The 72,089-nt window shown below is 40.8% G+C and overlaps 1 protein-coding gene across 1 annotated transcript; it reads left to right on the top strand.

Moving 5' to 3' along the window:
- The first annotated feature begins 35,551 nt into the window (after positions 1–35,551).
- Positions 35,552–67,303, top strand: SLC30A8 (solute carrier family 30 member 8). The gene is made up of 8 exons (XM_067712402.1): positions 35,552–35,622; positions 46,672–46,871; positions 51,805–51,951; positions 55,097–55,250; positions 59,375–59,525; positions 61,174–61,279; positions 65,740–65,874; positions 67,158–67,303. The coding sequence occupies exons 1-8, from the start codon at positions 35,552–35,554 to the stop codon at positions 67,301–67,303; spliced, it is 1,110 nt and encodes a 369-aa protein (XP_067568503.1).
- The last annotated feature ends 4,786 nt before the right edge of the window (positions 67,304–72,089 follow it).

Below are 72,089 nucleotides of genomic sequence, written 5' to 3'. Positions count from 1 at the left end.
CTCAGTGAACATTTCCAAAATTCTATTGCTTCATTCACTCATTTAGTCACATATTTGATATTTATTGAGGGCTTGCTGGGCAGTGAAGTGGAAGGTATTCAGACTCTATCAATAGAGCTTTTTAGTAGAGTGTTTTCAGCATTCCCATTTCTTAACACCAGGGGCAGGACAAAGAGAGCTGGGTCTGCTGACTTGTCCTGGCGATCAGAATGCATGTTTATGATCTTACACGTGATAAAATTATTGAAATACCTGGAGAAAACGTCATCCCACAAAGCATGTATTCATAGCAAAATGAGACCATCTTCAGCTCAATTCTGTTTCAGAGAAGTCTTCATTAACCAGATGCTCCAGTTTTAGATTAGGCCTCCCTGTCTTTCCCTCTCTTGCACACCATTACTGAGCTTCTTAGAAATTACACATTTTAAATTATGTGTTTATTTATTTAACACCTCTTCCATTTCCAGACTGCAGGCTCCATGAAGGAAAGAACAGTGTCTATTAATTCACTATTTTCCTTTACTTCTCTGCCTCTGTACTGGAATGTGAGCTCCTTAAAGACAGGGACTAGGGTAATTTTCCTTAGTATCCCCAGCTCCTGTGGCCCTGGTAAAGCGAAGAGGCCAGAAGATCCAGGACCCATGGTTTTATGCATGGAAGGGCGGTGGGGAGAGGTGCAGGCTTCAAGGACAAGTAGAATGTGAAGTTAAAATATTGCTAAGAACTCAACATCACTAATTATCAGATAAATGCAATTCGAAACTATAATGAGGTATCACCTCACACCAGTCAGAATGGCTATCATCAAGAAAGCTACAAACAATAATTATGATGGAGAGAGTGTGGAGAAAAGGGAACCCTCCTACACTGTTGGTGGGAATGTAAATTGGTACAGCCACTATGGAGAACAGTATGGAGGTTCCTTAAAAAATGAAAAATAGAGCTACCATATGATCCAGCAGTCCCACTTCTGGGCATATGTCTGGAGAAAACCATAATTTGAAGAGATACAGGCACCCCAGCGTTCATTGCAGCACTATTTAGAATAGCCAGGACATGGAAGCAACCTAGAGCCCATCGATGGAGGAATGGATAAAGAAGATTTGGTGTATATATACAATGGAATACTACTCAGCCATAAATAAGAATGAAATAATGCCATTCACAGCAAAAGGGAGGGACCTAGAGATTGTCATACTGAGTGGAGTAACTCAGACAGAGAAAGACAAATATCATATGATATCACTTATATGTGGAATCTAAAAAAATGGTACAAATGGACCTATTTACAAAACATAAATAGAGTCACAGGTGTAGAAAACAAACTTATGGTTACCAAGCGGGAAAGGGGCTGGGATAAATTGGGAGATTGGGATTGACATATACACACTACTATATATAAAATAGATAACTAATAAGAACCTACTGTATAGTACAGGGAACTCTACTCAATACTCTGTAATGACCTATATGGGAATAAAATCTAAAAAAGAGTGGAGATATATATATATATATATATATATATATATATATATAAATGATTCACTTTGCTGTACAGCAGAAACTAACACAACATTGTAAATCAACTATACTCCAATAAAAATTAATTTAAAAAATACTGCTAAGGAAACCCTGTCCGTGCTCACAGACAATGTGCCATTCCCTCACTCTTAGCTACAGTTCTTCCTTAGATCCCTACTCTCACTGCTCCCTGGGAGTAATGCCCTTTCTCTTAAAATAATTTTACTAATAATGATGAGAGTTTAAACTGATATTTATTTATTGTTTTTTAATAAGTATTTACTTATGTCAATTTATCAAATACGAGGTGCCAAATACTATTCTAAGCAGTTTACACTAATTTAATAACTTATGCATGTGTTCCCTGGAGGCTGGAATTGTGCCAGAGCCTGATTTGCATAAATCTGAAAGAAGAGATTTCCTTGACCTCAAGATTAGATGAAGCATAAGTCAGGAGCAGACCCACAACACTGGAAGCAACAAGTTGTCCCAAGCCTAGATGGAATCAATTGTGTTCCAGTTTCCAAGCAAGGCAAAATGTGGGATGTGGGATGATACCTAGGCTTTATTCCTCATTACAACTCTAATCATTTGGATGCAACAACATGGACATTTTATAAGAACCACTCAGCTCAGCAAGAACAAGTCCCTCTATTGATTAGCAATGTCTGCCACAAACGTGGATGAGCAGTGGTCTCCTAACTCATTCACCCAACCTAGCGCTTCTGCAGAGAAGAGGGATTCTCCTTCCCAGCCAGGCTGCTGGAAAAGGGCAGAGTTCAAATCCCATCCACGCAGAAGAGAGACTATCACATCATTTCCCTTCCTTCTTTTCAGAATCCCTGGCTACAAATATGGCCACAGAGAAAGAGATGATGCAAGGATGAGTCCAAAAGTGTGCAAAAGAAGAGTTGAGAGTTGCTTCTTCCACAACAGCTCGGTATTTTAGCTCATTACACACCCTTAGGAAAAATTTCCCTAAACTCTCTTCCCTCTACTAAGCCTGACCACCTGTTCTATGATACTACAGGTTTTTTTTTCATTTAATATACATTTACTTCATAGAACTAAGCACAGTTTGTAATTATTTCAATTTATGATCAGTTGAAAATTGTATGTGTCTCCCACTAGACTGTGAGCTGACTGAGCTCCATGAAGGCTGAAACTCTGTTTTGCATCTGTCCTACTTAAACCTTTGTCCTCATATGGAACCAGAATCTCGGGAAAGAATGTGGCTTCCTCCTTGCCCCAAACCCATGTCAGGGATTAAACTGCTATTGAATATACTACATGGACAATAAATGCTCAGCAATGCTCTTATGGGGAAGGGTGCATGGCCTATTGTAATCAAGAAAACATGTGAATATGTAATTGAGATAAAATTTAGGTTTCACATCAGAGATGTTTGGCTTATTTGTTGGGAGAGATCCACGGTAATGGTATAAACGTCTGTTGGGAATCAACCCACATGAATCTCCTTCTATTAGTGAAGGCCATGTGGCCACCTCTCAAGCTTACCAATGCCTGGACACAGTAAATCTTCAAATAATGCTAGCTTGCCCCTCCTACCCTTTATCTTTTAGTTCCCCCTTGTATTTATTTCTTTTCCCCAGATATAACCTATTACTTATAGACCCTGAGAGTGGAGAGGGGCCTACAGGATCATCTAGTTCAGGGGTTTATAAATTATATTTTGAGGGTTTCCAGGGACCCATGGAGGACTACCCAGAGTATGAACAGATAGATGGACTGAGCAGTTCCAAATCGAAATTCCAACAGTGCCATTTTGATCTGTTGAATTCAACTGGAATTACATATGAATGTGTTACTAAAAAATTTCCAGTGCTAAAAGAATGTTGGGAAATCACTAAGAGTTCCAGTCCAAGTTTTAAAGAAGATGAAACAGCACCAGAGAGGGGTAATCAGCTGACTTAAGGCCACAAAGAATGCAGAGTGAGACACAAGCCAAACCTAGGCCTCTGGACTCCTAGAAAGGCCCTTGGAGTTCTGTTCTAAAAAGAATCTGCCTCAGGCCTCTATCTCATCTCAGGAAAAGCAAGGTTTCTAGTGGATTTTTGTCTGAGGAACAGCACAGTTAAGAATTTCTGATTTTATTAATTTATAAATTAATTTATAATTATTAATATGCTCACAGTTGGCTGGATTCCCTAAGACACTACCGAATACAGAGATAATTGAGAAATGCCTCCAGACATAAAATGGCAGAAAGTATGGACTGAATTGAAGTTGAGTTTCAGTTCGAAAAAGTGCACCACCATCTGGGGAAAGGATATCTGAAACAGACCCTAAGTGGGCAAGAAAAATCCTGGAAAGCCAGATGTAAGAATGGCGTGAGAGTCGTGGGCAGGAAAACACATTTGTGTTTGTAATGGGATCCAGTCACAGAAAATAGACAGTGTGGGATAGGGCACAATAGAACTCCAAGTCACAGCACACTGGGGAGACTGTCCCTCTGGTCTTCGGTAATACTCTTCCGAGACAAAAGGCTGTTCCATTTGTTAGCTCAGCGGCAGAAGGACAGAGATGAATTGGAGGAAGTTCTGAACAGAGCAATGGATGGGATGAATAACTGGCTTCTGAAAACGTATAATGCTTTTTTTTTAAGTGATTTTTTTACTAATTAATTAATTTTTATTTTTGGCTGCGTTGGGTCATCATTGCTGCACGCAGGCTTTCTCTAGTTGAGGTGAGTGGGGGCTACTCTTCGTTGCGGTGCGCAGGCTTCTCATTGCGGTGGCTTCTCTTTGCTGCGGAGCACGGGCTCTAGGCATGAGGGCTCACTAGTTGTGGCTCGCAGGCTCTAGAGCACAGGCTCAGTAGTTGTGGCGCACGGGCTTAGTTGCTCTGCGGCATGTGGGACCTTCCTGGACCAGGGCTTGAACCCGTGTCCCCTGCATTGGCAGGCATGTTCTTAACCACTGTGCCACCAGGGAAGTCCCTGAAAATGTATAATGCTTTTGAGGGACTGTCATAATAGTTCCCCGTTACAATGCTAGAAACCAGTGACACCAAGTGGGGAGTGAAATTACTTGGATGCACAGAGAATTGGTGGAAAATGATTACATATGGTTAAAAATATCAGAAAATAGATTACACTTGGGCTAAAGTTTTAGTAGAAAGAATCAATTTATCAGCAAATTGAGTTGCCATGATAGGAGCAGCTTTATATAAAGTATAAGATATGTATCTTTTCTCATAAACTTTCAGCTATGGGATGCCTCCAGCCAAACAATTTTCTTTTTTCTTGAACAATATTTGCTCTCTCCTGAGGGTCTTTGCACCTGTTGTTTCTTTTGTCTAGATTAGTGCTTGTTTACCTCCTCTCCCTCCCCCTTGAGTGACTGGCCCCTTCTTCCTATTCAGGTCTCACGCCTCAGCTAAAATGTCACCTTCCTCTCTTTTAAAATGAGGCTTTGAGTGGTTGAGAAACTTGACAATATCACAGTGTCTCACCCTAGAACCCAAACTTTCCAGTTTCAGTACTGCTTTACTTAATAAGAAGTATGTATTTCAATTAAAGAAAAAATAGTTTATTGATATCATAGGAGACAGAGATGTAAGAGCCTCCCACCATAAGACTGGGAAAGGGCAACCAAAGAGGAAGAGTACCTGGTGACCACAGGTCATCATCTGGGGTATCTTGAAGAAAGCTTTATGGCAAAAATGGACGGGGTCCTGTGAGAGCCACCAATTTAGGGAATGCCAAATGGATGGGATTTCTATAAATTTTACCAACATCATTATAAATAGGATCCCTGAGGGCTAATCATCAGTCTTTGATATAAATTTTGATACCAGGAAGTGAGTTAAGTACGAAATAATCACATATATATAATCACAACATACATATATGATGTTACTATATATATATTTTTTATATATGATATCATAACTATCTATCTAACTATCCACTTTATTTTAAGGAACTAGTTCATACAGTTGTGAGGGCTGGCTGACAAACCTGAAATCTGTCAGGCTGGAAACTGAAGCAGGATTTCTATGTTGCAGTTTTGAGGCACGATTTCTTCTTTGGAAAATCTCCATTTTGTTCTTAAGGCCTTTTAACTGCCTGGAGAAGGCCCATCCACATTATTGAGAGTAATCTCCTTCACTTAACATCAACTGTCGATGTTAAACACATCTGCAAAATGTCTTCACAGCAATACCTAGGCTAGCATGTGATTAAATAACTGGGTACCAGAGCCTACGCAAGTTGACACATAAAACTAGCCATCATAGGTACTTATCTCTGTATGTTCTCCATTTCCTGCTTGCTTTTCTTAACTTGTAAAGTTAAGAGCAAAACCATACATGACGGTTCAGGAGTGACTTCACCAAGAATCTAAGAATAGAAGAGGGATTTCTTTCCATTTTCAATGCACATCACCATTTTGGGGATATTTTTTCAGTGGTAGCTCTTTGTTGGGCTGGTATTGGTATTGGCTTTTTTCATCTCTCATTCTCTTATTTATTCATTTCACAAATACTTATAAAATGCGACCAGGCTCTAGGGAGTGGAAAATCATCTTTATAAGTCAGTGCTTTCTACAATGATGGAAATGTTTTATAATCCACACTATTTACTACAGTAGCCACTAGCCACATGTGGCTACTGGACACTTGAAGTGTGGCTAGTATGACTGAGAAACTGGATTTTCATTTCCATTTAATTTTAGTCAATTTAGCTTTACATTCAAATACCCAAATGAGATTACTGCATTAGGCAATGTAGTTCTAAATCATTGTGTTTCTTTTACTAAGATCTAGGCATAAATTGGATTCTGATTTTTGATCCAGAAAATGTCAGAGTTGGAAGGGACTTCAGGGGTCATTTGGCCAACCTTCTTCTATAGATGGGGATACAGAAGTCGGATGAGTTGCTGAAGGTTAGAGCTTGTTAGCAGCAGTGCAGGACCCAGCACCTGGACTGGCTGACTCTCAGCCCAGTGTTTACTCCCTTGTCTGTACTATCTCCCCATCTAATTAGACCATTTGATTTTCCACTTGGAATCTCCAGTCCCTTTTGACTATAATTAACAAATGCTTCTAAAAATGGAACTCAACCACACACATGGTTTCAGAATGATTATATCTTGCCTGCACTGTGGCAAAATGATCTGGCATTTTTCTCTTTCAGAAGCCAGTTGGCTTATGACACATCTATCACCTCTGCATTGTTGCCAATGGGATGTTCTCTCCAGTCATGCATGACCCTCATATGCTTTATTGAAGACAGAAAACCATTTTATCTGCATTGCGCTTAGTCTTCAGTATTTTCTTTGGAGGAAAGTGCCACTTGACCCACATGATACAATTTTTTTTTTTTTTGTGGTACGTGGGCCTCTCACTGTTGTGGCCTCTCCCGTTGCGGAGCACAGACTCCGGACGTGCAGGCCCAGCGGCCATGGCTCACGGGCCCAGCCACTCCGCAGCATGTGGGATCTTCCCGGACCGGGGCACGAACCCGTGTCCCCTGCATCGGCAGGCAGACTCTCAACTACTGCGCCACCAGGGAAGCCCTGCATGGTACAATTTTTGACATGGTACATTCTTTGATAAATCTCTAGGTGACAGAAACAGACTGAACAGATTTTCTGTGGATTGTCCTAAGATTTTTTCACATGGCCACTGGTTGACCTTCCTGTACTATGAATCTTTCTATGCTCATTTCCACTGTGCAAAATAAACAGATTTATATTGACAGTTTACGTTTGCCAGGACATTGTCCTTGTTAAAATAAGCTTGAGACCATTTTGCACTGTACCAAAGCCGGATGTCATATTGACTCTGCGTTTAATTTTTATCAAAGTATAAAATATAGGCCATGAAGCACTCAGAGGAAAGTTCGCCTTTGCTCTTTTTAGATAAAGTAAATTCAAAAAGTAATGGCAATCAGTAGTTGCATGAAGGGACCCGTGTCTCAGAATGGGCACTGGATTTGAGGAGCAGACGGAAAGTGTCTCTGGGATGAGACTTATTGAATATTATCATTTTAAACATGCTTTGCCAAGAACAGATTTTCTGTCACAGTGATCCGTTATTGAAGATGAAATTCTTATACCAGATAGAAATGAGGATTGTAATTTAAGGGAAGGAGGTGATACTATCTCTTGGTGCAGAGTTTTATTATTTGGGGCCCGACTTTCCAATCCACTATCTGTGATTGACACAACGATCCGAGTTCCATCATTGCTCTGAGAGGTGAGTTGTCCGTCCATGGCTATCAGAGAACCAAATTTAGATTGGATGTTTGAGCCATAGGCTCAACTCCTCCAAATCTGCTCAGCTGAAAAAAAAAAAAGCAATAACTAACACTGAAAAAAATCTATGGGGGGCTTCCCTGGTGGCGCAGTGGTTGAGAGTCCGCCTGCCGATGCAGGGGACATGGGTTCGTGCCCCGGTCCGGGAAGATCCCACAAGCCACGGAGCGGCTGGGCCCGTGAGTCATGGCCACTGAGCCTGCGCATCCGGAGCCTGTGCTCCGCAACGGGAGAGGCCACGGCAGTGAGAGGCCCGCGTACCGCAAAAAAAAAAAAAAAGCTATGGGATAAGTCAAGTCATTACAAAATCAACTATAATTTAAAGATAGCGGTTTGGGGTTAGGATAATTATTTTTATTTCGTTTTTATAGAAAAGGCTCAAGAGTTATAGTAAGTGCAGCAAAACCAAGTTAATTCAAATGACCTCTCCACTCATTCTGTTACTAACCAGCTTGCTCTGAAATAAAGAGTTTGTGAGGTATAGGGTGCCTGACATTTTAGGGAAAAAAGCTTTAAGAGAGTTTACTGTTTAATATTTATCCACATCATTTTATATTTGCATAAAGTTTTATTTTGATGAGTTAAAACTCCCTTTCTCCCTAAACCAGCCTTGGGGCACCAGTGGAGCAATTACAACATTTAAAATAATCATCAGTAGTAAGCATAAAATATCAGTCACCTCCTAACAATATTTCATGTTTCAAACGTTTATTAAAGTTAATGGGAGTTTTGCCTGCACAAGGACTGCTGGATGGACAATCTATAGAGGAGGCCGATACTTAAACAGGCAAATTAAAATCAAATGCTCCCAGATGACAAGACTAAGCAGAATGGTGTTTAGAGTGATATGGAACAATGGCCACAGCGGGTCTAATATGTTATACGCAGACTTTTCCAATTTTATTTGTATAGAAACTCCAGAAATGGCTTCAAGGAGTGAATTGCCAGTGCTGCTTTCGCAAGGGAGTGAAGGATGCTCAGAGGAGGTGCCCAGCTGAACTGATGAATGGAGATTGACTCCTCCCCTCACTGTCTCATGAGATCCTCACAGCTGTCCTAAAAAATGTTCAGGAACCCACCACTACCCCTCCTCCGCAGATGACGAAGCCAAAGTGAAGACCAGGTATGTAGTCTGCCTCACTCATACAGCTTCTTTGTGACAGACAGAGGATTCCAAAAGTCGCTGAGAAACCTTGCAGTTGGGTGGATAAGCACGGACCTCTGGCTGTTGTCCTGTTGGCTCCACTGTACAAGATAAACCAATTCTCAGGATGCTGAGCAGAATTTCTAAGAGTTGAGCAACACAAGATTTAAAATGTCCTTATCAACTCCACTAACAAACTGAGTATCTACGGTGAACAATCCTATCTAGGGGATGTTGGCTATTTGAAATCTACATTTCTGGTTTCAGTGTCGCCATTTTATTTGATAATTTTCTTTCCTCTGTGCCAGTGTCACTCTCTGGCAGGCCCTCTCCATGAGGTGGCATCCCATGGCTCTAGCCTTCGTTCTCCTAAACTGGATAACGCAGGGAAAGAGAGTGTGTCTTGACTGATGATTCCCGTAGAAGTCCTGAGGCTGAATGTTACTGGATTGATCTGCATCATATGCTCATACCTGAACCAATCACAGTGGTCAGCGGGATTGAACAGTGATTGGTCAGGCCTGTGTCATACACCTATCCTTAAATGAAGGGTGTATGGGGACAGCCCCATATAAATTTCATTAGCGTGGGGAAGGAATGATTCTCCAAAGAAAATTAAGGTATCATTATCAGAAAAAGGAGGATATAATGATGGGCAGGCAATAACTGTCCTCTAGAGGTAAGTTAAAACAGTCTTCATTTTATAAATGAGAAAACTGAGGCTCAGAGGGGTCAAGTAGCTTGACTAAGGAACAGTGATGATCAGTAGAGACAAAGTCCTTAACTTCTAGCTCTTGAGAAAATCTTCCCAGAGCACCCATCACATCACTGATCACTGAGGTTAAGAAAAAGTGTTCTATTCACATTTCAAACCCATCTACTGCAAACAGGAAAAAACAAGAGAAGTCACTAATCAGATTTTATAAATACCTGATACCCAAATTTATTTTGTCTGAAAAGTTGTTTGTTCACTTGTGTTTAGTGAATGGCCACTTATTTGACAATGCTGAAACACTCATTTAAACTACAACATCTGTATTTACGTTTGCTGAAGACACGCTATTATTAAGTTGAAAAATTGCTGTCTCCACAGTCTTGTATGCTTTCAGCTTTGTCTACCAAGGTAAAAAGTCTTTAACAAAAAGGCTTAGTGCTGTTAAGGTCAAATACTGAGAATTCAAAGAAGACATTCTTTTGAGGGGATGATCCAAGAAGAATTACCACCTTGGATACCACTCAGGAAACAGCTTCACAGAAGAGCCAGCTCAGCATTTATAGTGATTAAGATGCTTACAATTGCCCTTTCTTTATTGACTTTTCCAAGCCCTCTCTGCTCTGAAAAACTAAGCTGGAGTGCAAAGCATTTTGTTCAGTTAAAGCGTTTCTGAAAATTTTTATATCCCCATTATAGCTTGTAAGATAGGTATACCTGGTAAGATTATTAGAATAAAAACATGTCGATTAAAAACCCTCCTTGAGAAGATGACAGAAGACCTGGCTGCTACTGATGTTTCGGGTGGGCTCCAGAGAGACATGCTGAGCTTGTCCAAATTCTGTCTACTCCTGTGAATTTTATAGGAATTCAGCAAGGTTCACTTAAAGGAAAGCCATCAAATAGGTGGAAATTGTAGTCTAACTATGGGCATTCTGTCACTTGCTCATTCAGGGTGACAGACTGAGGACTTCTTTCCAGTCCTAAGGGTATAAATGCCAAAAAGATAACACAAGCAGGAACAATGGCATAAGGTGACCGTGTGTCCCGGTGCACTGGGGGGCAGAGAATGGTGACCCAAGAGAACAGCAAGATGTTCTCCCAGGGGTGGACATCAGACTTGCAGAGCAGGATTGTATAAAAAGCTGAGAGTGAGGGATATTCAGGAGGCGGTGGGACACCAGGAGACACATGTGGCATACAGTGAAGCTTCTCCTCTTAGAGGGATAAAGTACACTGAGATCCAGAGTATTTGAGAGGATCAGGGAACTGCCTGAAAAGGGTGTGTGCTCTTGGCAAAGCTAGAAGTAAGTGACTATGGGAACTGGTGGGGTGTATATATTTCTATATTCAAATTTATACCCATATCTGTAATTTTGCTTGATTATATAAGGAATAATCATAATCACAATGCTACAGGTACATCATCTTATTGGATCTCACAGTAGCCCTAAGAGATGAGATAGGCCGATCAGGGCAGGTACCACCATTCTCATTTGACAGGTGAGGATGCTAAGGTCTGAGGACATTAAGTGATTTGCCAGCATTAATTGTAGACAAGTCCATGAAAACAGAGCCAGGCAACACAGCATGGTGCTTAATTACTCAGACTCTGAAATCAAACAGAACTTTAAATCCTGGCTCTCCCATAATTGTCATGTTAGCTTAGGAAAGCTACCCTCAGTCTGAGCCCCAGCTGTCTCAACGAAACATGGAGTTATGAAAAACACATCTTCAGGTGTTCGTGGTGATAAAATTACATATAATATATAATGCGCTTAGCACAAGTTACGGCACAAAGCAAGCATTTGGCAAACATGACTATAGCTATTATTACCGTTGCTTGCAGGCAGGTTGCCAAGATGGCATCCAGATACAGGGAAGATAGGTAGTCAGTTACCAGAAATGGTGTTCAGGTTAGGTACCAGGTTTTGGAACCTAGGAGAAACCTAGTTATCAGAATTCAGACAAAATGTAAGATCAGACTTAGTAGCAGACCTCTCTTGCTTGCCTGTGCGCCATCCTTTCCCTCTTCTTTTAGTCACAGCACCCCAAGTATCCTTTGGGGTACTACTCCTTCCAAGTTCTCGGCGGCTGTGCTTCAGTGGGGCTCAACACTCCAGCCCTGGAGGGGGCATTCCCCCAGGCCCAACTAAATAGAAGCCACGCTCTCTGGCTCTGGTGATGGGTTTAGCCCTGGGCAGGTGGACGAGGCTAACCCAATTCGAGTGAGTCCTGGGACTTCTGTGCAAACTATTAGAAAAAGAGGCCCTTTCTCTCCCACTGGGGCTGCTGAGCTAGTACAACCTAGGTCTGAGGGGCTGGAGGCCACCTTGCCACCCGAGGGGACACCTTCCTGATAGTGACGTCAACCTGGAGAAATGTGGAGCTGACAGATGTAGGTAAACTGAGTCCTGATTACATGGTTTGAGGCAGCTAGACAGCAAACCAGCCCTGCTCCTGGTTGAGGCATTTTTTTTCCTCTTTATAACTGGAGAGTTTTGGATTCTCAGTTCCAAAATGTCTTTCTTGCTTATCATCCGGAAATGTCCTAGATAATGAGGCTAATCTGCGTGCCAGGTGGGTGAGAGGAAGGCGGCAGAGATTAGCCAACCAGCAAGAGCAACCATGCTGGGCCCCTCTGTAAAGAGGGGGTGACATTCCATCCCCTCTCTTCTAGTTATTGCCCACCCTGACCCTGCCAGCCCCATTTCTTGAAAAACTGTATCTGCCACTAAGAGTTTGTGAAAGTAACACCGTTCCTGGGTTCATTTATAAATGACAAGTGCTTTCATGATTTCCTGAGACAGATTCAAAGTGTGAGAGCGTCTTGTGCCCCCGACCTTGAGAAATGGGATTCCTGGAAAATGGTTTAATGTGGTTTGTATTGTTTTATCTCACCAACTAGTAAGAGCATTTTAATTAAGCTCTGTTGAATGCATCCCTTACTCTTAATAAAACCCTTTATTTCATAACTCAGTTCAGAACAATTAAATATTTCATTTGAAGTGCAATCCCCCACTCACCGCCCTGCCGTATTGTGCAGATAAAGGAGTTGCGGGTATATGAGAAACTCCTTGAGACTCAGCTGAGTGTCATGATCTGGGCTGAGAGGCAGAAAGCCCGGGCTCTAATTTCAGCACTGCCTGAGAGACTGGGGCAACGCAGACTTCTTTTCCAGAGCAAAAATGAGAATGCTGAAATTGGTTTACTTCACTGAGCCTTGGCAGGAAGTATTAGGGAGACAATGTCTTCAAAGCACAAAAAGAACTTGGGGAAAAATACTTCACATTACTTATGGGGTCAAGAAGATCTTCTGATGGATGCAATTACATAAGCAAAATGCGTTAATATGGACTCAAAGGCTAGCACAGGGAGAACACTGCGGTGTGTCCCAAGAATGCTCCTGCTCTAGAAGTCCTTTAGTTTTCTATCAATTATGATCACATGGAGTTCTACATAGTCAGCACTTTGTTTCATTGACTGCTCCATTAATTCATTAATTCACTACTTATTTCCTGAGTGTTTTACTATGTATGCAGCACCAGAGACACCCAAAGTAGCTCAAGCAAGGTTGGTCATTCATTATTTCATTAAGCCAACAAATATTTATTGAGCACGTACTATGTGCCAAGCAATGGAGAAATGAAGATGTGAAGACCAGCGGCATCAACATCCCCTAGGAGTTTGTCAGAAATATAGAATTTTGGGTACTACCTCAGACATGGTGAATCAGAATTCGTGTATTCACGAGATCCTCAGGAAATCTGTATGTACGTGAAATTATGAAAAGTGCAGCATTAGGAAGGCATATGTCATAATGGAGTTCAGCGGGAAAAGAATGGACTAGTAGTCCAGAAGCCTGGGTGCTACCGGTTGCCAACTTTCTGCTCTGATGCTTGCTATGAAACTGAAACAAGTCACTTATTTATGTTATGACTCAACATATTATCTTCAAAATGGAGATAATAATATCTGCCCTTCCTCTCTCAGGTGCTATTGTGAAGATCAGATGAGAAAATAGTTGCAAAAGTGTTAGTGCCATCCAAAAGCAAGGCGTTGCTATTGTATATAACATTGAAGGTTTGGAGAAATTTCTGTGTATCGTGCCTGGCTGCATTGCCAGGAACTGGGATTTGATTCTGATTTAACAATTTCCTGTATTATGACTCTATGTTAAAGCATTCCTATTTCTAGGATTCAGAGATGTGAATAATGGGCTTGTTAAGGTGCCAGCGTGCTGTCAGGTTCTAGTGCTTTTTAACAAATATATACAAAGATTGCCATGGTAGACATTTTATGTATTCAACTCATTTTTGTAAAACTTATTATGGGCTTGACTACTGGGAAAAACTGTTGGGTATGGCAGGCTTGGTCCCCCCTCCCCCCGCCACCCCACGGAAAGTTTATTTTAGGATGGTGATGTAATATACAAAATAATTAAAATTAATGGTACAATAATTTAGTTGCTCTGGGAGAGGTTCAGACAATAGGTGAGGACACCAGTAGATGAATAAAGCAAAGAGATTTGTAAAACCAGAACATGACAGATTTCAGAGACTATATTTTTCTCACTTGCTTCTTTAGCAAGCTCTCAGGGCAGATGGGCCATGGGACATCCACAGGTGCTGGAGAAAAGCATCACTAGATCACTAGAAAGTGATGACCCAGCTCCAGGTGGGAATGGATACCTTGTCCTACCCATCATTAAATTAGAGAATTCAAACACATATCACTTAAAAACAGGGGCTCTTTTCTTTCCTATGATTTATAAAGTTTCTGCAAAAAAAGTGCTATCATACTGCCTGTCTACAGCTAGAAATGATTGCTAGGGGAAATTAGATTAGGATTTGGATGAGAAAAACAATGCTCATGTTCAACTGAAAGGACTGTTGGGGAACCCCTGCATTCCTGGTTCATAGCCCCTTTCCCCCTTGCCCTTCTTCTGAATTGCTAATCAGATTCCACAGCAGGGCACTGGAACCCAAGGGAGTATACTTGGTGGAGTAGCAACGATCTGGTGATGATAGAGCCTGGAAAATCAATCTGGAGGAATTAAGTTTTGTGACTGAACACTTAAGCTGTGGGGGTAATCAACCAGAGCGAATTCCCCCATCAGAGGTTAAGCTGAACGCTGTCAGCTTTAAATCCCTAGCCCTCCTATTACACAGTGTTTTGTTTTAAAAAAGTGAATTAATTAGCTGTTTCATGAGCCAGAGGCTCACGATTCCTACTTCAGCAGATTCTCAGCCATGTAAGACCCAGAGACTGGAGGATACTGAGAAAATAAGTGGGGATGGCGGTGACAGAAAGCCATCCTTTTGTAGGCTATGCTTCTCTGGCCACAGACTATCCCATAGCTGTGTGACCAAGTCAGCCCTCCAGAATGACGGCTAGAGAGACCTCAGAAATAAGAATGAGGAGATCTGAGTTATATTCTAGGCTGTATGAGATAACCACCTTCTTTGTTTCTCTAAATGGAAAACCAGCAGGAGGAACTGCTCTAGTGAGCACGTGTTGAACGCAAACTTGTAAACAGCTAAAGGTTATCTTTGTCAAGTATTATCCCTACCTGCCACTCTGCCGTCCCAGCATTAACTGTAATCAGTCTTCCGTTCCAGTTCTCTTGGCTCATTTTAGGGTACTTACTTCTTCCCCTGTGCACCCTTGCCCCTGGATCCTCCTGGTCACACCCCGAAGTCCTCCAAGAGCTTTGCACTATTTTTTTAACAGAAGTAAGTATTCGTGTTACAAGCATGCTTTCGTTATGGTAGTTTTCTTTTACTCCACAAGTAGGCATTGACTGAGCACCTACTAAGTGTTAGAACACAAGGTCCTTTCTCTCCCTGAGATTCTTTCTGGGCAAGGGAGGCAGATGCCAAATAAATCAACAGATGGAATCAGTTCATTTCATTAGCAACAAGTGGGAGAAAGACAGTTCTTCTGACTGAAGATGGGGTACGGGTTGGGAGCCAGTTTCTAGAGCATTGGGTAAATGCTCATTGAGGCTGTGGGAGATGAGCTGAGAAGTAAATGATGAGAAGGGGCCAGTCATCCTGAGACCTGGAGAGAACCATTCCAGACAGAGGAATGGCAGATGCAAAGCCATTGGCTGGTTTTAATACAGAAAGTGCTTGGGTGTAGGCTGATAGGAAGGGGGGTTTCAGGATTTACTGGAAACTGCATTTGCAGAGTAAACACATTCTTTTTGCTTATATTGTGTTGATTGTGGGCTTTTACTGTGAGTGGCTTGGGGAAGATTTATAGAGATTTTTATGAGCAGGGAAGAGCTCTCTTGCCAGGGACACATGTGTGACTTCTGCTCGGAAGAGCTATGGCTTAGATATACTACAGGGTAGAATATGGGCCATTCCAAGTGTCCAAGCTATAAAGTCCGCTCTTTTCTGATCTGCTCCAAAAAAATACCAGAATGCATGAGTGGCATAATTATGGGTATTACTTTCAAGTCTGCCTCTTATTTTTTTACATAAAAAATTAGAATTATTGGGCTTCCCTGGTAGCGCAGTGGTTGAGAGTCCATCTGCCAATGCAGGGGACACGGGTTTGTGCCCCGGTCCGGGAGGATCCCACATGCCGCGGAGTGGCTGGGCCCGTGAGCCATGGCCGCTGAGCCTGCGCATCCGGAGCCTGTGCCCCGCAACGGGAGAGGCCACAACAGTTAGAGGCCCGCGTACCACCAAAAAAAAAAAAAAATTAGAATTATTAATTATACATTATTCCCAGCATACCTCACAAACCGGTAGGTAGTCTGGCTGTCCTCTAGATCACTCTTTCTTCTTGCCACCATTAAAATTTCTTCTCAGGTAGCTATTACAGTGAAACTGGGAAAATTCTGATGGCTTAGTTTGCACTCAGGTGTCCTAGGAAATAGTGACTGAAGATGTTCATTCTTCAAATATACGCATTTGAGGAGGGACAATGGTTTTACTAGCAGAAAGTGTTTGGACATGGGTGAGTTCACACATAAGTCAGGATTGTAGAAGACCAATGTTCCGGCAAGAGTCCTTCCTAGAACTCCTGAAACTACGTCCTGTAGCTCTTTTCCATCCACACAGTGTTGCCTACGATCCTAACGTTTTAGAACACTCCTTCCCGCTACTACTTTGTGGGTTTTAGGCTCATGAAGATTAATGTTGTGTCATTCTAGAAATGCTTAAGATTCATAAAGTAATGAAAAACAATTTTTTAGCTATCATCATTTTTGTCCTCCTACAAAGGCTTTTCCTTTGGAGAATTTCTCATTCATGTGAAGTAAAAAGTTTCTGCTGAATAACGCAAAAACGTAACAATTATAACAATAACCAACATGTGTAGTGTTTTCTGTTTGCCAGGCTCTATTCTGAGCACTTCATTCATATCGACTTGTTTAATCCTTGCACAACCCTGTGTAGTGGGTACTACTGCCCATCGCCGTTTTAAAAATAGAGAAACTTATGTTAAATGCCAACACTTGTAAATGGGTGGATAATTTGGGAACTCTGAATATGTAATGTCACCTCCATGAGAGCTTCAACCATGGAGTCACATCCTGGAGGACAGGATTTACTGATCACTAAACTCATTCCTGCAGAATATGCCAACGGCTTCCACTGTTTGGGAGGAGGATGCCTTATCACGAAAATGTATTCTCGATAGAGTGCTATAAAGCTACCGAGAGGTTTTTGACTTAATTATTAACCAGTGAAATAGAATTTCAGATGACTCCCTCAGATGTAGTTTATATTGTAATGTTTTACATTGCTTTATGTACAGAAGTCAGGGAAGATGGCTCCAAATGAACTTTACAGGACTAAGGGAGAGCTACAGGTCTCAGCTCAGCGGTGAAGGCCCTCCGGCTTCATCTCAGCAGGGAGCCCCTAGCATCTCAAGAACCAAGATGCTGACATCTTCATTGAAGCCTGAAAAGGTCAGAGGTACAAGGCCTTTCAACCTAAATATTTGGCTTTTAAGGTAAAATTGCAAGTTAATGCTAACAGCAAGGTATGTCTCATGTCTTCTCTTTTTATGATATTTGCCTTTTCCTTATGAACATGACCAAGAATTCATTTCCTAGACGTTACCAAAATTGTGTAATTGCTTTTATACTACCTTTGTAAAGAATTTTTTTTTTTCCTTTTTTTTTTGTTTGTTTTTTTGCGGTACGCGGGCCTCTCACTGTTGTGGCCTCTCCCGTTGCGGAGCACAGGCTCCGGACGCGCAGGCTCAGCGGCCATGGCTCACGGGCCCAGCTGCTCCGCGGCATGTGGGATCTTCCCGGACCGGGGCACGAACCCGTGTCCCCTGCATCGGCAGGCGGACTCTCAGCCACTGCGCCACCAGGGAAGCCCTGTAAAGACTTTTAACTCTTGCAAATGTAACTCAGAAACCTTCTGGGCCCAGATACTGTACCCCCTCTCCCTTTTTCTCTCTCTCTCTCAAAAAAAGGAAAAAAAGCCTTTCAAAACAACAGTTGCTCACAAGTAAAATAAAAGCAACTGCCCATCTGTCATTATTGGTCTTTTAAAACTATAAGTTGTCTTTCTAATTTCTCTTCAACTTTTGACATACAACTCAAAACATCTTTTCACAGACAGGTTATGTGGTTATTTCAAATACTGTCTAAAAACTCTATAAGGAGATTTGATTAAATTCAAAGCACAGATGACTGATACTCTTAAAATAATCACTGTCTTACTGATTCAACACATGAACCTGCCGTTTATTGCACTTTTAAGTGAACTAACCTAAATTAAAATCTTCTAAGATCAATAGATCATTTTTTTAAAACCAGACTATTCTCAAAGCATTACCAGACTGGCTAAGTCATATTTTCAGAACTTGAAAGCCTACAGCGATCCAAAGCTAATGTAGATTTGGGGTAATATTTTACAGCAGGTCCCCCCTTTTATTATTATTATTATTATTAGGCTGTGCCGCACAGCATGAGGCATCTTAGTTCCCCAATCAGGGATTGAACCCGTGTCCCCTGCAGTGGAAACGCAGACTCCTAAACACTGGACCGCCAGGGAATTCCTCTACCCTACCGCACATTTTTTGCACAAACATATTAAAAGAGATCAGCCATCCAAAGTGCAAATGTCTCTAAACATTCCTGTTCATCCTCTAAGCATACCTCCTCACTTGAAAGACATCATTTCCTTTCGATGTGTGAAAGTACTCATCAGCCTGGTCTTTTATTACCTGAATAATAATTTGAGTCATTCATCTTCTCACTGCTATTAGGAGAAGGTAATATTTTGCTGAATTTATAGAGAGAAAATAGTGGCAACCACTCAGTTAAAGTTGAAAGTCACTCTAAGTTTGGAAATCAGGCAAGTATTTCTGAGCCTCTGAGACAGGCCCAATGCCCACAGTCAAAGCTGGTAGAAGTCAAGTATAGCAGCCCCCTTTTCTTGGCTTCCATGGCAAGCAATATTGAAGCCTTAATTTGGAAAGGACAGATCCAAGTTTTGATCACCTTTGTCAGTAAGAGTGTTCTGAAAAGTCTCCAGGCAGGCTCTAGTTACAAGCTAAGAGAAACTTGAATGTATAATAAACTGTGAGATTAGCAGCTAAGAGTGTTTTCTAAACAATAATCTCAGAGTTCCACCGTATTCACAAAGCACTTCACAGCATTAGCTATTGTCTCTCACCCCCTTAGTTCATTCACTTTGTGGTAAGGAAACATTTGAGACCAGCTCTGAGCTAGAATTCTTTGGGAGTCAGTCCATGCTGCCTCTTTTCCACGTTCATAATTTAGACAGAGTTTGCAAACAAGAAAGAAGACTCCTGGCCAATGCCTGGGTTCTGGTGCTGAAGTAACCCTCTTCGTTTGCAACATTCACTTTAGTCAAAGAGGAAGCTAAGGGAAATATGAGAAGAATACATTCTCTTAAGAATTATTCTACTGTCTTAACCTGACCACCCATTCAGACCTTCTTCCTTCCTGTGTACTGCAACCTTCCCTGCCCCACAGTGTTATTTCACATCATCTGGTCATAAGTGTGGTCATTAAGCCTAAGTTTCATTCTGCATGGCTTACACCCCCATCCTTAAGATGCTCTCAGGAGGCCTAGTGTCTTGAGAAGTGGTAGAAGCTATAGTACTGGGAAGGCACAGTGCTATATGAACATAAAATGTCAAGTGTTCTTACAGCATCATCTATGGCATGTGGACTTTTACTGAAATGGAAAGCAGGGTATCAGAGTTATTTACATTTGACATGAGTCATTGGGTATTTATGCTCAAGCTAATTACTTATTAGTAACTAAGGTTTGGAAGCAATGACAAGACTAGCTTTTGTCTGGCCTGTAGACTCACTCTAACTGGTTTACAGTAGGATCTTAATGTGGGGAAGTGAGATCAAGAGATCTATTTGCTGCTGCAAAGAGTGGGCCCTGGCATCTTTAGTAACAGGCAACATATTAAGAGTTTGTGGAGGGTTAGGCAATATTCTAAGCACTGTTCATATATTATCTCATTTAATAATCACAACAATCCAATAAATTAGATTTTATTATAATCATTGACATTTTACACCTAAAGACACTGATTACGCCAACTTGCCCAAAGTTACCTAGCTCATGTGTGGCAGAACTGGGATTCCAACCCAGGTTTTCTGCTCCCTGGGCTCATACCCTTCACCACTGCCATACAGACCCTCCTTGTCTGTACTCACCACAGCCTCCAACAGCTGGGCTCACCATCTATAGGGACTCGACATCTGAGGTCTGACATCCACTGAGGGCCCCAAATGAAGTTACAGTTGAGGAAGGAAAATTCAGAGAGTCTCACACTCTCATTTAGTAGGACTGGGTATTAGGATCTACACCACGCTCAGTCTCTGTGTGTTCCGCTGAAGACCTCTGAGCTGCCCGAGCCCTGCCTGATCCCTCATTGAAGTCTAAGTCTCCCTTCTGACAAGTGAGGACCACAGAGCCTTGTGTTCTGGTTGAGGATCACACTCTGCCTTTATTCCACAGAGGACCTCAGTCTCCCTTCCCCTCCATGGGGCTCTGCTCCTCTGTATGGGAATCCTTGAATCAACTGCTCCTTAAATCATGACTAAGTTTGCATGGTTTTTGACATTGTCCTGGGCATTCCTCCTTACCGTTAGTATGCACACTCCACAGGAGAGACCTGCCGGACTTGGTTACCATTGCAGGCAGCAATGAGCACATTTCTTGGCATAAAGTAGGTATGCAACAGACATTTGCAAATGAACGAAAGGGAAGCTTCCGCATCTGCTGTCTCAAGTTAGACGGCAGGCTTCAGGCCAGTCTCTGTCTCCTCTACCTACACTATTTGCTTCTTGCCACTGAGAAATTAACCACCCTCTCCTGGGCCTAAGTTTTAAAACATGACAATAGACAGAATGTGCCAACCTTTAAGCTTTCCCATTTTACTCAGATGACACAGAGACTAAAGGTCTATTCCCCTGACCACAAGCCTTCATGTTTTAAAAATGTGACCTCCCTGATTTTATGCAACAAATAAACAGACATCGGAATAAGACTAATGATGCCATTTACATAAATAGGCCATCAATATTAAAATAACACACGATGGATGGAATCTTTAAATGTAAATTAATTAGAAACCTGAACTAATTTCATTACTAGTCATTAATACCTGGGGAATATGAGCATACTTCTTGAAATATTGAAATCAAAGTTTCTGGTATCTTTTGTGTGTAAAGTAATATGAAAGTTTCATAACATAAAGCAGTATTTGGTTTTTAAAATTATAACTTTTTTAAAGAAATCTTATATTTCACTTTGTCATTTTTAAGATGTTTTGAGCTTTGATTTACCACTTGTTTTATGTAGTCACTTCAAGGCTTTTTAGTACATCTATATAGATATGCAATATCGTCACTTCCTAATTTAGAACATAACATGTCATTCTTAATATACCTCACATACAAGATAGTTGCTTTCTTTGATTTCTCAATTCACTTTGAGATATGGTGGCACAGAAAGGACACAAAGACATTGGGAACTACTGATGAAGAAAATGAGCAAAGACTCTGCACTGGGTATTACTGGCCAGTAAAAATGTATATTGACTTGCTGTGGGGAAACCTCCCTTCCGTTCACAGTTGAGAAGCAAGTGCTTGGTTACTTGCAACTTGATAGGCTCTTGGTTGGCAATGTCCAAAGCAGAGGCAAAGCTCCGGTGGGGAATGGATGGGCAAAAAGATCCACTAATCCCCGTGAGCAAATTCGCCAAAAATGATGCCTTTTCAGGCCTTAAGACTCAAGGAGAACACTGTCAAAAGGTAGAAACTGTTTTAAGTGCTCATTCCCCCGAGAGTAAAATCTGGTTTAAGGGGATGCAGTCTTTTACTGCAGGGAGAGGAGAGTGAGGTTTGTGTCAAGCCTTTGTGATAAGAACACTGTATAAGTCAGAAGAGGCTAGGTTATGCTGCAAAAACAAACAAGCCACAGATCCTAGATGCTCACAGTAGCAAAAATTTGTTTCTCTTTGTTTTACAAGTCCAGTGCAGGTCAGTAGGGAGGCTCTGCTGATTTGCTGTCATTTAGGTGCCCAGGATGAGGCAGACTCAACTTCTACGCAGATTTCTGTGGTTGTCAAAATCACAGGGCAAAATCAGTACTGGGGGATCTCACACTGACATTTCAATAGCTCAAACAGAAAGTAATTCATGTAACTTCCACTCTCAGCCCATTGGGCTGAATTAGCATCCAGTCTCAAGAGAGCAGAGAAGTCCTCCCCTGTGTCCAGAAAGAGAGAATGAAAATCAGGGAATGGCAGTAAAGACTGCCACATATAGAGCACTATTTAATGAAATGGGGAGGGGGGAGTTGTGATACTAAAATTCTAGCATCAGAATTATATTCAGTGAGAAAACTCTTCTCATTTGGGAAAATATCTTGATAGGCATCTCAGTGTGAGGGTTGAGAGCTGACTAATCAGGCAACAGAAGATTATCCCTGAATTACTCTGAGTGTGATAAATTTAAGAATTTGCTGTGATGCCAAGGGGAAGAAGAGAAAAGAGAAGAAAAAGAATAAAGAGATAGATGTCAGCAAGATGCAGAGATTGAGACAAGATGAGTAAAAGATCATGGAAAACCTTAAGTCCTTTAGTAAGATAACTGATGTATCTTTTCAGAACGATGACGACTACAGGTCCAGTTTAGATTTTTTACATGGCTGCAATTTAACTTCCTTCTTCATTTTAGCCTGCAATCTTCGATAAGTCTGCTACATTCATCAATGCACTGTGTGCATAGATTTCTTCTGTGAAAAAATGAAGGAAAGTTTCTTTTCTGGTTTAATACATGGCTACGTAGAAACAGAAGCTGAAGGTAGACACCCGCCTGCTCCTTATGTCCAAGAAAGTTGCCAAAATACAGGGGAGACTTTGGATGCCCACAGGCCATGGAATTGGGGTTAAAGCCAAATCTTTCAAGGAGCCAGGAGATCCCAAATTGGTTAGATCAGTATATACCCAGGATTTTGTCAGGATAAGACATGTAGGCGTTTAAGAAAGTTCTTTGTTGCACTTATTGAGATTCTTGAATCTAGTCCCCAAATTTGGGTATGTAACTTTGTCTTATGGGTTTTGGTTCTTTCCTTTAAATTTTTCCATTCTCCTATACTTTCATTATTCCTTCTCTACTTCACATGAAGAGACACCAGCCCACATTTGCACGACTCTAATGGAGGAATCAGGAGTTTATGACACCAATATTCATTTCTACTTCTGGAGTCTTAGATAACATGTATATTTTAGGAATTTCTTTTCAGCTCAAAAACAAATTCCCCAAATGCTGGTATAATTGGAGATGCACATGGAAAACTGTTGCCATCAATGGGGTGACATTATGGAGAGCACTGACTTCTATCACAGTGGTTCTTGAGGCTTGGGAAGCCAACGTGGCTAGGATGCTGGGAAGTGCAAAGCTTCCTGCTCCAGATTTTGCCAGGTGGTTGTGCCCTCTTTTAATTTCAACTGCAATTATAAGGATGATAAAATGGAAAAACAAATATTTGTGCAATGAATGGGAAAAGCCAATTAGTTTTGCACCAATGAGAAATAACGCAGAACTCCTCGTGTCTTATGATAAAATTGGCTCTTTCCACAGACGTTTTTAAAATGCATATGTACTGTCCAAATGTACTTAGAAATTTAAATAGCACTGGGATAAAATATATTCTGCACGTTTTATTAAAAGAAATCAGCAATAAAGTTTCTGAATTTTAAGAAGAAAAATAATTATATATATATATTTTTTTATTTTATTTTTTTTTATGTTTGATTTTTTGTTGTTGTTGTTCTTTTTTTTTTTTTTTTACATCTTTATTGGGGTAAAATTGCTTTACAATGGTGTGTTAGTTTCTGCTTTATAACAAAGTGAATCAGTTATACATATGCATATGTTCCCATATCTCTTCCCTCTTGCGACTCCCTCCCTCCCACCCTCCCTATCCCACCCCTCTAGGTGGTCACAAAGCACCGAGCTGATCTCCCTGTGCTATGCGGCTGCTTCCCACTAGCTATCTAGCTTACGTTTGGTAGTGTACATATGTCCATGCCTCTCTCTCGCTTTGTCACAGCTTACCCTTCCCACTCCCCATATCCTCAAGTCCATTCTCTAGTAGGTCTGTGTCTTTTTTCCTGTCTTACCCCTAGGTTCTTCATGACATTTTTTTTTTTAATAACAGGATCTAGGTGTATAATAATTTAGTAAATGTCAGAGTTGTGTTCTTTTGCTTCCATAATATGTTCCTGCATGATCTTCTCTTCCCTCTTGCTGTCTCCACCCGCATCCAAAGGAAGCATCGCTATATCTAAGACTTAACCAGGCAGCAGTGCCATTTCAAGCTTAATACCCCTGCCAGCTCCAATTTTTTTCTTTAAGGTAGAGAAGTCCAGTCTATTATAGTTTTTTCTCTGACTTAGTTGAAACTTGACAACTAGATCAGAAAGTACTTTGTGATTTTTTTTCATATTTGATAAGACAAAAATTTCCTATGCGACTACAGGCTGGTTTTATATATGAAGTATTAATATGGATATCTTTTATTTACTAAGCAGTTACTATTAGCTTTATATGTGAAATTCATTTTATATAAATTATTGCATTTAATCTTTATAACAGTTCTGTGAGAAAAATCTAATTATCCCCGTTTTACAGATAACAAAACAGGTTCAGAAATGTTATGATAACCCAGCTACTAAGGAGAGAGATACACAAGTCTACATGAGTGCAAAAGGTTTACTCTGAATCACTAGTAAGTACATTACTCTGAATGTAATTCTTACAAGTATCTTCTATCCACCCATCCATCCAATCAATCATTCCTTCATTTATTAATTTCTAAAAATTGTATTATTCACCCATGATATACCAGATACTGTGTACCAAGAACTGGGGATACAACAGTGTGAAACAGCAAAGCCCCTTCCCCCAAGAGCTTACATTCTTATAGGAATAGATGAGGCCAGAAACAAAAAACAAAGAAGGTAACACAGATAGTGACAAGGGCTCTGAAGGGAATGAAGAGTGCACTGTGGAGGAGAGAAACTGGATATGGCTGAGACCCCACGGCTTTTCACAGAAAGATCTGAGAAGGACTCTCTGAGGAGGGGATATCTGAGCTGAGACCCTCAAGATGAGAAGGTGGCATCCACATTCACAGCCAGAAGGAGGAGTGTCCCAAGAAGAGGATGCAGTATCAGGGAGGTGTCTAAGAGGGCCAATTCCAGCTAATGGAAGTTTCCCTTTTAAGTGCCTATTTAAAACCCAGGTAAGTAGCTCGGTGGAAATGATCCACAATCAATACCACACCATGCTGCTTTCTAGAAGAGAGGTCACTGGACTAGTTCTTTGGTTTCTGTTGATTACATTAAGGCCAGTATTACATCTTCAGGTGTTCATTTTAGATAACTCTCTTGTCTATCTATTGTATGTACCACATTTATTTTTGAAACTTAGGAGAAAGGAGTCTCGTGGAAGTTCTTGGGGAAAATGATGGGCAGGTCACACTTCTAATTAGTCTTTTCACATTACTTAATGTCTTAGTTAAATTACTTTTTTTTGGTATCCTTCCCATTTCTTCTCATCTACTGAATAATAATTTGCTGAGTGTTTGTAAACACTATGCTGAAGAGTAATAACTGAAATTCTCCATAAAAGAGATGTGCAATGTAGAGTGACAAGGCTAATTTGGCCCTTAGGGTGTTGAAAGAGATACTGTATCTTGTGCGCTGCCATTACTTCCTCAATAAGACTAAGCCAGACGTGATTCACCTTCTTGTGACATTTCCCTGAAAGACAGGAAAATATCTGGACTCATATGACAAAGTAAACGTTTCATTTTAAGTTGTCTAACTCTTCAGAACAATGTTATAAGCGTCAGTGTCTGTTTTCAGGCTCTAGAGAGGGAGACTTTCTTTTAAAGCCGTGAGCAACTGTAAGATAACGCATGATGTGTGATACTGTTTTTGATTGACAGAGCCAGGTCTGATAATCCAAGGGGCTAAGATAGGAGCTCTAATTTTTAATGTTGGCATGGAAAGTGACTGGGGCTGGGGATATTCATTTCAATATTCACTCTGTTCAGGTTTTGTGAACAAATGCTATGTATGTTCTTCAAGTGTAAATATGTTGGCAGTCCTGGGACATGTTTGCTGGTTTGTGATGACCTATAGTATGTCACCCAGTACTGTACCGAAGGGATTGCTTTGCAAAGGCAGTTGTACCCTCGATTATACATTCACAGAGAGCAGTAATTTTTCTGTATAATTCACTAGAGCTTAGGATAAGCTTGGAGCTTAGCTATTAGCATCAGGAATTTCATCAAGGCTTGGGAGGAAGGGGAGGATGAGATGGATGCCAAATGTTGGGTTGAACAAAAAGCTGAGGTATCTAAGAGGGCTTCTTGCTTTCTTCTTTAACTTTCCTCCCAACGAAAAGCAACTGCTGGGAATTTTAGCCTGTTCAATTTGCTGTTAAACAAGACATGAGGTGGGACCTGGACCTGGACTTGCCGACTTGTGGAGGTCGTGGGACAGGAGCCACAACCATCAAATCATCTTGGTCCAGTAGGTGGAGGACAGGCCTGGGAGCCTCCCAGCAAGAGCAGAAGGAAGGAAAAGAGCTTTATTTTGATGCTACCTTAGGATTCACCAGACAGCAACCTCATAAAAATCGGGCAAATCTGGTGGATAAAGGTGTGTGTGAAAGAGTTTTTAGGTCAGTGAAACTACTGTGTATGTTACTATAAGAGTGGACACATGTCATTATACATCTGTCCAACAAGAAAGATACAACACCAAGAGCGAGCCCTAATGGAAACGATGGACTTTGGGTGTACTACAGATGTATCACTCTGGTGGGGATGTTGATAATGGGGGAGGCTACAGGTATGTGGGAGCAGGAGGTATATGGGAAATCTGTACCTTCCACTCAATTTCTCTGTGAACCTAAAACTGTTATAGAAAAGAAAGTCTATTAATAATTAAGAAATGACATGTAAATAATTAACTGTTGACAGGCTTATAAGTCATTCCTAAACTACACATTAAGTTGGACTGTAAAAAAAAGTTCGTGTATGTCTGCCCATAAATGCACAAAGAATTCCATGAAGATATTCAGGATACTCTTAAAAATGGTTTATTTCCTGTATCTTACCCTAGGATCTTAGGTAGGAGGACTTACCGTCCATGTCTACCTTCTTAAATTTTAAAGATATTTTGCTGTGGATATATGTTACTTTTTAAATTAAAAATAGGCTAAAATTTTTATGTAGGTGGTATTTACCTTAAGGTATGTTTCTTTGTTTTTTTTACGTAAATGACTTCTCAATATTTAATGTGCGTATTTAACAATATTAAATACTTCGGAAGTGCTTTTTTATACCTGAAAGAGGAAGGGGATTATTTTTACTCAGAAGAGTCTTCTGAAGTAGCTTAGTACTGTCATTCAACATTTGCTGGTTAGGAAATTGGGGCAGAAAGAAGCAAACGGATTCAATGACACACTGAACATTTGTAAAAAGGACAGAATTAGGACTCGCAGCAGCCGAATCACAAACTGGGCGCATTCAGCATGACAGCGTGGTCAGTGTAGCAGCAGCATCAGTTAAAAACGGGCGGCTGGGCTGGATGCAGGTGTCAGATAAGCTAGCCCTGAGGGGCAATATCCTCAGACAAGGGTCCAACACAGGGAAGTATGCCCTGCTGGCTAAGCCATTAGGCAGAAATTAAATAATTGCATCCTCCTAGCAAAGAGTTTGAATTAGTAGCAAATGACCATGTGGATTAGAGTGGGATGCCTGAGGCCTGTAATCTGGCCAGCCAATAGTGGAAAGGGTGTATTTGAGCAGACAATGAATCCAGTGTGTTCAAATATTAGGTCTGAGCAGTCTACCTCAATTTAGTTGGGGGCCTGGTCTTTATTAAAAAGGAGAGATGACTATGTATTATAAAGCAGATTAAAAAGAACTATTCCTGATATATTTTGGAGAGTAACCCCTTATTGGATATATCATTTGCAAATATCTTCTTCCATGTGGTAGGTTGTCTTTTTGTTTTGTTGATGGTTCCCTAGGCTGTGCAGAAGTTTTTTAGTTTGATAGAGTCCCATGTGTTTATTTTTGCTTTTGTTTCCCTTGCCTGAGGAGACATAGGTAGAAAGATATTGCTAAGACATGTCAAAGAGCATACTGCCGGTACTTTCTTCTAGGAGTTTTATGGTTTCAGGTCTTACGGTAGCATTGTTTACAACAGCTAGGATATGGAAACAACCTAAGTGCTCATCAGTGGGTGAATGGATAAAAAAGATGTGGTACATGTACACAATGGAATACTAAGCCATAAAAAGATGAAATCTTGCCATCTGTGACAACATGGATGGAAATAAGGGAAATAAGTCAGACGGAGAAAGAAAAATATTATATGATTTCACTTTATATGGCATATAAAAAAACAAGCAAACAAACAATCAACAAACCAAACAAAACATGTAAATACAGAGAACAGAGTATTGATTACCAGAAGGAAAAGGGGGCAAAGGGAGGATGGAAGGGATAAACGGGAATCAACTATATGGTGCTGAATGGAAACTAAATTTTTGGTGGTAAGCATGCTATAGGGTATACAGAAATAAAAATATAATATTGTACACATAAAACTATATAATGTTTAAACCAATGTTACGTCAATGAAAAATAAATTTAAAAAAGAACTATTCCCCATCTGCTGACAGCAACATCCATAATAACAATGATTCTAAGAAGTGATGGAGAATTAGTACTCATTGGGACATGACATTAATCATAGAATGGATTTCTCCTTCTGTTTCCTTTAATTGAAAATGGCCAAGGGGCATCTGAGTTTACCATTTGCCGGCTTTCTTGGAAACTAACTTGTGACTAGGAAATGCAGGTTATGACAAATCCCATTCTAGCGAACTTGTATCAAAAACTGTTCATACTGTTTTGTCATGTTGATTTTTGTTGCATAAATAATATTTAAAATATAGGAGGACATTGATTGCCAGTGTCTGTGTCTTGGGTATCATTTTTGTAGCAGTTTAATTTGAATGTTTATAATGTTTAAAATGAAATGCTTGGGCTTCCCTGGTGGTGCAGTGGTTGGGAGTCCGCCTGCCGATGCAGGGGATACGGGTTCGTGCCCCGGTCCGGGAAGATCCCACATGCCGCGGAGCGGCTGGAGCAGTGAGCCATGGCCGCTGAGCCTGCACGTCCAGAGCCTGTGCTCCGCCATGGGAGAGGCCACAACAGTGAGAGGCCCGCATACCGCAAAAAAAAAAAAAAAAATGAAATGCTTATTCAGTGAATGATGAAGTATCACAATTCTGGTGAAGACTCAGAAAAATCTTAGTTTCAGATTCTGAAGGGTAAAGGGGAATATTAGGCACATAAAAAATCTGTTGCCAAATAGAATATTTTCAGTGATGTGTTATGTGTTAGCTTGTTATAATTAAATATTTTTCTTCTCTTTCAGAGTTAGCTGAGAAATTCCCATCTTTTTCTCACTGACCAATATCTGGGTGACTGAGAGTCTTGGGGTGCAAAAGGTAATATGATGCCTCACTTGTCTTACTGGATGCAAATTCAAAGAACTCATCCCCTGGCAGTGGTGGTGAAATTTGCTACAGTTGGTTGGATTAGCAGCATTTAAAAATGTGGACTCACTGGATACAAATTCACTGATACCAAAAGAAGAGATGAGTTAGCTGTGATGTCTTGTGGTTGTGCTTCCAAGCAGAAAACCCTGCTGCTGTCCTCTGATGCACTTTGGGTTTGACATAAAAAGTGACGGCTCAGCCTTTCAGAGGAAGAGCTTCAAGGCAGCTTTTGTCTTATCTCCTGGACTGTCTCCTGAGAGGCAGGCTTGTCAGCTTCGAGTCAAATAAATCCAGGCTTTGAGATTCGGAGGAGAAGATGAGCTATGCCTTTGCTCTCTTGGCAGTCATCTGGGGACTTGCTGTGAAAATCCTTTGCCTAAGGTGAATTACCAGCCCCTCAAGACGTTCACTAAAGGAAAGTAAACTGTACTCATGAAAATTAAACGGTGGCATTCCGGATAATGACAAGAGGGTGCTCGCTCTCTCTCTCTTTTAAATTCAGGAATTCAGTGCTTTGGTTTTCAGTGATGCTCTGTGCATTTGTAGATCAAGGAGCTGGGATATTAGGAAGAGTGTTTTTTGTCTGCCTTTCTTATTCCAATGCCTTAAAATCACGGCTTAGGTCCTTGGAACCTTTTCTTGTTTGCCAATGTAAATAAAATAAAGAAGAGAGACACCTTCTGTGGTGAGAATATGAAGTCAGCAGAAAACTGCTGTGGAGTTTGCAAGACACAGTCAACTGTATCTAGCTCAGAAGGTGCATTTAAGGATTAATTAGTTTAAGTTGCAGAATATTTCGAAAAGGAAGTATGAGGCATGGAGACTAATCAATAAAATATACACTTCGTAAACATTTTAACCACCTAGCCCCAATATCTCTCCCCACCAAAACACTGTTAGTTTATTTTTATATTATTTATTTGCATCTATCAGCCTTAATAAAATATTTCTTTTATTGTTTTAGTATCGATATTTTATCAAGTCTTTCTTTTCTCAACAAATACAAGCTGTATTTGCACTGGAACATTTCTATAGATCGAGCTCTTTAAAAATAAAAATCACCGCCCCCCGCCAAAAAAAAAGAGTTAGTGCCAATTTATCAAGAAGAAAATAAAACTCAGATGGCTTTCAGTCCATTTTCAAGTAAAGTATGAAATATCAGGAGATGGTTTGTGTTTTATACATGTTCACTTGAGATTAAAATGAAATTTTCATAATGTTCTTTAAAATACAATCCAATTAAACTTCCACTGTCTTTGTTTACAAGTTCCTAGATGGAACTTTTGAAAAGCTCATACTGTAGTAATAACCATAAAGCCACCTGATAAGAAAATGTTACCCAACTTAGAAATAATGTCTTCATAGTCTGTGTGGGAATACATAAGTCCAGAATCTTTAGTAGGTGATTATACTGACTGAGTCTGCATTTTCTCTCCTGTTGTGTCCTCTTTATTGAGGACACATTCTGAATGGCACTCTGCTACCAAGTGGGGAGCATAAGACAGGCACAAATCTATTATTTGAGAAAGTTGAGCCCTGAGAATTTGAGGCAGCTACTCAAAGTCATACAGTTGATGGCGGGTTCAAGTTCCCAGGTCTTGTTTTCAGAAACCTCTACTTCCATTCCTTGAGTAATTCTTAGCCTCTACTAAGGCTGGGGTCAATTTCTCAGGGACAGCCAAGGTATTATACTTAGACATGGCCCAGTACATAGCAACTCACATCTAGATGAAATTGGTTGCACGGCAGATACTACGCTGAGAACTTTTATACACAATATCTCTTCTCTTCACTAAAGTCTGTAAGATGGATTCTATTAATGTCCCCATCTTACAGATGAGAAATTGAAAACAGAGGTCAGGCAACTTTTTCAAGGTCACATATGTAAGAAAATGGCCAAACCAGAAACTGAAGCTAAGTCTGTCGGTACATTTGAAAGTCCATACATTAAACCACTCCACTCCACGGCCTCTACACATAAACAAGAAAGATACAAACAGATGAAAATCCACATTCATTATTTAAAACAAGCACATTTTCAAATGTCTTTTTAAGGAATAGTCATATGCAAACAATGACAAGATGAAGTATTCCTGAAATACGGGTTTAAATTTTGGGAATGCAAACAGTGAGAACTCCGTACTTTAGTGTGGAGGGATGATTACAATGGTTCTGCATAAATACACACATCCTTTCCGCAAGTGAAATAGCAAACTATGTGTAAGACGTGTGTAAATTATTTTTGCATACGTATTAGCTACCACTTGTAAAATCCTATAAAGAAATTGTTGTCGACAATAGACAGCACTGGGGAGCAGAATGAGATCTCTGGTTGTATCAGTTATGTTCTCGCGGCTGACAGAATATTTATCCCCAGAGTTAACTGTTATAAATTGTATGTTGCCCGTTCAGTTGCTACAAGCTTGTGATGGAGACTGGGCAGAGAGGACAACCTGTAATTCAGGATGGTTTGGAAGCTGGTTGCCTAGGAAACTGGGATGAGCAGCAAATGCCTCGCCAAACTGACTTGTCAACAAGATAGGGGATTTTCTTTTGTGACCTGCATTGCTTTCTGAATACATATTTTGTGACTCATGTGGAGTCTGATTTGGGACATTAGCCCTTGGTGGGCTGTGTATGCCAAAGTGGGCCAAAGGTTAGTCAGGGAGGATGGGAAATTTTTCATAAACATTGTGCTGACAAAATACTGGGGGGAAAGGGCATGATGGTGCAGTGAAAAAGGGGTTTATAAGATAAGCTAATCAACAGATGAATATTTTACATAACATAACAGGCTTACAATTCTTATCATAACTTTACATCTAAATTTGTAGTAGCAAAACTTACTTTTCTTTAACATAAAAGTTTTATTTGTTGTAATCCACTGTTCCCTGCTCTTATACCAGAAGCTTTGATTTATAGTAAAGTAGTTACCTCCAAGGGTAGCACCTGGAAATTCACAAAGCTTTGAGGAAAATAGTACCTAATTTCCCTATAGTTTTTTTTTTTTTTTTTTTGCGGTACGCGGGCCTGTCACTGCTGTGGCCTCTCCCGTTGCGGAGCACAGGCTCCGGACGTGCAGGCTCAGCGGCCATGGCTCACGGGCCCAGCCACTCCGCAGCATGTGAGATCCTCCCGGACCGGGGCACGAACCCGTATCCCCTGCATCGGCAGGCGGACTCTCAACCGCTGCGCCACCAGGGAAGCCCTCCCTATAGTTTTAAAGCATGAACACTTAATTTTTTATTTTTAAATGTATCACACATGTACACATATACATTTTATAAGTATGTATACATGTGTGCATATATATTTAAGTAGAATCATATGAAATTGCTGATTTTAGACTATACTGGGTCTACAAAAATGGCAATTACATAAATATATATACTTCAACTTATAAACAGGAGAGATCATAGAATACATTTTTTTCTTGTCCTTTTTTGCTTGGGTTCCCATTTCCTCTTTTCCCATCTCCACCTTACCCTGTCTATATCAGCCCTACCCTGCCCTTCTCATATATTCTCACTCTATCCTCGCCTCACAAACAATTCACATTAACAAACTACCAATAATATATATCTTCATAGTCATAGAATCATAAACATATGTGCAGCTATATATGGGCTAGCGACCAAACTTGTGGTGTGGAACCTCAAACTTCCAGATTGCTTTTCCCCTGTTGAAATCTATAGCCAAATATTCTCTTTCCTGCATTTAAATAATACTTATCTCCTCTGCTTCGCACTAATCTTTAATGGATTTCAGCCTGGTTTTACGTAGTTTCTTCACTTTTTGACACTCATTCACTCGAATTCTTTTTCTCTTACTATGTGCTAGAAACTACTCACAATTGATTCAAGCTGTAAAGTGCGGCAACACGTCACACGATAGATTAATAATTCTTTTCTGGTCTCTTACTTTTGCCTCCACAGAATAGTCTATTATTTTGCAAAGTTAAGAGTAAGAATATAAGAGAAGGAAATACTTTACTAGACCCAGAATTTCTCCTGCAAAGAAAAATGGCCTCTCAGAGCCATTTCTACAGTTTCCATCTGTCAGAGCAAAGTTAATGACCAGGTAGGCAATGGGGCCATATGAAAAGACCTTAGAATTTATGTTCCAGAGGAGAGTGTTTGAAATCTTAAAATCGACAAGAGGTACAGCTTCACGACGGATGTGATAGAAGACCTGGCGTTCTCACGCTTGGCCAAAGGTGACTTCTCCCCTCACTGCCTACAGCCATTGCCATTGAATCCCACTTTCCTTCCAGGAGACAATATTTATTCTCCTAGGTCATTGTGGGCGATCTCTGGTCAGCTGTATGGGCAGATTCCTGAGAGGCTGAGCCACTGGACTACTCAGGACTACACCGCTCTGAGCGCTCCCCCCAAGGAGTTAGTGTCAACAGATGAAGAAGGAAACGAGGACTTAGAGGTGGAGGGTCTACGCCTCTTCTCCTCTCTGCACTCGCCTGCCCCTGCCTGCATCTCTATAGGTCTTGGATGCTCTTTGGCCCACATGTAAATGCCTGCCGTGTGACGAGGCTGTTGTCCTTGGGCTACAGTCCTTTCTCTTATTTGGAAAGGAAAGTTCTTTGTAATGAAATAAAATTCATAGGAGTTTGGGGGTTGAAGGTCTCTTGGGGTCAACTCAGAAGAGCCCATTTCTAAGAGTTGTGATGGGTTTGCCTGGCAGGGGTTCCTTGGGCTGGTCTTTTATCCTCAGCAGAGGGTACCCTGGCCAGGGAGAACACAGCTCATTCTGGTTCTTTTGTGCTTGAGGGCTGTTATTTATTTAGAAGCTGACACTGCCCTTCTCCTGTCTGTCAAAAGGGTTTCCAAGCTGCTGCACCAGGAACTGTTTCAGATTAGAGACTTCAGTGACTAATGATCTATGTCCTCTTCAGTAGTGAGATCCCCAAACGGTCCTAGGAGAAGAGAAGTAAATCTTGACAGCTGCTTAGAGGGCATTTTATTTTTATTATTATTATTATTTTTTTGCGGTACGCGGGCCTCTCACTGTTGTGGCCTCTCCCGTTGTGGAGCACAGGCTCTGGACGCGCAGGCTCAGCGGCCATGGCTCACGGGCCCAGCCGCTCCGCAGCATGTGGGATCTTCCCGGACCGGGGCACGAACCCGTGTGCCCTGCATCGGCAGGCGGACTCTCAACCACTGTGCCACCAGGGAAGCCCTAGAGGGCATTTTAGAACTAAATCCTAGGAGAAATGCTTTTAGGTTCAGAGACAGACCTTCCCACTCAGCGCCAAGAAAAAAAAAAAAAAGAAAGTTGAAGAGGAGGGAAAAGATATTAGTGTACAGAAAGGCAGCTGTTTGAGCTCACCCAGGTGTGCTCTGAAGACCAAACCCTTACAGCAGCAATTAGCGGGTAACCCTTGATCTCCTCTACCTCCTAGACAGCACAGTGGAATCAGATGGCGTGGGAAGTGCGTGGGCGTACACACACACGTCATGTGATCCTACCTGCAGGAAGGTAGTTTCTGTGGGTGAGAGAATGAAGCCAGGTAACATTCCAAACAGACTGTAGTTTTAGCAGATCTATCAAGAACACTGACACGGGAGGCTTGTTATTGTAATCCCAGAAGCCTTTTCATTTTTTCTTTGCAAAGTGTGTGAATAGTCGTAATGTTGTTTTGCTTCTAAAACTGGACAGTGAGTTGAAGAGCAGCAGCCGTCGCCACAATAACAGCACCACCACCACCACCACCACCACCACCACCACCACCAAAATCTTTTATCCTGGCCACCATGGAGTTTCTTGAAAGAACTTATCTTGTGAATGACAAAGCCACCAAGATGTACGCCTTCACGCTAGACAGGTAACAGACATCAGATACTGCTTCACAATTCGCTGTGTCTTGAGTATTCACTAAGTCCCTAGATCCTACTGCTTCAGAATTGGAAAGTTTTGCTGTTGCAACTTGGGGGCGTTTTGTAAAATTTTATAAACTTGTTGGCCAAGTTATATAATATTATCCTGAAAAAGGCAATACTCTGCGTAGTTGATTTGCTTCCTTAAATATCCTGAGTGTACGAAGGACATATTTTATTGGTATATTTTTCATCTGTAGATTTTCTTCTAAAGAACAGACATACACAATCTGATGTGTTTCCCTTTCTTTTCCTCAATTCTTCACACTTTTAAGATAGTAAATTTTATTAAATTATATTTAGAAAGAATTAAGGCTTTTCAACTATGTGGCAAATTGTGGTCACACTGATCTTAAGTTAATCGCTATTTTCTTAATTATATAGTATCATTATCACATATACACACCTATAATAAATATAGCTGACCTTAATGTTCTACATAGCTCTAGTTCTTTTTACTATCTCCCACAGTTCCATGTGCAATATATTCATTCATTTCCCCCTTATTTAACAATAATTGATTGAACATGTGTATATATACCGGAGACTAAAATATTCCTAGACCTGTATCTCTGTCCTCTTGAAAGCCTGAGTCTAATGTGGAATGCATATAAGAAACAGGCAATTACAAAATAGCATGTGTGTTATTCTGGGGGTATACAGTAAGAATACCTCAAGGGAACCTAGGTCTTTGCCGGAATTTGGGAGTCAGAGAAAGCTTTTCAGAAGTGATAGGCTGAGAACTGAAAAAATAAGAAGGAGTTAGAGTAGGGTTAGGGAAACCCTACATAGGAAGTAGGGTTAGGAAAGTTTTCCTGACTGAGATAATTTCCTGGTAAAGACAGAGACAAATAAGCATGAGACTTTGGTGCATTTGGGGAATTCAATCCAAGTGGGGAGCAAAGAGAAACACACTCAGAATACATAGATAAATGAATGAGAATCTGAAATAAATTCATGTTAGAAGCAGAATTTAAGAGAATACTTCTTACCCATTAATAATATGTGTAATGTTTTTGTGTGTTTCATGAAAACAAATTAATATTCCAAAGAGTAGCGGCATTGCGTTTGATAGCATCGAATGTTTAAGCAACTGCAAAGGGACTTTTTCTCAGGATATTTATAACTTTGCTTAAAAATATATATATGGCAAAGAGTCTAGCACATCTATTATCTCACACTGTAAGAATTATTTTTCTAAGAAAATAATATTAGATGTGATTTATTGAGATCATAAACGACAAAGCCTCACATTAGGTCAGGCAGAAATTTTGAACAACAAATTGTTAACACTGTGGACACTATTAATACAGCATCTCTACATTATTAAAATAGCAGTATTTCCCTTCTCATGAAACTAGACCATTAGCACTCTGTTATGCAAATAAAGCCAACTGTTGATGGTTACAGGGTCTCATTCGCCTCATGAATTGGTATGGTTTTCATGATACAGTGATGATAAAAACTGTCAAACTAATTTTTATTTTTTTCCAAATAAAAACAATTGAACCTAGATGAGATGATTTATCCTGATCCCTCATTTCACCAGTTAGGAAAGTGGATTCCAGAGAGAATAAATGCCATTTTAAAGGCTGGGTGTCTAATTACGGCAGAGTTGGGATGTGGACCATGCCTCCTGTTTGTGAATTTCGTTCCCCTCCCCGGCTCCTGCACACACACTTTCACCATGTGGCCTCCTGGGTCCTTAATCTCTTTCCTCCTGAGCTCATATGAACCTTGATCCCCTCACTAATTCACTTTTCCTCACCTCTCCCAATCTCCTTTCTCATGTATTTTGTTCTATCTCTATTTCAGAGGTAACTTTGTCCCCTGAAGGTCCTTCTCTTTTCTCCTTCCTTCTCTTTTTTTCTACTTATCATCAGCTTTCTATTTAAGTTGTTATCATCTGTTGAGAAACTTATCTAGAAGGAATCTGTATTCTCTAATTACACAACAAAAGTGCTTCAGTTATCTATTGTTGTGCAAGAAACTACCCCCAAAACGTAGTGGCTTAAACAACATTTTATTTATCACAGTTCTCGCTCCATGTGGAGTTATCGAGGTTTGCTTGTGAGGCTGCATTCTGCTGGTGTCTGGGATGTGCTGGAAGGTCAAGGATGGCTTCACTTACTTGTCTGGGGTCTTTGTGTTGGCTTTGACTGGTCTTCGTTCTGCTTCCCATGGCTTCTCTCTCTGTGTGGTGTCTCATTTTATCAGATTAGCTTGGACCTTTTTATATGGCAGTTCAGGGGAGAAACAGAGCAGCAGTGGAATCTGACAGGTGTCAGACAGCTTAAGACCAGAACTGGCACAGCACCATTTTTACCACATTTGATGGGTTAAAGCAAGTCCCAAGTCTGAGATTCAAGGGGTGGCACAGTGGATTCCATCTCTTGCTGGCATGTGCATATAAGATGACAGGAATTGCTGGACATAATTTTAGAGACATTCTACCACAGGAAGTAGTAATATTAGGCCCTGTAGGTACTATTGTATAATCTCTCCCCTACCAATCCCTCCAATTCCCTTTCCAGTGATGTGATTCCCTATGCTTGGGCTCATGGTAGCAAAGAGATAGTTGTATAAAGTTGACCTACATACTCAATATGGTTTTCTTGGTACTGGAAACGAGCTTTTCTTTTTCCCAAGCTGTATATGAAAGAAGTGCAGGGAATGTGAGGGCAGGTCCAGATGGTAGGGACAAAGTACTGGAATCGTTTCAATGTGAAGCCTTAAAGTGTGTGTGTGTGTGTGTGTGTGTGTGTGTGTGTGTGTGTGTGTGTGTGTGTGTGTGTGTGTGTTTGGGATGGCAGGACTTCTGGAATGGTGGTGTAAGTAGCTCAATGGACCTCCTTCCCCAGTGAAACATTTTTACCATTTTACTGGTAAAAATAATACTAAAAAAACTCCAACAGTTTAGTCTCTGGAAATTGTCTTAAGGGCATACAGCAAACTGAGATTTATTCAAGAAAATCTACTAAATCTCAGTGAAAAGCAAGAGTCTGTGGCATTTGAGCCATGATCTGCCCCACTAACCTCTTTCCCCTCCAAGCTTGTTGTGATGGAAGTTCTACTCTGGTTGGATGTGGCCAAAAGACAGGGATCTCTCTCCTCCCAGCTTCCAACTGGGGCTACAGTTCACCCCTAGAGCAAAGGGCTGCTGGACTCTCTAATTGCCCCAGCTCCATATTATAGAACCTGTATTCGATGCAGACATGGCCAAGAGGACTGGGGGCCCCTTCCTTCACCCAATCCCTACTCATAGTCCAGGAGCCACAAGCCCCTGAACACCCCTGCCCTGGCTCACACATAGGGTGAGGTTCTTCACCACCCACTTATGGAGCAGAGGTGGCACTCCAGGATAAGTGGGTCACTGTTCCTTCTCTCAGTTTTGGGGGCAGTGATGCAGAGGTTCTGCCCATGGGAGAATCAGGCTATAAGAACAGAGAGCTATGCATCTTTCCCTTAGAGGACTGATGATACATCAGCTGAAAGTTTATCTGGAACAGAATATGGGATATTTCAAGCATAAGGGCACTGTCAAAAACAATGAGGATTTTGCTGTTGAGCAATCAAGAGCAGGCTGGTGGCTTCATCAGAGCAACAAGCTAAATGGTAGACCAGTTAGAAGTTTAACAGAAACAGCTAGGGAGAGACAGGTAGAAAGAGCCCTCCTGGAGTTGGCACAAGCCACAAAGATTAGCCTCAAATACTGTCCCTGTAAGGAGGCTCTTATGGACTGAATGTTCTTGTCATTCCACAATTCATATACTAAAACCCTAGCTCCCTTGTGACTGTATTGGAAACAGGACCTTTAAGATGATTAAGGTTAAATGAGGTCATTAGGGTGAAGTCCTGAGAGATAGAACTGATATCTTTATAAAAGAGGAAGAGATACCAGAGATCTCTCTCTTTCTACCATGTGAGAACATAACAAGAAGACAGCCATCTACAAGCCAGGGCCACCAAAACCAGAAACCAAATTTTCCAGCACCTTAATAATGCATTTCTCGCCTCTAGAACTATGAAAAAATAAATTTCTGTTGTTTAAGCTACCCAGTCTGCAGTATTTTACTATAGAAGCTAGAGTAGACTAATACATGGCCCAACTTTCATTGGATAATGTTGTAATTTCTGCCTCAGGATACTGTTGAAAACATTAGAGCAATCAGCAAGTGATTAAGGAGGACAAGAGCTGAGTGTGATACCAACAAAGGCAGAGAAGCCAGAAGCTTAACAGTGATGCATGGAAAAAGACAGTCAAAGAAAACATGATTAAAATGATCACCATCCCTGGGAAAGCGGGTAGGGAGAGGGAAGGATGACTGTGCGCATGTCCAAGGCTGCACTCTCTGAGGACTGGCAATAGAGGCTACACAGCAGGGAAGGTCAAAGAAAATACTCCACTGAACTAGACAAGCCAATTCACTAAACAAAAAAAAAAGCAAACAAGTAAGCAGCCACAATAACAAGCCCGCTGGGGATCAGTATTCAGAATTGCTACAATATCTCACCTAAAACATCCAGTTTCCAGAAAAATATGACAACCTATGCAAAGGAACAGGAAAGAATAACCTATAAACAGTAAAAAGAGCAGGAAATAGAAACTGCCTTGGAAAGGGCCCCCATGTTGAACTTAGCATTCAAAGATTTAAAGCAGCTCTTATAAATATGTTCAAAGAATTCAAGAAAATCATGTTTAAAGAATTAAAGAAAGGCATGATGACAATGTCTCATCACATAGAGAATATCAGTAATAACAGATAGAAATAATAAAAAAGAACCAAATTCTGAAGTTGAAAAGTACAATAAATGGAACAAAGGGACTCGGCAGTAGATATGAGCTGGCAGAAGAAAGAAGCAGTGACTGTGAAGACAGGTCAATAGTTATGCAACACAAAGTACAGAGAGAAAAAAGAATGAATAAAAATTAATAGAGCCTCAGAGAAATGTGGTACATAGTTAAATATCCTACCATATACATAATGGGAATACCAGAAAGAGAGGAGGCAGAAAAGGAGCAGAAAAACATTCAAAGGAACAAATTTCAAAATTTGGTGAAAACATTAATTTATACATCCATGAGAGTCAACAAACTCTAAGAAGAATCAAGGCAAACAGATCTATACTCTGACACACACATCATAGTTAAAATATTGAAAGCAAAACACACAGAAAAATCTTGAAAGCAGTAAGAGGAAAAAAGACTCATCGTGAGCAAGAGTTTCTCAGTAAGATTAACAGCTGATTTCTATCAGAAACAAAGGAGGCTGGAAGGCAGTGGGACGGCATATTTAAAGTACTGAAAGAAAAAACAAACCCTGCCAATCAATCAACTTTTATCCAACAGAACTATCTTTGTAAAATGAAGGTGAAATAAAGACATTCCCAAATGAATAAAAATTGAGAGAACTTTTTGCTAGCAGATTCATTTTACAAGTAATAGTAAAGGAAATTCTTCAGGCTTAAAACAAATGACACCAGCCATTAACTAGAGTCAACACACAAAAAATCAAACAGCATCAGTAAAGGTAATTATGTAGATAATTATACAAGACAGAATATTTACTCTCCTTTTTTCTCTTAATTGATTTAAAGATAAATCACGTAAAATAAAATGCTTGTAATCTTTGATGAAATGGAAAACTTCATAGAAAGATATCAGCTACCAAACTCGAGAGGAAATAGAAATCTGAGTAGACCAATAACAAGTAAAGAGACTGTATTAGCTTCACACAAAGAAAGCCCAAATGTCTCACTGATGACTTCTACCAAAGATGTAAAATAGAATTAATATCAATTCTTCCAAAAAATAAAAGAGTGGACATTTTCCAACTTATTCTATGAGTTCAATATGCCAGATAGAAAAACAATAGAAATGAAAACATACTTCCACAAAACCCTGTACACAAATTTGCAAAGTAGCATTATTCCTAATAGCTGAAAAAATGTAAACAACCTAACTGTCCCTCAGATGTATATCCATACAACTTAGTACCATCTGGAAATAAAAAGCAATAAAGTGCTGACGTACTGATATTTGCTATAACATGGATGAACCTTGAAAACACTATACTAAGTGAAAGAAGCCGGTCACAAAACCTACATAATGTACGATTCCATTTATAGAAAATGTCCAGAAGAGGCAAATTTATAAAGACAGAAATAAGGTTAGTGATTTCCTGAGGTAGGATTGTGTGTAAGGAGACTGGGGATTTACTGGGTATGGAATTTCTTTTCAGGGTGATGAAAATGTTCTAAATTAGATTGTGGTGATGGTTGTATGACTTTGTATATATGCTAAAACCCATTAATTGTATACATTAAATGGGTTTGTGGCATATGAATTATATTATAATAAAGCTGTTTAAAAAAGGGGTGGAACACTGGATAGCTGGTCTGGGACAAGAAATTACACCTGTTAGGTGAACATTTCTACTCCCCACTCCCTCATAACATTTAATCAAATAAACGGTCTCCATATTTTGCTCACTATACTCTAGCCTTCCAAGCAACACCCAAAATGATCATTTTAGAAATGTGAACCACATAATGTTACCTCCCTAGTCAAAACCTTCCGACTTCCTCCTTTTATATTTTGAAGAAAATGAAACCCTTTACAATGGCCCACGGAGTTCTGCATGATCTGACTTCTGCCTACTTCTCTGACTTGATTCAATTTTACTCTCTCTTGATGCTACAGCGGCCACTATGCAGTTTCCTTTCTGTTCAAGACAAGCTTCTGAACAAGACAAGTTCTTTCTTGCCTTTCGGCTTTTGCACCAGCAATGCCCTCTGCTTGTGATGTTCCTCCTTCCTGTAGGTCTGCTCCGGGTTATCTTTTAAGTTCCTGCTCAGATATCATCTACAGAGGTGCCTTCCCCTACCACTCTATTTCAGGTAGCCTCACCTTTCCTTTCCCAGTCACCGCCCATGATACTACACAGCCTCTGTCACTATCAGCTGGTTTGCTGTGTTCCCCTCTGCTAGGATACAAGCTTCTTAGGTCAAGAACTTTGCTGGTCTCAGAGGCATGGTATCATTAGCACCTCTGATGGTGCAGGCATGCAACACGTTTGTTGAACGAATGGATACATGAAGTGTTGGAAATGCATGACGGGACCTTAGATTTTATCTCCTCTCCCAACAGGAGGAGTGATTTAAGGCTCTTGGGAAAGGTAATGTGAAAGTACAAAAACAAAGTGATTTTATATAGTCAACATGTGAAGAGTGTGAAAAATATTACCAGCTCCACTTAAGAGATATAGAACCAAAGGGGTTTGACTTCTACCAACAGACAAAAATAAGATACAAAATTAAAAACAAAAATGCTTCTCCAAGATCACAAAATAAAGCTCCATTTTCTAATTCTTATTTTAAGAGATGAACTCTAAGTTCTAGGCTATTGACATCAACTTTTGTAATATTTCCCTATTTTTCTTCTCTGTTTCTCCCCGTTTTTTCTTTTTGATGCTACAGTAAGTTTCTTTGCTCCGGCCTATTGTTCCTACTCTTCAAAGCGTCAGCCATATTTGAATGTGTGGTGACCTCTGGTGATTTATTCTTTGAAAGTAAATTCATATTTCATATTTTGATGCATTCTAGCATTTGCTTTTTAGAACCTTCGTTTTAAAATTCTTCTTAGAATTTGCATCACTTTTCAGATCAAGAGGCTGTACTGCATCTAGAGACACTTAGACCACTTTGCTCTTATGAGATGATGAGGAATATATTTTAACTTCAGTTTTTTAACTTCTTTTGGAATCACAGACCCTTTGGGGAGCCCAGCGAAGATGGTGGACTCCCATCTCACCTCATAAAACACATACATACACACACGTGAACACACTGTATCCAATTTCAGTCCTGTTTCGGATTTCTGGCTTAGTGCTTCAAGGAACAATCTCAGCTCAAAACGTATCCAACTTGGTTAATCTTAGGTCTAGGACAAGGTAGCAGCATTTAAAAGTAAAAATTGGCCAGGTTTCTTGCACTTTTCCTCTTGTGGCATTGCTCACAGGCCATTCCCCTGGTGGAATTACTGCCTTGGTCTGCCTTCTAAACTGTTCCAGGATAAGTTCTCTCTCAGTCACTCACCACCTGGTTTTCTCTGCCCACAAGATTCACGAAAAATAGAAAATAAAGTAAAGCTTCATATGGCCAGAGTGGTCATATGAACAATGCCAGAATATTTGGTGACCCTGTCCTGCTCATACTGCCTTCTCAGCACAAGGAAAAAGGAAACCTCCACCATGTTTTCTTATTAGTTCTCTGGCTCCTCTGCGTCGATGACCATTGGTGACTAACACTACTACCTTATACGGTTGTTTATTATCAGGGTATGTATCACATTACAAAGGTGAAAATTTATAGGTATGAGTACTTTATGTGCCTCTTGCCAAATAGTTCTTATTCCAATATGAAGATTACTTAGAATTGCTCAAAATCCTGACTGCTATTAACATCATCGGCAAAAACATTCTGAAGCCAATTTGGCAAATATACATCAAAATCCTTAAAAATGCAGATACTCTTTTAAAAAAAATAAATTTATTTATTTATTTTTGGCTGAGTTGGGTCTTCATTGCTTGCACGTGGCCTTTCTCTAGTCATGGCGAGCAGGGACTACTCTTTGTTGCTGTGCGCGGGCTTCTCACTGCAGTGGCTTCTCTTGTTGCGGAGCACAGGCTCTAGGTGCTTGGGCTTCAGTTGTTGCGGCACGCGGGCTCAGCAGTTGTGGCTCACGGGCTCCAGAGCGTAGGCTCAGTAGTTGTGGCACACGGGCTTAGTTGCTCCGCGCCATGTGGGATCTTCCCGGACCAGGGCTTGAGCCCATGTCCCCTGCATTGGCAGGCGGATTCTTAACCACTGTGCCACCAGGGAAGCCCAAAATGTAGATACTCTTTAGCCAAGTAATTCCCCTTTCAGGATTGCATTTTAAGGAGATAATAATATACTTAGCAAAGGATAACTATAAGGATATGAATCACAGTGGTGCCAAATAATTGGAAAAGAGTCAATTGTCCAATAATAGAAAATAGTTACTTATGTTGTAACATATCTATACTAAATATAATGCTCTCTGTATGTTAAACTAATGATATAGAATATTTAATAAGTTGAGAAAATGTTAACAATATATACAGCTAAAAATTAGGTTCCAAAGTTGTATCTTTGGTGGAATCCTATTGTGACACTGTCATTTCATCCACAACCTATTCCAGCCCATCCCCACTGAGTTGCAGTCATGTGATTTGGGTAGCAGTTACCGCACTCTCAGCTCCAGGAGTCAGCGTTGTTGCGTTTAGCCAATCTTCTGGCTGTAACAAGGTCTAAGCCAATTAGCACATCCATAGTCCTCCGGCTACAGAGGCTGGCCAAATCAGCATGCAGCTCAGGACTCCTGTTTTGCAGTTGGGAGAATGAACACTCTTTCTTGCTGTATAAGAAAGAACAAGTACACAGTCCTGATTATCTTGGGCAACTATTCCACTACATGAGGAAAACCAGCCTGAGATTGAAGAGTAGTTGAGAACTGCAGAGTAATGGATCTGGAGCTTTGATAAATCAGGCTGAAGCCTAATACTTCTAGATGTTTTCAGGTGCAGAACCAATAATTCCCATTTGTTAATTTACCTAGCATGAGCTTTGTTTTCTGTACTTGCTGTCAAAAACATCCGAATTAATATGGACTCTAAGTAAAAACAGTATTTATTACAAAGCTAAACAAAAAACTATCAATAATAGTTGTCTCTTGGTGGTAATTTATTACTGATTTTTTCCCCTCTGCTTTGTGCCTTTCTGTAATTCCAGGTTTTCTATAATGAATATGTATGTTATTTTATTCAGGAAACCCCCCAAATATAAGGATAATTAGAACTGTAATACTAATCATCACTTAAGCCAAAACCATCAGATCTTTTTGTGGATGGTGATAAGACAAAGTAACTCTTCAATGGAGGAAAATAATTTATTTCCATTTTTATACCTTTCAGAGTCATGAATGTAAAGTTCTTACTGCTAAGAATCTTATTAATGTCTTCTAATAAGTTTATTTAAAAATACAAATCTAATTAGTTCAAGATCATGGCATCAGTAAAAATTGGTTTTAGGTGTACCGATGCTCAGGTAGAGAGGCAGTGTGGGCATAGTGGAAAAAACACTAGGCTTGGAGTCCCAGCTCTCCCATTTCCTGGCTGTTTGACCTCAGGCAATTACTTAACCTCTCTGAATCTTAATTACTTCAGGTAAGAAACTGTGGGTTGGACTAAATGTTATCTACAATCTTTGCATTTGTGAAATTCTATATTTCTACAAATGGCTCTATATTTCTATAAATGCTTTATATTTGAATAGAACTGATAGGCACTGCCTGCTTTGGGCAGGCAGTTAAACCTACCTATAAGTAGGTTTAACTCTCATTACAACTTTGATAGATTGGTAGAGATTTCTGCAAAGCTGTGTTAAGAAGGTTTCTGAGGGTTCATATGGAATCAGCAGGAAAAAGAGCTATGATCTATTAACAATGTTGCTGTGCAGAAGAAAGGGAGAGTGTTGCCATGCAATAGTGAGTGTCTGAATCACCAGGCTGGCTCATAGGCACATTACTCGTTAATAGTAATAACCTCATTACTGCCCCTTTTAAAATTTATAGCAGTGCCCAAAATGTTTTCAAAGTGAAGTGACTGTGAAGGAAAGGCACCAAAATGTATCTGCTTCCTTTCTCCTTTTCCTTTACTTTCTTTTAATCACTGGTAGTATAGACTGAATAAGAGCTTGCCTAAATAAAAGCAAAACTCTTTGTAGTTGAGAATTCAGAAGGAAAGTTCTCGCTTGGTTCCTTACATTTGATATTTCTTGTAGAAGGAGCCATAAATTATAAGTTCCTAGCTAGTCAGCAAATGTCCTCATAGCAGTTCTGATAATGGGTTGGGCTGTCAGTGAGAGGTTTATTTGCAACCATGTTCACTTCTTGCTTCTGTCAAACTCATCCTCAGCATGGAACTCCAGCAGAAACCCTTGAATAAAGATCAACATCCTGGAGAGAAGCCAGAGGAGCCAGAGTCAGGAGCCATGTATCACTGCCACAGCAACTCCAAGGCCACAGAGAACAGGGCAAAGGAGCAAGTCTATGCCAAGTGGAAACTCTGTGCTGCTTCAGGAACATGCTTAGTTTTCATGATTGCAGAGGTCATCGGTGAGTATTTCTCAAGACTTCTCTGATTAAACAAGCAAACAAAACCCTGCATCATTACAGAAGAGTTGCCTAAGTTCTTTTAAAAAAAGACTGAATATTTTATGTAAATATAAAGTAACAATATGCTCATTTGAGCTAAGTTGGAAAGCAGAAGGAAACAAAATAAAATTAATCACAATCCTACTTTTGAGTGATAATCTTCAATAACATTATGGAGTATTTTTCTACGGTATATTTTCAATTCATAGCTCACAATTTTTTTTAACATAACTGAGAGCACACAATGCTTTTGGCCATGCCATCAAATACTCTTTCAAAAACATTTCTATGCCTGAACAATATTCTATAATATGCTCTACTGTGATTTACATAACCATCTCTCTATTGTTAGAAACTTAGGGAGTTTTTTCCTGCTTATGGACAATGCTGCAATGAAAAATCTGGAATAAAACTCTGCTTGCTTTTCTGGATAATTCCTTCAAAGAGATTCCTAAAAGTGGAAATAACTAGTTGAAGGACATGAATATTTTTATTACTTCTTTATGCACATGCCAAACTGCTATCCAGAAAGCTTGAAACAATTCCTATGTCTGCCAGCTCTACGTGAGAATGATTCTCTCTCCAAATCTTTCCCAGAACTTATTTTAATCTTTCAAAAATCTTTGCTAATGTATAGATGAACATGCATTATTTTAATATGCATTCCTTTGTTACTATTAATATTATTTGCATGTTTATTAACGATCTGTATTTCCTTTTGTTAATGCATTTCCTATTTGCCTCTTAATATCTGTGGCTCACTTGTTTTTTCAGATAATTTGTAATCCTTTATATTGATCTCTGGGAGCTCTTTTTTTTTTCTTTTTTTTTTTTGCGGTATGTGGGCCTCTCACTGTTGTGGCCTCTCCCGTTGCGGAGCACAGGCTCCGGACGCGCAGGCTCAGCGGCCATGGCTCACGGGCCCAGCCGCTCCGCGGCATGTGGGATCTTCCTGGACTGGGGCACGAACCCGTGTCCCCTGCATCGGCGGGCGGACTCTCAACCACTGCGCCACCAGGGAAGCCCGGGGCATTCTTTTTTATTATTGAAAGTCACGAGACTATGGACAATTTTCAATTGCTCACGTAAGAGATCAACAAAACGGAAAATCTACAAAACATAATCCATTTGAAACATGATTTGAAAAGCTGATGTTCTGGACATTCATAGCCTTCCAAATAAAGTACTGGCACAACCCCATGCAAACACAGCTCAGCAGGATGTATAAACTGGCTGGTTTTCTGCACAACTGTCTTCTCTTGCTTTTCCCGGAAATCATGTGGATGCCGAGAATAGATGCATATTCTCCCCAGCTGATATCTAATTAATATTCTGAAATGAGATGGCCTCCCATCCACAAAACTCAGTTTTCTCCTTGTACCTTTCCGTACGCCCTGTCAATTTGTTTCTAAAATTCGTAGAGGGGACGTGGGAAGCTATGCACTTGGAGTGAGCAAATCAATCTCCTCCTTTCCTTCTCATTCCTAATAATTAGTCTATGAGTTCAAATCTGGCTTTAGGGTCAGAAGAAAGTGATGTTGTCAGTGAAGGAATTAAGTGGATACTGACAGAAAATCACTTGGAATTTGAGCTGTATTGATGTTGAGCTAATTTTCCTAAAACATTGCCCTCATCATGTTAATTCTGTTTTCAAAATTCTTCAGTGGCTCACCTTTGCCATCTCAGTCCTTCACAACCTTTTCCCCACCACGTCAAGCATAGGAAATTTTACTGAGTACAGAGGCAAACTGACAAGTATTCTTGTAGCAGAAAGAGGCTGGCTCAGGGGCCCTCTCTGTGGTAAACCCTACTCAGCTGCACCAAGTGAAGAGAGATCAATATATTGGAAAACCCTGGCATCCTGCACAAAATGAAAAATTCTTACTTTGGCTTTCAAGTTATTCCACCATTTGCCTGCCAAACTGACTATCAATCTTTTTCTTTTACTACTTCCCTATATGACTCTTCTTCTGTTTCAGCTATTTATTCATTCTATGCAAAATAATCATTGCACCTTGAGGTCTCTGTAACTTTTGCTTACGCCTTTTGATTTACATGGAAAACTCTCTCATTCTCCATAGTCATCAAAACCCTAACCACCATTCAAGACCCCAACCCACAACTCACCTCCTTCCTAAAACCATTTTTGACCATGTCAGAGAAAGCAGGTAGTATTCTCAGATGACTTTGGGGAATTTGGGAGGTCCTCCTGCAGGATATGGGATCTGAGCAAAGCCTCAAAGGATGAGTAGGGATGAAGAGGTGACTAAGAGGGAGATGAGAAGGGCCTTTCAGACGGAGGGGCTTGAATGCAGTCCAGGAGTTAGTACATATCGGCCTTACCTGGAAAGATTTTGAGTTCTTAGGTCAGCAGTAGGACAAGAAATCTGTATTCTTAGAAGGAAAAGCCTAAATACAGATCTGAACATGTCACAACCTTGCCTCAAAAATCACAAAAAGATTCCTTTGTCCCACAGGATAACATTCAAATCCTTTAGCATTACGTGTGACACCGTACACAAGGGTCCCCAAGCCACCTTTCCAGTCTCATTTCCCGTTATTTCTCCAACACACCACACCTCCTACTTTTCCACAAAGGTGCCCCGTTCTTTTACTTCTCTCTGTTTTTTGTTCTTGCTCTTATCTCTTTCTGAGAAACTCTTCCTTTCTAGCTAATTCTTACCCCCTCCCTCCTGTGGAAAGTTCTTCAGGGCTCCCAGTGAGAGTGGCTTTCTGATCCCCTAGCCCATGATGCCTGTTTGCTATACAGTGAGTGTTAGACAAGGGGATCACTGAAGAGAGGAACTGTGCTTCGTTTAGCTTTGTTTGTTTTTCTATACCCTATCCCTGGGATGTGCACAGTAAGGTCTCAATACATCCTAGCTGGATGACTGAATCAACTGTCGATAATACCCCATGCTTTCAGAAGCAAATGCACATTCAGTCACAGACTGCCTCGTACGAACAGTTTACTCCATAGGAGTCAGCACGATTCCCCACAGTTTTTTGGATGTTCTTATAAGCAGCTTGGAGGGTTGCAGAATGCTTCTCAGTTCCCGGGTCTCCACATAACCAGGCTGCTTCCAAAGCAAGCCCTTTTTCTTTCCCAGTTCCCTCCTGACTCAGCTGAGCCTGTTGAAGATCCCCTGTAAGACTTCATTCCCTTGACTTAAGCTACAATCTTAGCCCAGCATACCAGCATTCATCACCACCATTCATTGCTAAGACTGCGGCAAGCTGCTTATCTGCGTGCAGTCACTCCCTGGGCAAGAAATAATGCATTATTCACACCGCTTTATTATCAGGCCCAAGTTTGGCGACAGAGCAACACGAGAGGATAATTGGAAGGACAGCTGATTTGTTAGCAAAATGTTGCTTTTTGGTTAATGAATCATTCTGACTTTTGCCCTGACAGCTCAGTAACAAGCCTGAGGACTCCTTTGCTTCAGACCATTAAACTTTCACAAACCAGATATTAACTATAGCCAGAGCCGGCGATCTCTGGGGCTTATTGCAATTATGAACCTTACATGCAATTTTTTTAAATCATTAGTTGAGACAAGGTGAGTCTGATGATGGAGGGGCTGATGACTGACAGTCTCTGTCACTTTGTTTGCACACAAGGCAATAAACAGCTTCTGGGAGGACTCATCAGTCAGCGGAAGCTCTTTGCTGGGAAGATGTAGTAACAACAATAAAGGTTATTGCACTCAAACAACAGCCCTGTTCGAGAAGGAAAAGATAAGGTGGTCCTTTTGACTTCTATTTTAGAGGCTGGAGGTCTTTTCACAAAGGAGAACTAGACAGAAATACAGGGAACACACCAAATGGAGAGAAAAACAAGGCAGGTGTCCCATGGCTTGGGTTCTCTTCCTGTGCTGTATCGGACTGTTGGTGCATTCAAGATGATCATACTAAGTGAAGTAAGTCAGACAGAGAAAGACAAATATCATATGATATCGCTTATAAGCGGAATCTAAAAAAATGATACAAATGAACTTATTTACTCAACAGAAACAGACTCACAGACATAGAAAATAAATTTATGGTTACCAAAGGGAAACGGGGTGGGAGAAATTACGAGTATGGGGTTAACATATACACACTACTATATATAACATATACACACTACTATATATAAAACAGATAATTAACCAGGGCCTACTGTATAACACAGGGAATGCTACTCAGTATTCTGCAATAACCTATATGGAACAAGAATCTGAAAAAGAATAGATAGATGTATATGTACAATTAAATCACTTAGCTATACAGCTGAAGCTAATGCAACATTGTAAATCAACTCTACTCCAATATAAAATAGAGATTTTTAAAAAAGAATCTCATTGGAAGGTACCTGCCCTTTCTTCTTACTCCTCCCCACTATTCAGAACAGCAATCTCAAAACCAGGTGGATAACATAAATTAGCGGAGCAGAAGGAAGTGGTAAAGACTGTGGTAAAATTACAAGTCAAATAACAGCACATCAGGGGGCCAGATTGTGTCATTTGGTTTACAGACCAAAGTCCAGGTCCTCAGTCTGGAGACCCTTTCAATCTGGCCTGCACCTCTCCTGCCCTCCTCTTTTTATATTTCTTTTGAATCCTCATGCCCCAGTCTAACTGGGATGTTCTTCAAATGTTCCCCACATTTTATCCCAGGAATGGCCTCTCTTGTGCAATTCACTTCTACATGTTCAAATCCTACCCACTCTCTGGATCTTGGTTTCTTTACTTGTCAAACTGGGGAAAAGAGGTGGATTAAATCAAAGTTAAGACCCCTTCTCGTCTTCAGTTCTGGGAGTCTGTGGCATTTTCACCAACTACGGTTAGTATGTACATGATCTAGTTGCACTCTGGGGCCCTAACCCCATATCCTATTCTGCATCCCCCAGGTGGACACATTGCTGGGAGTCTTGCTGTCATCACAGACGCTGCCCATCTCTTAACTGACCTGACCAGTTTCCTGCTCAGTCTCTTCTCCTTGGGGTTGTCATCGAAACCCCCCTCCAAGCGGCTAACATTTGGATGGCACCGAGCAGGTACAGTTCATCAATTGAGCACTGACACAGAGTAATGCTGCAGAGTCAAACCGAGGATAAAAACGGAAGGGACAGTGCAAAGCCTTGTTTGAAAATCCCTTAGAGGCACATCTCTGGTTCACAGAGTGAAACAGATGTGTACGTGGTAACGTGTGTTCTCAATGCTAATTCCGCTAACAGCCAGATTAACGGCGCTACCTCTACTCCAATGGGACAACAGGAACACATACATCACTTTAGCAACCACCCCAGTCCAAGAATCTCAGTGTGCGGTAACAGCCATGATACTATTCATTAAATGACTCGGCATCTGGGAGAGAGGGTGGAGTGAAGCGTCTACCATTTTGCAAAGTAAAGCAAAGAGAGCCCAAGAGAGTTAGAGAGATTGAAGAACTTCTTATAGGGGGGTTGGGGATAGAATATGGACGTTCCTGCTCACACAGCATTTAGCCATTCAGTGAACGGCTCAGCTGGATATCTTGTTCAATCAGCCATCAACAACAAGAAAAGGAGAAGGAGGAGGAAGAAGAGGAAATGAAAGTTTGTTTTTCCTCTTTCTTAGATCTGGTTCTTTGACGAGTGATAGCTTGCTCTTGTCTAGGAATGGGCCCAGGTACGATGAGGGTTTACTACCTGGGAAGCTCTTACTTTGGCTCATTTTTACAATCCACCCGGCTCTCCAACACACACTGTCACTCCACTGCTCCTCCTCTGTATTATTCCTTATATCAGCTGGAGGAGCTACTGGCTGAATGTACAAATCATGTGTACAAGGAGTTACAATTCCATATTTTCACACCAGTTGAGAAAATCCGTGTGGAGGAGATCTGAGGGCAGAGCTGTGGGCAACATGCTAACACGGCCAGCCTTCACCGAAAGGGGCCAATAGACAGAGACCACAGCTTGTAGGCTGACAATTGTGGATTGCGGTTTTTCAAGTTTAGAATGATAGGAAGTTCTAATTTCATGTCAAACAACTTATCAACATAGGTGTTTTGGATTGCCTTTCCCTTAACACTGAGAGAGAGGGGGGGAGGGGGGAGGGGGGGAGGGAGGGAGGGAGGGAGGGAGGGAGGGGTGAGGCAATAAACATCAAAAAAAAGACTTGGTGGCAATGTGATTTCAGATGCTTTTCAGTCCCTGAATAGGGCTACGCTTGGAAAACATGTACCTGTGGCTGAGCACCCATCATTTATCTGCATAAATTTTTACATGTAGTTTACCCTTTATGATACCATTGGTCAAAGCTGCTTTGTAAACACAGGGAAGACTCAGAGTTTAGATTGCTGCTTGAACTTTCTCATCCTGGTGATGGAAGTCCGTGAGCACTGACACTGTAGAAGACCAGGGCTGTTCAATAGGGCTTTCTGCTTCAAGGGAAATATTGTATAATAGATAATACAATGTGGTCACGGAGCACTTTAGATGTGGCTAGTTCTACTGAAGAACTGGATTTTTAATTTTACCTATTTTAAATTTAAATAGCCACATGTGATTGATGGCTACCATATCAGGCAGCACCTCCATAGACATACAGGTGAAAATCAACTAGCGCAAATCAACTAGCACGTTTGTTTACATCAAGCATGTAACTTCATGGATAACTTTGTTGAGGAAGAAGCTAAGTACAAAATGTGAGTTTATGTAAAGATAATGGTAATACACGCACCCCAATGTTCACAGCAACATTATTTACAATTTCCAAGATATGGAAGAAACCTAACTTCCCACCAACAGCTGAGGGGATAAAGATGTAGTATATATATATACACATATATACATACGTATACACACACGTACAATGGAATCCTACGCAGCCATAACAAGAATGAAATTTTGCCATTTGCAACAACACGGATGGACTTGGAGGGCATTATGCTAAGTGAAATAAGTCAGACAGAGAAAGACAAATACTCTGTGATATCACTTATATGTGGAATCTAAAAATTACAACAAACTAGTAAATATAACAAAACAGAAGCAGACTCACAGATGTAGAGAACAAACTAGTGGTTACCAGTGGGGAGAGGGAAGTGGGGAGGGGCATGATAGGGGTAGGGGATTAAGAGCTACAGGCTATTATATATAAAATACATAAGCTACAAGGATATATTGTACAACACGGGGAATCTAGCCAATATTTTATAATAACTATAAATGGAATATAACCTTTAAAAAGTTTGAATCACTCTCTCATACACCTGAAATTTACATAACATTGTACATCAACCACACCTCAATAGAAAAAAAAATAGAGTGTTAAGTGGCCAATGAGACGGGGTCACGTGAATATGGTTACAATCATGAAAGTGTAAGTAAATGACTGAGGTCTGGGAAATAATGTTACATTGCTGCTTTAAAAGGGGGAAGGTCGGAATTACGAAATGTGCCCAACCACTGACTCACAGAATATTTCTAGAGCCTTGTAGGCTTTTAGAAGCTATATACAAGGTTGAGTGAAAGATCAAGGTGAGGTGTAAGGAACTTCTAAGTGAGCAAACATACTTCACTTAGAGGGAAGCCTGAACACTATCTTATCTTTAAATGTTCATGTAAATGTCTCCATTCTGACACTTCTTTTCCTTACTCTTGCTTGTAAAATGCAGTTAGAGTGTTGATATACCTTGGAGTTTGCCTCTGTGTTTATAATATGTTGGGTTGGCATATGAAGCTCATTTTCATTAAGTCTCCGAAGGATTCCCTTTTTACTATTTTACAGTGCTGGCAAGTTGTAAGTGTTTTATGGCAAAATTAAGAGTTTCTAAACACGTTTTACTCTGTGTCCCATTATTTCATCTCCTAGTAAGTTTCAATCATTTTAGCACCTGTTTAAATTAAAATCCCTCAGGAAAACAGCAAGGGTAGGCAGCCATTAATATGCTTTAAAAATTTGCTGAAAATTACTTAGTAATATGGAGCATAATGAACTCAGACACTGGTGTTTTATGAATACAACATTAAAGTGTCTCATCTTAGTGCTAAAATCCATCCACACTTTTGCTTTGCGAATCACCGAGTGAGCTAGTGTGAAGCCTCTCTTTTTTGGGGGGGGAACGGAGCATTAATATCTTATGACTCTTGGGGAGGTTAAGGTGATTCACAAATTCTTTGTGTATGTGTGTCTGTGTGCATTTTGAATCCCTAGAGATCCTCGGTGCCCTGCTGTCCATCCTATGTGTCTGGGTGGTGACTGGTGTGTTGGTGTACCTAGCGTGTGAACGCCTGCTGTACTCCAATTACCAGATCCAGGCGACCGTGATGATCATTGCTTCGAGCTGTGCGGTGGCAGCGAACATTATGTAAGTCACCCCACACACTGCCCGTGAAGCTTGTCTGGACATAGATTTGTGGGTTTGTTGTTGTTGCTATTGTTTGTTTTTAATTCCTCCACTTGTGAGGACGGTAGAGACCTGACAGAGTGTTCAAATGGCTCTAAGACTGAAAATAGGGCTGGTTGTGCCAGTTTAAGTTATAGTGTGTTTTAACATTGGCTTCTAATAGCTACCATTTTGAATGCTTGCTATGTGTCAGAGAATGCGCTGAGATCTTTTGATCTATTTACATTATCAAGCTCAATGTTCACAACACTCATACCATACAGATTACGAGATTGAAGCTCAGTGAGGTTAAATAAACTGCCAATGAGGTAGTGCAGAGCGGATTTGAAAACAGACCCACCAAACCCAGAATTGAGCTTCTAGCCACTCTGCTCTCTCACACAAATTGATGGTTCCATGTGGGATGTGACTTACTCCTATTCTTTTTGTTACATGAACACATTATGAGTTCCCAGAGACCTGGGTTGGAAGAGATCATAAATTTTATTTACTTCAGCCCCCTTTCTACTTTTGAATTCTCTTTTGCAATATCCCCATAAAGTGGTCATTAGTTTCATATATTTTAACAGAATAATAGGGAATTTATTTCTCTCAAAAGCAGTCTCTCTTATCTTTGCCTTATTATGATTGCATGAAAACTCTTCAGCTGTGCTAGCTAAACTCTCTCTTTAGTTTCCATCTCTTGGTCCATTCTCTCATCCAGGCAGTCTTAAATCATTCTTAGAGGAAATGTGATCATGCCCCGCTGGACATGTGATTATTGCCATACTGGTCTGGTCTTCCCAAACGAACTATCTGATTGCTCATGACAATGTGGAGCTGAAGCCAGGGCTTTGATCCTTTTTGATTGATTTGATCTTTCCTATTTGATAGTCTGATTTTGGGCAACGTTACTTTAAACTCTGTCTATCTGTCTATCCATCCATCCATCCATCTACCTACCTACCTATCATCTGTGGTAGTCACAATAATGGCCCCTCAAAGATGTCCACATTCTAATCCTTGAAACCTCTGAATATGTCAACTTACATGGTAAGAGGAACTTTGCAAATGTGGTTAAGGATGGATCTTGAGAAGGGGAGACTATCCTGAATTATCCAGATAGGCCCAATGTAACCACAAAAGTCCTTATAAGAGGGAAGTATGAGGTCAGAGGGGAGAGAAGATGCTGCATTGCCGGCTTTGAAGATGTAAGTGACCTCTAGAAGCTGGAAAAGGTAAGAAAATGAATTCTCCCCTAGAGTCTCCAGAAGGAATGCAGTCCTGCGCACTCATTTTAGACTTCTGACTTCCAGAACTGTAAGACAATAAATTATGTTGTTCTAAGCCACAAAGGCTTTGTCATAATTTGTTACAGCAGCAATAGAAAACCATCCATGTATCACCTGTCTATCTTGCAATGTAACATGATACATTCAATGAGGTAGGTTCAGGAATGGAAGAAGACAGTGACGAAGAATGGCATTTTAAACAGCGTTGTTTTGTTTTTGTTTTCTGAGAGTGGGCACAAAGGAATCCCTGGAATTAGAGGGTAGTCTGAGCGCGTGTACTTTGAATAAGTTCCTCCAGGCACTTTCATGTCCTTAGCTTGTACCTGCCTCAGGTCCTCATCCCTTAGTTTGGGACCCATTGCTCAAAATCTCTAAGCTAAACAATTAGAAGAGTGGTATCTGATCTGCTGTCCCTGACTAGATCACTATTTCTACCCAGTTAACTTGAAAATATGTTTCATATTGGCCCTGGGAGAAAAAGTATGGGAACATCAATGCAAATCTATCACTACAAGGAGACAAATAAGCCAGACCACATGTCCTGCCGACTGGGAGTCAATACCATCATCTTTGCATAAGAAGAACTATATGTCCCCAGGGCAGCAGGAACAATAAAAATGTTAATAATTTCCCGAGTCATACGTCACATAGGTTGTGTGTATGCTGCATAAAGATGAAGAATGCACCCAGTTAACTACCACATAAATCTGGCACCTTGAAGATCGAGTGTGACTTTCTAAATAGATACCATCCAAATTTTCTTTTTACTACAACTGCTTTTGAACTTCGACCCTAATACTGCATGTGCTTTTCATGCTTACAAAGACCAGGGAATTGAAAAGCATTGACTTCCCTGGATACTGAGTGACTCAAATGTTTACTCCCAGTTCTGCTAGATGCTGTATTGTCTGACCGCAGAGATATCAGAACCATAATTTGGGAATAAATCTATTGCTTGGGAGCCCAAAATCAAGGTAGAAAGTTCTAACAGACGTTGCTAAGGGATTCTCGGATGAAGATTACGGACAGCGCCTTAAGGCTAAGTTTTTCTCTGCCTGCAACGTTTCCTAGCCTATTTAGCTAGCCTATTTAACTCTAGTATAACCTTTCAAATCCAACTCAATTGCCTTGTCTGTCTAACTAAATCAGAGTCCCCTGTTGTACCATCTGTAGCACCAGTTCTTAATAGACTTAGTATAATTAGAATTTTCCATTTATGTGTGTCTTTCTAAAATCTCTGCCATCTCCATCATACTTAAAGCTACAACGGGGGAGGGCCTACGTCTATTTTCACCTTTATGCCCCAAGCATTTAATAGCGCCTGGCATATAAGAATCCCTAAGTAAGTTTTCTTTTTAAATACAAAATCAGTAAAAGAATGGATAACAATGTGATGAGCATACACGGCAGACCTAGAAAGAAAGTCTATTAACTGCTTTCTAGGTCTGCCATGTACGCTAGGCATGTTAGGCATGTTAGGTTGTCTGAAGAACTTTAAATGGTAACTCCTAATTGAGGGTGAATTTCTGCCCAAACACTGACAATCTAAAAACTGTAAATTATGTAATGTTCACATCTTGGTGGATAGCAGTCTCTCCGCTTTGTGATGATGGCCTGAGATTTAACAGACACCTACCTGCAAATAGACTGGGATACATGGTACTGAAAAATTATTTTTTTAAACCTTTGCTCCAAAATGTACAGAAAGTGTTTCTACGCAAAACATAAGAGATATTACTCCTGGACTTCCCTGGTGGCGCAGTGGTTAAGAATCCGCCTGCCAATGCAGGGGACACGGGTTCGAGCCCTGGTCCGGGAAGATCCCACATGCCGTGGAGCAACTAAGCCCGCGTGCCACAACTACGGAGCCTGCGCTCTAGAGCCCATGAGACACAACTACTGAGCCTGCGTGCTGCAACTACTGAAGCCCGTGTGCCTAGAGCCTGTGCTCTGCAAAAAGAGAAGCCACCACAACAAGGAGCCTGCGCACCACAATGAAGAAAGCCCGTGCACAGCAACGAAGACCCAACACAGCCAAAAATAAATAAATATATTAAAAAAAAAAAAAAGAGAGATTACTCCTAAAGTTGTGGATAAACAGAATCAGGTACATAATTTATAGGGCCCACTATTAGTCTCTTTGACTTGGATTGGAGCTGTTAAATTATGCAATATGTTATATATACATATAACATTTATATACATTATAATACATTAATATATTTCAGTCTCTTGATAAATAGCTACATATACATAAGCACAGTACTCTCAACATTGGCCATTAGGGAATTATTCAAATTTCCAATGCTCATGGAAATGAACAAAATTAAGTAAAATAAAAGATTAAAAAATCCAACTTTGAAGACATTCACTCCTTATTTTGTTGTATTGTTTTCTGCTGCTTTTTTGCATTTGAAACCAGCACACTAATTAAGCTCCCACCAAAGCTCAGCTTTAAGCCTAGCTCAGTGTCTGACACTCAGTAGATCCTCAATAAATACTTCCCCTCCTCATTGTCAAATACTTGGCATTTACCTAAGAGGTGATGGTTTCCAGTTTTAAAATGAAACAGAGTAGCATTAATTAGATGGAAAGAAAACTGAGGTGAACCTTCATTGTCTATCCTTGTGTGAACTTCTTTAAATTCCATGATACCCTTGTGTTCAAAATTAGTTCAAAATAGTCCACTATAAAGCATTAATGTTTCAACTCTTTGCCATTTTGGGTAATACATGCTGCCGTCAACTCCCCATTGTGCTGCACAGATTTTTAAGGGTTAGTCTCGTGGGCCAAGGACATTGCTTTTTCTTCCAGACTAAGTGTGATTTTGCACCAGAGACACCCTGGCCACAATCACAAAGAAGTGCAAGCTAATGCCAGTGTCAGAGCTGCTTTTGTACATGCCCTTGGAGATCTATTTCAGAGCATCAGTGTGTTAACCAGTGCACTTATTATCTACTTTAAGGTGAGTATGTTTGAGTTTACTCACTGTCTTAGTGATTTTATGGATTAGGTGGTACAGAAGCTGACCCTCCATTATTAACTTAAATGAGGGTGGACAGCCGGTTTGCCTACGCAAACTACTTTACAAGGTTTAAACAAAGGAACTTTCAAAGCTTGAAACCCTAGACTTTCCAAATTCCTAAGAGCTATGTCTTTAACTGTAGGGCTGCCTGTCTTTCAAGAAAGTAGTTCCTTCTGTTCTGCGGTTAAGATGGATTGCAATGAAACCATGAGTAACTTAGGGTTCTCGGGTTGTAATCAACAGAAAAGATCTGTAGCTCACTTAAGCAAAAAGTAGACTCATTGGCTGAAATTTATTGGCTGTACTCCTCTACAGAAATCAAGGTAGAATAAAGAGCAACTTTTGGTATCTAGATTTCAGAAACTATCCAACTTCTGTCCTAGACACCATGATGAAATGAATGTGACTCAACTAATTTTTTTCCTGTTCTTGTCGCTCTGCTGAAGATTCATACTTCTGGGAAATGGAGCCCAACTGACATAGGTTGGGTCTTGTATCTGCTGTTTGGCTGGGGAGGGTAGAGCACCTGACTGACTCTCCCACCATGGGAGACAGGTAACTTATTTCCAGAAAGTCAGGGTGTCAATTGAAACTTGGAATAGATCCTGAGTGGGCCTCTGACCCCAAACAAATATTCACTACAAATCTCTATTTGGTAATACCAAGAACCAACAGAGTTGGGTAAGCGCGGAGGTAGGGGGGTAATGGAGGAGAGGAGTGTATAGCTCTGTCTGTTCACATCACGACTGCCCAGTTAGCAAGGACTCTATTATTTTTAGTGGAAAATGAAAACATGTAAATAAAAATTACAAAGACATGTCTGAATCCAATTGGGCAAATCCTCACTAAAAGCTTTAAGTTTAAGACCAAATCGTTCAAAATTGTAGGGTGAGTAAAGTTTGAGAGTACTCTTACCAAGGTTATTCTTGCCGGGTTTCTTAGAAGTAATGAGGCACAAATTTTTCTGTGGCACAGAACTTCATCAAGGACAGAATAGCAGGTGTTTTACCCTGAGGCCAAGGGCTCCAGCGGTGAGAGAGCACGAGAATGAGGCCTCAGTACATATTCTTTGGACTGTATCAAAGATGCCTGCCTTGAGTACGCGTCATATCTAAGAGGGAAAGAAGTAAACTGACCCACTCTGCCAAGACCAAGCTCTGGCTATACCTTGGTTACATGCAACCTCTGAACAAATGATATCCTTTCTTTTCATCATAATTAAGGATGAAAAGTCATTGAATGTTGTACAAATGTGTGCATATTTTCATCACATTCTCTGTACTTCCATTAATTTGAGAGAAGTTCAATCAGGCCTTTTGAGAGCGCACTCAAGGATATCTCTCTTTTTACTTCTTAAATTGTGGGGAGAGCATGTCCTATGGTCTCCCTTTCTTGAGTCACTGAGAGTTGAAAGCTTAGAAGAAGGACTGAGTCTTCAGGAAGTCTTGCCTCTGAGTTGGAGTTCAGTGTCAGGAGGGTGAACGGGTGACAGGGAGGGAAGGAAGCGTGAGGGTTTACTTATTTTATCCATCAGACTTTCCGCATGGGAGGCCTGCATTCAATTAACTGAAATCCCCATATTTTCTAGCCAGACTATAAAATGGCTGGCCCGATCCGCACATTTGTCTTTTCCATCCTGGCTCTGGCCAGCACCATCACTAGCTTAAAGGACTTCTCCATCTTACTCATGGAAGGTAGGAATGATTTTCTTATTATTCCCAGCATTTGTGTTTTCTCTTCCTTATAATCACAAAAGGGAATGGCCTCAAGGCATGCTCACTGTGAGTTTGCATTATAGGGAAAGTGTAAACTTACAAGAAATTTTTGTGAAAAAAAATATGATTTTTATTCAAATGGGAATACATAAATAAAAAGGATTGGCTTCTGTTTTCTTCAGCAACTGTTAAATGATATGGCATAGTATAAAAACAATACGTACAAACACCAGAATGAGTGATTCAGTGAGGGAGATACAGCAAAAATATGAATTTATCCCTAACTATGTGGCAAATACCTAAGAAATATTGAATAAATCTATCCCTCAGGCAGCATTATAGCTACTATGAAGGACTTGCCTAAAATGCTCATTAGACTAGGCCAGCAGTTCTCAGACAGTGGCATCAGAACCACTTGGAGGGTCTGATAAAACACAGACTGCTGGGCCCATCCAACAGTTCCTGAGACAGTAGGCCTGGGCGAGGCCTGAGAATCTGAATTTTAATAAGACATTGCCGCTGCTGGGCAGAGGCCCGTACTTTGAGAACCACTGGACTAGTCTCTTCATACCCCTGAAAGGGTTCTTCCAGGAGGACACTGGGAGTGGCGCTTAGAAAATTCAATCACAACCAGAGACTTGCATCTTATCAAACATTCAGATGATCAAAGATAGCCATACGTCAGCTGAGCTTCTCTTTCCTGTCCAGCACATTTTGACCGAAGGTAGACACAGTCTCAGAGTACAGCTGCCTTCACGACAGCTCACCCTTCCCTAGCTTAGCATTCACTGCCCAGTACACGTTTAAAGGTTTTGTTCTCAGAGGGCATGATAATCGTTGGTAGGTGATAATGTCGATTGACCACAGTGAAACAGAAAACGGAGTCAAACATCACTGAGTAACAAGTGAATGTCCTCGCTCAGAAGGGGACAATATTTGGTTTGTCAAGTCACAGATGCATCCATTTCCTTTTCTGAGGGCCAAGCACTGAGCTGCAGCTGTTACTGCTGTTACAGAACTTACTGACTTGAAGGTGGAGAAAAGACAGATGTGTGTACAATGTGAGATGACTACATTCCACTTTATCTCTCAGTACAGACGTTCTCTCATGATTATCTTTTTTTTATTTAAGCAAAAATGTAACTAATCATTGAAACTGGCAGGTAACTCCTATCTGGAAGATGCTTAATTTTTAAATTAGGTTTTCAAATTAGGTTAGCATAAAATAATACTTGTACTTGGTAAAATTTTTAAAAAAAAGATGGAAAGGTATAAAATGATAAGAAGAAGTCTCTCCATTTTTCTACCTTTGAATTCTCAGTCCCATTATTCAGGAGTGACACCTACTAATAAGTTGACATATATCTTTCCAAAAATATCTATGCATTTACACATATATGTACATGCAATATACATATATACATGTGTGTATATGTGTGTGTGTATATATATAGTGCATGTGTCTTTTTTACAGAAACTAGGATTACATACATATTTTGTTCTGCACCTTACTTTTTTCAACTGGAGATCTTTCCATATTAGTACATACATAGATACACCTCATTCTTTTTCATGGATACAAAGTATTCTATTCTACTGTAAGCACGCATCGCAATACCTGCTTATTGACAGACATTACAAATAATGCTGCAATTATATTTTTAGCAATTGTATATCTAATTATTCCTAGATAATAATATTCCTAGATAATAATCTAATAATTCCTAGAAGTGTATTGCTGTTTCAGAAGTTATGTGCATTTTCAAATTTGATAGATATTGCCCTTTCTACCAAAGATACCATATCAATTTCTTTCTTACCAACAGCATATGAGAGTGTTCATTTCCTCACATCGTCACCATCACTGGGTATTGTCAAACTGTTGATTCTCTTCTAATCTGATAGGTGAATATTATCTTATTGATTCCATACACAAGTCTTTAATTATGAAGAATACTGAGTGATTTTTCATTTACTTATTATGAGTGATTTTTCATATACTTATTAGCCTGGGTAATTATTTTTTTGAAAACGAATCTGGGTATTTTCCTGGATACGTTAATATTTTTGCAGGCTCTCCCCCAGAAAGAAAAAGCTTTCTAAGATGTGATGAAACATTGAGGCCAATGGGAACATATCCTTTTGCTTGTCAATATTATTTCATAGAGAAAAATAAGTAACAGTGGACTTGCATTCTCCATAAAAGTCAAGTGATAAAGGAGGCAAGAGAAAAAGAGGTAGTGGGATCATGACTTCATCTCAAGGGTCCTAGATGAATGACAGCAGGTCTTCAAAGGGTCAGATGAAACTCTCCAGAGATGACACGTTGGGCATAATAGTCAACTTTGGGTTACGGTACATGGAGTCTAGCATTTGCATGACACTCCACACCCAGAGCACGTACCTTAGAATCTGACATGCCACTTACCTATGTGGCCTTAGCAATTCTTCTTAACCTCTCTGACTCCCACTTTCTTCTCCAGTCAAACAGGAGTTGTAACACTCATTAACTAGCTCTTAAAGTTCTTATGACTATTAAATAAAATAATCACTATAAATAAAGTGCTCAATACAAACCTTGACATGCAGCTTCTCAATAAAGGTGTTATTATTATGATGATGTAACATTTTCACCCATGACTCCATGCACATTCTATGGCTAATCTGAGACAAGAACTTCTTTGTTTCTAGTACCCTGAGCTTTGTGCACCTCACAGAGTAAAAAACCATGTTGACAAGTTCCATGAAATATGAAGTGGGACTAAACTAAACTCAAACTGTAGTGAATTTTAAGTTAGCCTCAAGGAGGAAATCCCCATGAGCAAGGTTCTCAAATCCTGAAAAAGGAGAGTTAAGGATTCCCTATTCCTTTTAAGTAAGTGGTTCTCTACTAGCTGCTCATTACAGTCATCTGGGAAGCTTTTAAAAAATACTTATACCCAGGCCCTAGACCCAGAGATTTTGATTTAATAGGGGCTGGCCTTGATGTTTTTCAACATGCAGCCAAGCTTGAGAACCACTGCAAGGTAGAGCTGCCCAGTAGCTGGTAAATATTAGTGTAATGGTCCTCTACCTTGACTCAGTTAGAATCAGCAAATGAGCTAAGCAAATACGGATGCTGGGTCTTATCCCCAGAGAATCTGACTTAATTGGTCTTGGGTGTAACCCAACAAATCATTTTAGAAATTTCTAAATTTCCTGCTCATTTTAGAAATCATCAGGATTTCTAAAATCCCCGGTGACGCTAATGTGCATCGAAGGTCAAGAACCACTATAAAAGCATATAGATTTCAGGGCCTCATCCGTAGAGATTTTCTTCAGGAGCATTTTAATGGCGCCAAGGCATGTTTATTTTTAACAAACACACCAGGTGTCTGTGATGTATGTATACAATTGAAGTGGAAGCTAAAAAGCGTTTATCCTTAGAACTCTCTTCTACAGCATCCTCTCTGGATCAACTTTAGTTGACAAGGATTTACCCATTGCATCACATGGCTTTACCACGTCTGTACTAGTTGAGTTGATTTTTTTTTTAATTCTTATATCAAACCGATGTCTTCTATGATTTTAACCAACCATTGACTCAGGCCCTTACACTCTCATATCCTGTCATCTCCTATGTGACAATCCTTGCAGTGTTTGAAAACAGTGATCCTACTTCCCTTAGCCTTCTCATCTCGAGGCTAGAGACACCCCAGTTCCTTCAGCCCCAAAGAATAGCCGATTGGCTGCCAGACTTCCCACCTTCCGGTGTGTCCCACACTGTTCCTTTAGAAACAAGGATGAAAGTCAAACTACTACATTCTGTGGGCCTAATATTAAACCCTAAGATACCTAAAATAATAGAAATTCTACAGACTGAATAATGAGATGATATTACAACATTAGGATCCCCTATTAACACCGTTCACTAAGTGACCTGTTGGATAACTAACACTTGTATAGCAGTAGAGTTTACAAAAGACAGATATTTTCAGAGTCCCCAAAGGACTCTGTTAACTACATATTGTTCTTATCATCCTTATTTTACTACAAATGTTCTAAGGCTTAGACAAGTTCCAAGGGTTGGGTAGGTTCACAATAGCTGTAGTCAGAATGCCAACCCACGATAATCTGATACCAAATCCCACGTGACTTCCTTTTGCTTTCCAGATAATTTCAAAGATAACTGGGTAAACCATACACTCTGAAAATGAAGGGTGATGACTGTTGTTGATGATTGCCTAGTAAAATCTGCAAATATTCTTTGTGAACCTGTGATTGACGGTAAAACCTCTGCAACAGTCAGGTGAATCTGCTTTGTAAATATTTGAAATAAGAAACCATAAATGGAGAGGGCAAGTTAATAATTTACTAAGGGCTTTCTGTCCTCGATCGGCCATTGCACTGAGCTGTATTTAGTGAGATAACAACAGCCTCCCACTCTGTCCTCTTGGCAGGTGTGCCAAAGAACCTGAGTTACCATGGTGTGAAGGAGCTCATTTTAGCGGTGGATGGGGTGGTGTCTGTGCACAGCTTGCACGTCTGGTCGCTAACAATGAACCAAGTGATTCTCTCAGCTCACGTTACTGCAGGTCAGTGAGTTTTGTAAACACCCTGGACGAAATTCAGTCCTTGTCCTGTAAAGTCCGTAGTTTCCCTCCTTTTGGTAGAGGAGCCCTTGGTGTCTGTTGCCCCTGCCAACACAACTGTAAAGTGTTTTGTGTGACCAAGGGCCTTTGAAAATCGTCCCCCTTGCCAGTGTCGTCGTGGCAACAGTGATACTTATGACAACCCTGGAGGCCGACTGCAGAGGGTTACAGAGTAGAACAAAAGGCTAAAAGGCCACCCAAACTTCAAGGCCTTAAACTCTGTTTGACCTGATGTCCTATCGGTTAAATAAGAGGAAGAATTTAAGAAGAAATCTTCATTGAGTATCTTTGGTGTGTAAGATGCTTTGCCTATCACCAAAGAGAGAAAGATGGTCCCATCCTTAAGGTTCTAAAAAGTTAAAAGATATTCTAGTCAGAATTAATGGTGGTTCCTTTACTGAATGGTTAGAAATTCTGTCACCATGTGAGATAACTCTTAGGATTTGGGGTTTATCCCCAAAACTACTTTTTCAAGTAGAAGGTGATTTTGTTCGTGATACATCCTAGGGCTGAGAAAATGGGCACTGCCTCAGGAGACAGCTCAGGCTAAGGATGACATATTAGGCTGCTAAGAAATAACTCATGAAGTTACTTAGAGGCAGAGAACAGAGGAGTCATCTGAGGACTGTGCTTTCTCAGACATCCTCAGCTTTGCTGAGAAGCGTGGATCGGGCTGCAGGGAATTTACAGCCTCGACTACACCAATATTTCACTGCAAATGGAAGAATCTAGGAAACAATCAGGTTACTACGGAGGGAACTTTACAGCCTCCTGATACCTTTGGGGACAAGAGAAAAGATGGCAGTGAGGTCTGCTGCTCTACATGCTTCCTGGCTCTTGTCACTATCCTTGATATAAATTCTGATTAGCTGTAAGGGTGGCAACCCAGAGAACCCAGGGAACTGGTGAGCAGGGCTGTATAAGAAATAATAGCTTTGACTTGGCTTTTTCAGGGCTTATCTCCACTTTCATAGTCAGCTCCTAGGAGCGCCAGACTCCAGAGAGGCTGTGGGCGAGAAGAGTTCCCAGAGTGACGGGGTGCTTTGCAGCACTAGGATGTCCTGTCTTGACTGTGTGAATGTAGCTGATTGTCAGAGCCATCGTGGCTCCTTCTGAGCGCGCTGCCTGTGCCCCACTCCACCAGGTCAAAGACAAAAGCTGGAGATGAGACGTTGCCCCTGTGTGTACCAATCAGTGCCAATCTCACTGTGCTTCTTTGTCAACAGCAGCCGGCCGGGACAGCCAGGTGGTTCGGAGAGAAATTGCGAAAGCCCTCAGCAATAGCTTTCCTGTGCACTCACTCACCATTCAGATGGAACCTCTAGCCGACCAAGACCCCGACTGCCGTTTCTGTGAAGATCCCCTGGACTAGCTCAGTCGCACTGCCAGCTCCCCAAGCTCGACGGGCCACTACGTGCTGCTCCGCAGTTCCTAACAAACCAAAGGAAGAAGTCTGAGAAATTCATGATACAGTTCAATGCACGTTTTATCCTTCTTCATTTAGCTCCAACCTCCATGAATGAAAATGCGTTTAGATTCATCAGTCCATTGGATTATCAACCCATCTGTAGCTGTGTTCAATTCCAGGAATGTGTGTAGAGATTATTCCTGACTGGGGTGGGGGGGGTGGGCTGAAATAACAGCTGTTTGTAACCACAGGTGATAAAAAGTTCACCTCCTTTCAATAACGCATCCCGAGGCTGAGTGGGTAAAGCTGAACTCACGAAAGTCCTATCAAGAATCAGCGTCAAGGAAGGAGTCACAGATTTTTTCCGAAACACGAAAAGCAAAACGGACAGGAGCCAAGTCAGGGGTAAAAGAGAATGTGGAGGTCTAGTCCTCCCTTAGAGCTTGACTTGCCCCCTAAGCTGTAATATAACTGGGGGCATTACCTTTCTACTCCTTATCAATGTCACTATTCACGACATGGGACAGAATTCCGTCTCTTTATCTTGCTTTCACACTATGTTGTGATATGTCTGAAACTGCTGAATTCTATTTTACTTCCCTGTATAAAAGGCACCTGTACAAATGAAAAATGAGGAAACTGCTGCTTTTTGAGTGTTTTCATATGGTGTGGCCTAATAATAAAAGAAAACGAGGAGGCACAGAGAGGCAGAGTATTTACCCCAAGTCACATGGAAGAGCTCCCAGGTCTTGAATAATATCTATGGAGCACCAATTATTGTCCTAGTTGGCTCTTATCTTATACTGGGCTGTTTAGATATGTCCTCTTATTTCATTCTAATGATACCTTTAAAAAGTTCAAATTAATACCATCGTTGTATAGATATGGGTGTAAACGTTAGGTAAAGTAACCAATGTCATTTATTCATTCCTTTAAAAATACTTTTCGATGCAGGCTATGGGCTGAGCATTGGTTAAACCAAGCTGACATGGCCTTTGCCCTCATAGAACTGTTTCCCCTATGTGGGGAGCCGGGCATTATACTAATAAACACCACCAAGAATGTACTACAAATGGCAGCAAGTGATATGAAAGAAGAGGCTGATTGAGATTGGGGGAGGTCAATGGAGGGCCTCTCTGAAGAAATGGCATCCAAGCTGAGACTTGAACGAAAAGACAGGTGATAGCCAAATGCATTGTAGAGGGAAGCACATTCTAGAAGAAGCCAGAGAATGAGTGGACACCCTGAAGAAAGAACTGGGTGCATTTGAGGAATTGAGGAAGGTCCCTGTGGCTGGAGGGTACTAAGTGAAGGATGAGTTAAAGCATATGAAGGACCAGAGCTGGAGGAATAAGCAAGTCCAAGTTAGAAAGTAGCTGAAACCAGATCTAACTTGGCAAAATCCCATCTACACTTTCTCTTTGAACACTTTTTTTTTTTTTTGGCTGTTTCTTTTTGACCAAGTAATCTGCATTGACAATCAACCATTGTTTCAGAAGTGCCTGCTAAAGACGAGCCTACATTCCTCCAAGAATGGGATGACTAAATTGCTGAGTTTAAAAGTAAAGGCATGACAGTGCTTCTGTAATGTATCCTGTCTTAGGTAGCACTAAATTTGTATCTTGTCTACACAAAAGTCTGGCGAAAGAAAGAGGAAACCTAAACTAATGGAAGTGGTTGTAGGCTGACCTACCAAAAGACCTTGCCCCCAGAGACCCTGAATTATACCAGTGACAATGGGGACATGAAAGGGAGAGAGGAGTGACATGGTGGAAACAGGGGACTCTGTGGTGGAGGAATGAATGTGAGAGGGAATTAGAAACCCTGGTGTGAGTCCCTTTCTGCTGCCTTCCAGATCCGTGACCTTCAGGGGCTACTCCCTTTCTCTGAGCTTTAGATTCTTCATCTGAAGATGGGGATTATATTTTCATCAATGGGTTTCTGTTAGAATTACATGGGATAATTTCTGTTAGAATTACATGGGATAATGTAAAAAACAAGGTTCCTGGGACTTCCCTGGTGGTCCAGTGGTTAAGACTCCGAGCTCCCAATGCAGGGGGCCTGGGTTCAATCCCTGGTCAGGGAACTAGATCCCGCGTGCCACAACTAAGAAGCCCGCATGCCGCGACTGAAAGATCCCACATGTGCCAACGAAGATCCCATGTGCTGCAACTAAGACCCGGCGCAGCCAAATAAATAAATAAATATTAAAAACAAGAACACGGTTCTTTGTGTGGTAAAAAGTGAGTGCCCCATAGATATTCTTTCCAATCCAGGGTTTCTCAACCTTGGCGTTATTGATATTTGGGGCTGGATCAACTCTTTGTTGTGGACGAACTGTTCCAACAACAACAGCAAAAAGTTGTTTCTGTGCATCACAGGATGTTTAGCAGCATCCCTGGGCTCTACCCACTAGCTACTACTAGCACTCTCCAACACACACACCACACACACACACACACACACACACACACACACACACACACACACACACACTTATAGACTAAAAGGGAAAATACAGCAGTTGAGTGGGGCATGGAGGTCTTGGCCCTCAGGATGGCTGCCTTTTGACAAGAAGCCAATGGGACAAGAGGAAGTAATTTGAGGCTGCTCTTTACATTCCAGGTCCCCTTCTGCTCACTTTCCAGATCCTCCAACAAGGGGACAGGAGTATTGAACATGATTTGTCTGAGACTAGGACGTTCTTTGGACTGTGGTTTTCTCCTAGACAGGGTTACTGTGTCTTAGAGCCAGGGACCCATGATCTCATTTTTCCTCTCCTTGCCTCATGGTAAATAAACCCAGGCACAGTACGTCTCCTTGGTTCAGGCCAGGCATGCTTCTCTTCTTTTCTCTTCCAACTCCCCTGAGCAGAGAGCTGAGTGGGTAAGTTAGGCCAAGGCCCTTTGTGCAGATCTGGCCATCCATCTTTCCTTCCCACCCCATCTTTGCACGGGGGAAATTGAATGTGCTGGTCTCAAGATTTAGATGTAAGGAGTAGGAAGGAAATGGAAGGCTCACTTCAGCCTCCAGCTGGAGCACTGTGTTCTGAATGTGGAAACATTTCACTGGGTTGTTGGATCTTGCCTCAGATATCAAGGACGCACTATTTTGATTGTATTCTTCTATTATTCCTTGTGTGGCTCTCACCTGTGGAGAGTAAAATAAAGATGTGCAGGCCTCAGTGGGTCTGGTTTGGAACCGGAACTTCTGTAGTTTTTAACATACCCGGAGATGATTCTAAAGAACAGCTGGAGTCTAGAAGAACCTCAGCCAAAGGAGGTCACTAAGTGGGGGATCCAGACACATACCCAGATACCTACAATAATTTCTCAAGTTACAGCCATGTGGATGGGGTACGAAGGGAGCACAGAGTGGTGGGGACTGCAGTGTGGACATGGCCATTGAGACTTCATGCCACTGAGCTGACAGGCATGTTGACTTTGAATTATATATGGAGGTCCTCCAGGCAGATGAATAAAAGGGCATTTGAGACCAAGGGAGGATTATGTGTAAGTCATGCTTGTGTTTCTCTGCTGGTTTTTAATTTGAAAAGCAGAATATAGGTGGCAAAGAAAACGATCAACTCTGTGATTTTAAAACGATGTAATTTTTGCTACTTTGTCATTATTAATATTGAGGAGAACAGGAGTTCTGCCTTTGATGATTTTTATGTCATTGTCAGCGTCTAGCACGGTGCTGGAAACCCAGCAGGCGTTAATAATTGCTGAGGCAATGACTCTGGGGCTATATGTGGGCCTTGTCATTATTTTTCATTTACATTTGTATTTTTCTGAAACTTTGAGGGCCAAGAAAACATTGACTTTGACTGAGGAGGTCACATCTGTGCCATCTCTGCAAATCAATCAGCACCGCTGAAAGAGCTACTTAGCATTCTGCTGACGGCTCGCCCTCCTCAGTGGAGACAAACAGACATGTCCCACACCTCAGGAAGCACCTTAGGCAACCAGAATGAGGGGCACTCAGGTTCCTAGTGGCTCCTGCCTCAGCTGGTTCTCGGAACAGAAGGGGTGGTTCATGCCAACTCACGTCTCCTGTGTGAAGGGCTGCTGAATGGTTTCGCTTTTCTATATTTTGTACAGGACAGAGTTCTAAAGGACAGATGACCTGGCAAACACACAAGTTCTAGTGGCATTGTCTGCTCTGCTTTTTTCTGAAATTGTGTTAATCTTCGATTTTATGTCAGAAACACACTGAATGCCAGGTAACCATAAGGGAGATGGACTTGTGCGTCAACCAAAGGAATGGCCCGTGGCTCCAAGCCATTTCTACTGTTCCCCTGAAATTCTACGTCTTTAGTTGACTAGATTGAAAACTCTGGATGGTAGATGTTTTTGTGTTAAAGTCAAGACAATCTGCGACGGGGATTTTAAGGATTTGAGATGAAAGAGCAGCTACCACCAAAGGACTTCGTGTGCCAGACATCACTGCTGAAGGTCTGTTGCTCCCTTTTCCCCCTCCTTGGCATGGTCAGAACTCCAGGCCATTGAAGTTACTGGAATAGTGAATTCTTTACTTCGTGGCATTGTACTCTCTCTGGCTATTGAAACATTAATGATCTTTCATGACTTTCAAAGCAACATGCTTTATTCAGCAGAATACTAAAATCAGGCCAATGGTACTGCCGCCCCCCTCCATCCTTAATATGCTTCACTGTCATCCAGTACCCGGTCAAGATTTATCTAGGACTCTATGGTGATGTTAGGGCCCATAAAAGAAATTTATGGGT

Source organism: Pseudorca crassidens, chromosome 17 (genome assembly GCF_039906515.1).
Source record: "Pseudorca crassidens isolate mPseCra1 chromosome 17, mPseCra1.hap1, whole genome shotgun sequence".
In the NCBI taxonomy this organism is placed as follows: Eukaryota; Metazoa; Chordata; class Mammalia; order Artiodactyla; family Delphinidae; genus Pseudorca; species Pseudorca crassidens.
Note: the sequence above shows the minus strand (reverse complement) of the source record. Positions and strands in the feature narration are given on the sequence as shown.

Excerpts from the sequence above, each read along its gene's own strand:
- SLC30A8 (XM_067712402.1), top strand. The coding sequence starts at position 35,552 with ATGGAGTTTCTTGAAAGAACTTATCTTGTGAATGACAAAGCCACCAAG. Across the intron at positions 46,872-51,804 it reads CATGATTGCAGAGGTCATCG|GTGGACACATTGCTGGGAGT; the intron begins GTGAGTATTTCT and ends TGCATCCCCCAG. Across the intron at positions 55,251-59,374 it reads GCGGTGGCAGCGAACATTAT|ACTAAGTGTGATTTTGCACC; the intron begins GTAAGTCACCCC and ends TTTTTCTTCCAG.